Consider the following 72,089-nt stretch of genomic DNA (forward strand, 5'->3'; position numbering starts at 1 on the left):
CCCAGGGCTCTGGGTACACCCGAAAGATGGTGTATGTTACTGGACCCATGGTCTACCTTGGAGAGGGTAGATGGTACAAACTCTGTAGGACATTTTAGTTTTTGTGAGAGCGAGGCGTCTCACCTGGTCCCCAGTCCTCGAAGTTAGGGGACCAGGACTACCAATTCGTCCTAGGTGGTAGATCCAAGTCTTCTGCAGAAGTACATGTTGCATCCTAATTCTAGTTCTAGCCATTGGGGAGTACTCTCTCGGCCGTGAACCGTCCCCTTTGGATATCTGTACGGCTAGTCATACAGGTTATAAAATAATAAACCCTCATGTGGTCTCGGTCCGCTATGATGTCGAATGTCTGTGCGTACCCACAGGGTAATTTACAAGATGAAACATAAAGTTAGTGCATTAAGAAAGATCTTTAAGTAGTTGCATACTGCTTGATGTTGAAATTGTTGGAGTAAGTTGTGACTCCTGTAGAGCATGATTCAAATTAGTTTTCCGTTACATGGAAATTGTGATAACTTATGAATGATGTGTTGAACGTTGATGTTTGTGCTTTATACACCCTTTACATTAATTGCTTTAGTTAAGTCAGGTGTACATCCTCATTAGTTCCAAAGTTGTTATTGCTTATATAAATATGGTTCATGCATATGATATATCGTGCTTTGACGTTGATGGAATATAGCATGAAATACTTGACTTTAGTGACCTGTACATTTATCACTTGTTAAATGGTTATTAGTTCTATCTAAACATGTTGCACATATACTTGTACACGTGATACTGTGCACATTCATATGGATATTATGCTTCTTACTCAAACGTGGTAGTTTGACCCTTTCTGAATTAATGTTTTTCAGGAAACTGAATGACGAGCAATTGCGGTCGTCACTACGACAGTGCCATGTGACCATATCTTCTTCGAATGTCCTGAGGAATATGACTTGTAATAAATCATTAAGTTGTAAATAATAACTTGTAGTATTTCAATGCAAGAATTTATTTTACTTAAATGCCTTGAGTCTGTGCTATTACTTGTAACCCGCCCAAATAATTTGACGAAGGATTTAATAAAGCTTTTCCGCTGTTGGTTAGAAAAAAAAAATTATTCCAAAATTTTCAAGTTAAATATTTGGGGCGTTACATATTAGACTTAACGTTAGTTGTTTATGTAATTTATTAGATTTTGGATATGTAGTCGAATTTTTATTATTTTCTGTAGTTTAACAGTAGCTTATGTGTAATTTAGGACTGTTAGTTCATGTGATTTAACGTGCAAATGCACTAGTGGATTCAAAGGGATGAATAGTGCACTGAATCAAAACCCTAATTTTTACCCGATCGTGCACTCGTCATCACATGTGGATTTTTTGTGAGTTTTCTAAAAATTATTGTTCTATTCTCCACTTTGGTGTGTTAGCTGTCTGCAGACAAAATTTCAGCTCGATCCGAGTTTATTTGATCTTGTTTATAAGCGTTTTATGAAAACAGCTTTCTCGGATTTTGAAATTTCGGGTCCAGCGATTTCCAAAATTATCCTGATTTTAAAACGCTTAGTTCTGGAGATCTAGAACATATTTTTCACTTCTGTAAAATGTGTCAGTTTTTTAGATCTGTCTTTTACAGAATAAAAGGGATTTTATGAATTTTGGAATTCGTTTGATCCCTCAAACAGTCGTTTTGCGAAAAGCTGTCAGAATCCATTTTTGCCTTCTTTAGGGACAAAATAGTCTTTTAACCATTTGTCTGATTTCGTGTAGTTTTACTGTTTTCTAACATTGTAGTTAGTGTATTAACAGTATTTAGAGTAATTAGAGTTGCTTAGCTTAGTTAGTTCACTTAGTTAGTATAACTTTACTTTTATATATTTAAATTAACTATAGTTTACTGTAGAAATAGTTTAGAATTAGTTATAGATGTAATTTAGATTAATTCTTGATTTAGTTACTGACTTTGTGTTTTTATTATGTAGATTGTTAAGTTAGAACAGGTTCACAAATGTAATTCAATTGTGATGTGCGACTGCACTTGATGTGAAAAGACAATTTTGCCCCTGGAGACCTGCTGAAGACTTAGCCGCCTCTTGTAGTTTATTTTCATAGTTAGAATGTTATTTAATGTAACTTGTAAACATTGACATAGATTGTAAATTTTATGTTAATAAAGTGTTATTTTTGAATTAATTTAGAAACATCCCGTTCCCTGTGGATTCGACCCGTACTCGCCACTTCGGTGGAAAGTCGGTTTTTATATCTTTGGTTGACGATTTTCCCATGTATTTCATTGAAAAATATTGTTTAAAAATATCATCTCCAAAAGTACAACCAAATTTTGGCGCCGTTGCCGGGGAACGGCGATATATTATGAATATTTCTGAGATATCATTTTATTAATATATGTTTAATTTAGTTTAGTTGGTTTTAATTGTTTTAGTTTGTAGAATTAACATAGTTAGACAAATATAGGTTCACTTCCTATTTTTCCTGAGATTCACTTAATTCCATGCTTCAATGATCAATTAGATAGGTGATTCTTAGAGAAATAGTTGTGAATTCCTGTGTTTACTGACTTAGTTATTTAATTTAGATTGTCTTTCATTTCATAAATTAATTAGATAGTTTTAACATAGTTTAGTTGTTTAACTTTCTGATTTAGAGTAGAATTGTCTTTTTATTTCGTAAAGTAATTAGATTATTCTGACTTAGCTTAGTATAGAGTAATTGCTAACTTGCTGATTTAGCTTAGATTGATTATCTTAGTTTAATTCTAACATAGGGTAGCTGCTACTTTGTTCATTGTTTTACTGATTTAGATGTAGATTATTCTAACATAGTTAGTTGTTTTATGTCTTAATGTTTTATATTATTTAGATGTATCATATGTACATTAGAATAAAGTAGTATTTGTTTATGTGTTTTGTTTTGTTTTGAATTTTGTTTTGATTTCATTTGAATTTCATGGTTGACATGTATGAACATCTGATCCATCAATGTATGAGTTCAAGTAAACGGATATGAAGAAGTCTTCAAGAGTAGAACATTGACCAGATGAGCAGAAAACTATGCATTTGTACATGCATAGTGGTGGTGCAGAATCCAGTCAATCGACAACTTCAGAAGTTCGAGTATGCCAGGTTGTATCAATCCTTCCTCCTTATTCATTTTATTGTTCTGTAGTGTGCATCTGCATTACATGATTGCATTATTCTGTATGCCACTAGGGACAGTGTCATTCAAGCATGGGGGGATGGTTTAGATGCACAAATTTTAAAAAAAATTCTTTATGTCTGATAGCTTAAAATTCATAAAAGTAGGTCTTTTGAGAATAATTTATAGCATTTATGATTGTATTTCTCCATGATTTGACAATTTAGAAATGTATAAGCCCCATGTGAATTTTTTTTTTCTTATCTGGTTTAAATAGAGTAGTTGTTTATGAAATAGTTTAAAGAAAAGATAGTATTTACATGTTATAAAGTTTTGATTCACTTAAATATAAGTATGCATAGTGTGTTTTATGAGAAAAGTGAGAAATTGAATTATGTTTTTGAAAAATGAGCTTAATAGAATAGAGCTACGTTTAGTTGTTGATTTCTTCGTGAATCCAAGTAGTAGAACTCAGACACGAGTTGAATTGTTTGAGTCTCTTACGAAAAGGATAATGAAAGAGATCATCTTCTTATCTAGTCGATATCTGTGGCCTTTGTGGTTTGAGTAAGTAGAGTCTGAAGGGTGTTTTACAACTGGTACCCTAAAGCCAGTTGGTTTGGGAGCCACCGATTCGAAAACTTGTTACATGGACTGCATAGAAAGTCTAAGGGATAGAGACATTGCACATGATAAGAGGAAAACTATACGTAAACTATTAGAATAGAAGGTTTAGTGACTCGAGCAATTAAGTCTGAGGGATACTTTGTATCTAGTGCCCTAAGGTCGGTCGGTCTGGGAGTCACTGACCTAAAGCTCGCTACATGGGTCACAAAAGCTGGATATTCGAAATAGAATATCAAAAGAAAAAGAATGAGCTGAATATGTAGAAAATTTCATTGCTTAGAATAATTATTGAATACTGTGCAGAAAACATACAGGTGAGGATAAATGAGTAAAACATGATAATACTTGATTTTCTGAGAAAATTCATAAATAATTACAAGTTTAGAGAAGTGAAAGAAAAATGATTTTTACTGTGGTGGCATAGAAATTTCTGAATTTGTTTTGAAAATGTAGATTACATGAAATATTTGTTTGCAATGAGTTCTTAATTGCCTAGCATTTCTGAAAAATTATTCATGCATGACATTGATGTTTGTGGGTAGCATCTCTGCAAACCCTCACGAGACCTTACTCATCCACTGGGGTAACCCAGGGGTTTAAAGGGCTTGTTGCATATGCTAAATGCAACCGTGATTCCTACGAAAGTGAGTTAGTTTTATTTTATTTTTTTTTATTTTTTAATAAAAGCTTTCATGATTATTGGGTAGTCCATACGTTCATTGCATGATAGAGTGTATTGCTAGGGACTAGCAATTATTCTAGCATGGGAGTATTTGATGATGCATAAATATCATGTTTTATTAATACAATTTCACTGCATAAATGCATCATCTATAGGGTTAAATCATACATTTAGGTGCATAATGATATTATAGAGCTCTATTTCGAATTTCATCAAAATCGGAGTTAAAATGAAGGAATTAATGCATTTACAGTGTAACGGGTCAAACTTCGGAGCAGAATTGGAAGATTTGGATCCAGACACCCATTTGGATCCTGTAGTTGGGTCAAATTACATGGATTCAACCCAGCTCCAGCCCATTTGAGTTTTTCATAAATATTTTTCTAAAAACCCCCTGCAGAATGAGGCGCCTAGTAATTATTTTCTTTTTAAACTTGTTTTTGGAAAAATGCCCAAATAACCAAAATTGTGAAAAGGGAGAGGGGGCGCCCATTCTATTTGTCTTTGTTTTGATTTTCGTGCCCTAGGGGCACGATTCTAGCTCAACTCCACTTCCACCCAGCCGCACCTCTCATCCATCTTCTTCCTCATCCATGGTTGGCTATGGAAGCCATGCCGAATCAATGGAGATGCCATCTTCTTCTCCCCTTCTTCTCTTTTCAGATCTTGTCTTGCTTATCACCCTGCTGAAACTAACTTTTGTTTTGTTTATTTGCAGCTGCAGCTGGAGTGTATCCATCATGGTGGAGGTCCCGCTCCTCCATGGTCGGCCGGCCCTGAACCCCGGAGCATTGCCACTTGCGAATCCCTGCGAAGAAGACAACAAAAGGATTAGACAGCATCAGCGAGGTTCCTCGTGGCATGGAGTCAAGCAAAGTCCGCTCTTCTCTTCTTCCCCTCAGTCTTCGGATCGCCCTTGAGGTAGGTCTTCTTCTATCTTTTCTTCTAGTTAAAACCTATCATGTGTGTGAGTTATGTGTGTTGTGTTTTCTGTATTTTTGTCAGCCTTAGTATAGCTTTTGTTCGTGCAAAGGCCAACACGTAGAATGTTTAGGTGTTTGGGTCATTTACTTGTATGTTTTTCAATCCAACGTTGGGAGTTTTTAGGTCTTTATGGGTGTGTGCGTGTGTTTGAAATGAGATTTCTATATGTCTGCATTTTTTCAGTTGTTCTAATTCTAATGGATGTTGTCTTAATCGAGTTTAGTACCTTAGGAAAAGTTTTTATGTGATTTCATGTTTTAGGCGTTTTTAGATTTTGTGAAATTGAAAAGTCGAGTTATGTGTGGTTCATGTTTGTGTAGATTGTCTAGTCGAATGTGGTTTTCTGATTTTTTTAGGTAGGACGTCCAGCAGTCTGTGATTTGTTTTTGTTTGCTATTTTAATTTTAGTTTATCAATTATTGTTAGGTTTTTACTAGATTTTAAATCATGTAGTAGTTTAGTTTATGAATTTCTGTTTTGTTCTTAATCTAGTCGTTTTTAGGAATATGTTAGAATTTATTTTCTGTTTTGATTTTCTGTATACCATAGTAGTTAGATGTTTTTCGTGTTCTTTAGTTTTAAAATTCATTCATAAACATGTTAATGTAATGTAATTTAGAATTGGGTAGATTTCGGTCATTAGTTGTCTTTAGTGTAATTGATTTTTTTATATAGATTGCATGTAGTAGTTAGATTAATTTAGTTTGATTAAAATTCTGTATGTTAGAGTTAATTAGTTTAATATTTGATGTATTTGATTTCAGACTTAGGCATAGAGTAAGTTGTGTATTGAATTTTATGATTTTTGTTTTATATAAAGTAGGATTAATTTGGTAGGTCGATTTTGACTTAGTATTTAATTAGTTGTATTCTTGTAATTAGCTTTTTCCATTCCTATCCCTTGAGTTAGTTGTATATATTTTAATTTAGTTAGAATAATATTAGATTAATGTAGTTAGTTAGTTAATAATGTAGATTTTACTCAAAGGGCATTTAAGTCTTTGTGTTGAGAGCCGTTTTTGGTAGAAGATCACCACCTCCAATTTCGTGGATTGCATTTAAGGAAATTTCTATTTCCTAGCCCAGCTATAAATGAGATACATTTTCAAGGTTGGAATCCCTTGGGAGTTCCAAAGGTCTCTTTAAATAGGGTTACACGATTTTTGGAAAACCTTTGGATATCCAAAGGTCCTTCTAATTATGTCTACACGTTTTGGGGAAAGATTTGAAATTCTAAATGTGTATTTAAAGCTAACCCAAAAACGTGCCTTGTTATTTTGGAAAGGTTTCAAAAATATTTAGTGCTTTTAATGCTTTGGGAAATGTTTTCAAAGAGGATTTAATGCTTGGAATTTCAAAAGGTTTTCTAAAATGGTTCACACGAACTGGAAAGGATCTTAAGAATGTTATTTATTGTATTCATTCCAAATTCGTGGCCTTGTTATTTTGGAAGGTTTTCAAAATGGGTTCAATAGATTTTAATGAAAATATGGAAAAACATGTGGGTCTTAATAGCTGGACAATTTTTGATGATGAGCTTTCCCAAAGTGTAATTAAGGCAAGAAGAGGAGGAGTTGGCTACTACCAAAATCATGTTGCTCATATTTACTAGCCCTGATTGATTCATTCCTAGTTTTTGACTTAGCATTAATTAGGTGTTAATTAAATTAGTAATGTAGCATGAGAATTAGATTTTAGAAAATCGTGTGTATTTAATTAGGGTAAGTTATTGATTTAGAGTAGGGTTGTAAATTCGTGTAGGTCTAATTAGGTAGATGCTAATTGTAGTGTATATTTAATGTAGTAGTTAATTTAGATTGAATTTAGTGTTTTAGGAAATAACCATTAATTATTATAGCATTTAACCTTAGTCTAATCCTAGTCAAACCTCAATTAGAACCTAACTCCCTTAGTTAGAACCCAAATACCCTAGTCGACCCTACCTTAGGTAGTTAATTCTAACTCTAGTTAGTTATTAACCTAGTTAGATAACCTAGGTGGCATGAACCTAAGTTAATGCCATATCATAAAACCGCCATCTAGCTTCTCCCTTAACAATAGTTAGTTTGACTAACCTTAAGTATCCAACCATAGTTAGTTAACCCTAATCGACCCCTACTAACCACAACCGATCCCTAGTTAAACCCTCTTGACCCTAGCAACCTTAGTTAATACACCCTAGTCATTAGATAATTAGTTAACCCTAGGAGACTAATCTTAGTTAATTAATTATAGTTAGTTATTAACCTATCTCACTTAGTCAACCCTAGTCTAACCGCCCCTAGTTAACTTAAGTTCGTAGTTGAACCTAGTAGGTAATTAAACCTTTGTAAAATCCTAGTTAACACAAACCGCCCCTAGCTAACCCTAGTTAGTTGAAACCTTAGTTAGAAATTAATATTAGTTAGTTGAAACCTTAGATAGTTAGTTAACCCTAAATAACCCTAGCTACTCTATTTAACCTTAGTTAGTAGTTAGTTAATTCTAACCGTAGTTAGTATCTAACCCTAGGTAGTTAGTCTAAGTAATTAATCATCCTAACCGACCCCTTAACTACCTTAGTAGACCATAGTTAACCGTACCTTAGATAGATAACCCTAGTTACTAGTTAGAACCTAACCCTAGTTAGCTTAACCGTAGGTTAGTAATTGCTTTATTAGGTTAGAATTTACACTAGATTAATTAGTTCATTAGTTAATTATGTTAGCTAGAGTATGTTAGATTTAGTTAGATTTGTCATTTAGGTTAGATAGTTAATTAAGTTAGTTAGTGAGTTAGTAAGTTTGAATTAGATTAGATTTAACAAGTAGCTTAGATTAGACTTAATGTTAGTTGTTTATGTAATTTATTAGATTTTGGATATGTAGTTTAATTGTTATTATTTTCTGTAGTTTAGCAGTAGCTTATGTGTAATTTAGGACTGTTAGTTCATGTGATTTAACGTGCAAATGCACTAGTGGATTCAAAGGGATGAATAGTGCATTGAATCAAAACCCTAATTTTTACCCGATCGTGCACTCGTCATCGCATGTGGATTTTTCATGCATTTTATAAAAATTATTGTTCTATTCTCCACTTTGGCGTGTTAACTGTCTGCAGACCAAATTTCAGCTCGATCCGAGTTGATTTGGTCTGGTTTTTAAGCATTTTATGAAAACAGCTTTCTCGGATTTTGAAATTTCGGGTCCAGCGATTTCCAAAATTATCCTGATTTTAAAACGCTTTGTTCTGGAGATCCAGAACGTATTTTTCACTTATGTAAGATTTGTCAGTTTCTTAGATCTGTCTTTTACAGAATAGAAGTGATTTGATGAATTTTGGAATTCGTTTGACCCCTCAAACAGTCATTTTGCAAAAAGCTGTCAGAATCCATTTTTGCCTTCTTTAGGGACAAAACAGTCTTTTAACCATTTGTCTGATTTCGTGTAGTTTTACTGTTTTCTAACATTGTAGTTAGTGTATTAACAGTATTTAGAGTAATTAGAGTTGCTTAGCTTAGTTAGTTCACTTAGTTAGTATAACTTTAGTTTTATATATTTAAATTAACTGTAGTTTACTATAGAAATAGTTTAGAATTCGTTATAGATGTAATTTAGATTAATTCTTGATTTAGTTACTGACTTTGTATTTTTATTATGTAGGTTGTTAAGTTAGAACAGGTTCACAAATGTAATTCAATTGTGATGTGCGACTGCACTTGATGTGAAAAGACAATTTTGCCCCTGGAGACCTGCTGAAGACTTAGCCGCCTCTTGTAGTTTATTTTCATAGTTAGAATGTTATTTAATGTAACTTGTAAACATTGACATAGATTATAAACTTTTTATGTTAATAAAGTGTTATTTTAGAATTAATTCAGAAACATCCCATTCCCTGTGGATTCGACCCGTACTCGCCACTTCGGTGGAAAGTCGGTTTTTATATCTTTGGTTGATGATTTTCCCATGTATTTCATTGAAAAATATTGTTTAAAAATATCATCTCCAAAAGTACAACCATATGCATCACAAAACATAAAGTACCAATGTAGCAATACGAAAGATTGTAACTATCATGAATCAGTGCAAACAGGCAAAGCATGAGTGATTAACTACGACTATTCATGTCACAATTCATATCGAATAGTAAGGTATGCATTACAGAACATAAAGTGCTAACAATAAGCTGTGCTATGCAAGTAAATATGACATCGTGAACTGGGCACAAGTACAAGTGAGCAGGTATGTGCAACGTGCCATAAGTGCGAGAACTAGCTAAATGATGATAACACACATTACACATTAAGATGAGACAATTAGAAGCATTTGTCACGTAAAGCGTGACTCACAAGCAGTGCCAAGGTTCATAACCCATACATTGCAACCATAAGCGAGCTCATCTCGCTAACAACTCGCCAAGGAGTTCCAAGGTCGCGTAAGTCATGCACGACTGCAATATCCATAGACTAAATCACATAAGTTTCGTGCGACTGCAATATCCATAGTGCACCCCAAGGCATAACAAGCACAATTATGCCCATGTTCCTTAGGTGACCAACATACAAGATTCACTAACATGAGTTAGCGATTGCATTCATTATCCAAATGCTATTGTGCTATGCGTGTGTGTCCTTGTGCATGTCACTCCAATACCATCGGAAACCACACCACAACCAAGTGTCAACACTTGTAAATATAAAAGTTGCTTTGATCCGTGCAAGATGAAAGAAAAGCCATAGTTATTTAAAAGCATTGAAGACGGTAATACTTGTACGCATTCGCGCTTCATAACGAAACAAGCGCAAGTGCGAGAAGTCTAAGTCCACATGATCATATCGATGACATTAACAATGAGTAGCGCACATAAGACTATATATGATTATAAATTGCTTTGGCAACTAAGCGCTCTTGCCTGAAACGTAACGCGTCAAAACCATAGTGTTATTGGGGCATTGACCTCGTGCCGTGAAGACACATATGCAGCCTCATGAGCTGCAGTCCGAGTGCTAACGAGGCAACATGAAGAAGACCTTGGGATATTGGACCCCGTGCTGCGAACACACATGCAGCCCATGGCTTTGCCAAAAACAAGCAACGGGGGCGCAGGTCCACGGCCCGCACCGAGCTGCATCCACTCGCTGCAGCCAAGCTGCAGCAACCCCAAGCAATCAACCTTTAGCTGGTCACCACGATGAGCCCTTAACCGAATCTGGGTTCGGTTAGGGGCCTCTAGTAGGTCTAAAAGAAAAGAGTGACTGAACCCCATGAACCCACATTGGGTTCATCACACAAATCGGACCAGGTTTGGACCGATTGGTCCAGACCAAAAAGAGAGCGCACTCACTTGTGCACGGTCTGAACCAATCGGTCCAGATCTAGCTGGCTACAACCAGCACCGAAAAAGGTGGGGTGCAGGCCTACCGCCTGCACCCAGCTGCAGCCAAGGCGGAAACAAAAAATTCAAAAGCAAAAGGGCTTAAGGCCCAACCTAGCTGGGTTGGGCTCGGCCAGGGCCTATGACAGGTCTAGACCGAGTTCGGTCCAGACCATGTCAGGCCAAAAGTGCGACCAACCCTTTAGCCACCCCATGGGCTCGGCTCAAGGGTGTCGTCAACAACCGGGAAGGGGAAAAAGGCGTCCAGACTGTCCCAGTTGTGGTCGGCCTAGGGTCACCCGATGGCAGAGGTGCGTCCAGAAGTTTCTTGACGCCCAAACAGAAAACAAACGGTGGAAGGGGCGAATGTGGCTCAGCCCAACCTACCCCAGGGCTGACCCAACTGCAATCGGTCTGGTCTAACCCTGCAGGAACGTGTCCAACATGTTTGGACCGTCCAGCTAAGAAGTGAAATAAAGTCCGAGCATGCAACAGAAATAAAAACAACTGAAAATGAAATAGCTTGATGCACATAGAGTCGCGGCTCGACCTGTTTGTCCAAAACCAGCAGCACCCTCAAAGGGGCTAACCCGCATGAGCTGGGTTTGCTGGCCATGTGCCAACCGTGGCCTCCTTGCCACCCGCAACAAGGCATTAGAAAAAACACCTTGCAGCTACAAACTAAACCATACAAGAACAAACTTGAAGCTTTTGAGGAAAAAGGCAAGGCTAAAATGTTTGCTTGTAAACACATTTTACCAATGCTAAAATGAGGTTTAACAGTACCAATAATTGCGCAAACACGAAGAACCGTATGGCCTTAAGCTATAATGCCAATATTGCATGAGGAATAAGCTTAAAAACGTACTCAACCGAACATTCATAATGCATGCCACCCATTTCGTAAAACACATAAATGAGAAATGAGGAAGGAATGGAAATGCTCAAATTACAAGCCAAGGTAGAACCTTGCTTCAACGAGATCCACAATAGGCATAGGGAGGGAGGTGTGTCACCTTCGTGGCTTTGACTCAACTAAGGAGATAGAGAAGGAGGTGCTCACGGCTAGAGCTGCACCACACTCACACTCACAAACTCGGTTTGGAGAAGAAGAAGGGGGAGAAGAGAAAGGGAGGAGAGAGAGGCTCCTTCAAGAAAAATTGCCCAAGAGAGGGCTCTCTTCTCTCTCTTCAAGGGTTAAGTAGGTAGGGTCAAAAACATTGGATGGCTAGGATTAATCCAGCCTAGATGGAGGGATGGAGTGCTCCACGCCCCTCCCCTAGGAATCCATGCCCAATGCATGTCCATCTTTTGAAATCTCTAACTTTTCTTTCAAAAATGCCATTTAAGAAAGCCTTTAATGTTTGAAAGTTTTATAAAAGAGCCACCCCAACTCACCCAATTAGCTTTGGTTATTTGAATCTATTTGAAACAATTACAAAAGCACCATGGGGCGCCAACCCCATGGTCCCCTTTATTGAAAAACGCCTTTCATGATGAGTTTCAAGACTCATCATGAGTTTCAAAAAGAAGGAAGTGTCCAATCATGGCCTATATTTTAAAACTCATGCAATTCTTTTCAAAAGTGCCACCCAGCTGGTCAAACCTTGACCAGCTGGTCAACCATGTCTAAAATGGTCCTCAAGAGGTGTCGCCCATAGGGCTTGGGTCCTCTAGTTGACCCGAATCCAAGATCCAAAATCGCCAATTTATAAGTTTCAAAACAATACTTATTTAATGCCTTAAAATATCAAATAAACTCCAATAAATCATTTAGTGCTCTACTAAACCCCAATTAACACGAAATGTCTGAAGCCTCTCAAGAAAATTCTCATCCGTTTGCGAGGATTAAGCATATCACGATTCGGATCCAAACATGGGTCAAAACTCGTAATTCACATACACTGATGAGGTTTTTAAGTCGTATAGGTCCCAAATTCGAGGAAAAACCATAAAAACATAACATAATTTAACCCTTAAATTTTCAGAAGCTAATTCATCCAGAATTCGAGACTTCTTACTTGCACAATATATTTACGCGATCTTCGGGTCGCACGTACAAAGCAGAAATACAAAGCACAGTCAAATCTCTTCAAATCACGTGCTACATCTCAAAAGTACACCCAATCATACATTCCAACTCAAATCAAATAGTAAAACACTCAGAAATTCGTGGGTCTTACACCGAGACGCTTTAGCTCGCATGACAGGACGCAAGTCTTGGCCATTGATCGAGGAGAATGGAAATGAATATGTGAATCTGCTCGAAATCTACAGACAGTATGGGGCATTTGTGGAAGTCAGTTCCCTATCTCAAACAACTCGAGAAAGAATCCAGCATGCGATGGTCTTATGCACTGTAGGATTAGCTCTCTTTCCAGATGGACGGAATTACATGGATATCAGGATAGTTCAGCTCTTGCGAAGGTGGGGAAGTCGACAGACCAGCCGCCTCTCTATAGCCATGGCCGCACTCGCTTTTCTGTACCGAGGGTTAACTCGTTTCACACTCGAAGAATCAATTCTAGTCAAAGGATATACCTATGCATTGCAATCTTAGTTCCTCCGGCATGTGCCAGCACGAGCCAGTTCATTCAGATACAATGGTGAAAAGCTTCTTCCAGTTGCGCGATATCTATTCTTGATCGATAATCTTCAGGAGAAAGAAGTTGTGTGGGACTATTTTGATCGTCAGGAATCACCTCCCAGATATACTTATTCATGCGGCAAGCGGTTCAGGCTACTTGGCCCATTCTTCTGCGCATATTACCATCCAGAGCGATGTGTCAGGCAGTTCTCTCAGAGACAGAAGCACATAGAAATTTGCCTACTATCGGGGTCTTGCCAGAGTTCGATCTCATATCAGATCAGTGGTCCGGAGCATACCATTCTGCCAGACATGGCTGGGATTCTTTTGTTACTCTCACTATTTTTCCTGGTCCTCGAGTGTCCTCTGATTATCAAGAGTGGTGGAAAATTGTCTGTCCCCTTCCCCTTTGTCAAGTGTATTATTAATAAAATCATGTTTTTCCTTCAATAAAAATTCCTTTAACTTTCATCTTATCTTGGTTTGACGACCTCGCCTAGGTATGTGAACACCCCAAAATTTTCAAAAAAGATTGTAAATATTTCCTTTTGCCCTTTTTCTTCATTTTCTGGGTAATTGAGACACTTTTAAATCTAAATTCCATTTTATTTCTCAAGTTTTCTGAAATTAAATTCATTTTGTATATTTGCCTCAATTTCGGATACATATCCAGATAAAAGATTAAAATCTGAGCTTCGTTGTCCAATCTTTAAATCAAATTCTCAAAATTATCAAAATAACCTTTTAAAAGGCTCAAACGATTCATCCGATATCCGTTTTGATCCATTGTGTTATATTCTTCGATTCAAGGTCTAAAACTCGGATATTTTCTCAAAACTTGGATAAAAAAAACCCATTTTCTGAAGAAATTTTCCTAAAATAGCCTTGAAAACCTTTATTAAATATTTCCCAAAAATACAAAAACATTAGTTTAAATCCTCGCTTTCTCGTAAATTTTAGGATTTTATTCCAAAAATATCAAAATATATATATATATATATAGAAAATGAAGAAAAGAAACAAAAAAATAAAAATAAAAATATATATATATATATATATGTATATAGAAAAGGAAAAAAAATAAGTTGTTGAAAACTTTCTTTTTGAAAACATTTTCTAAAAAACCTTTTTTTTTTTTTGAAGAAAGGGGGAGCTCTTTTGAAAATCTTTTAAAACAAAAGTTCATTTTTTTTTAACAAAAACCTGAGGGTTTCGAGAACTCTCTCGGACCCTCGCTCGGTCCATCTCCCCTCTCTCCCTTCTCTCGGCCCATCTCCCTTCTCTCGCCAAAACCCCCTTCATCACCGAGACCTTCTGCTCCAGAGCAACCCCATGTGCCTCCAACCCTCGAGCTCCTCCACTGCTTCCCGCGCACATCTTCCTCTTGGTTTCCACCTTCAATCGCCAACACCCTGAATCTCTAACAAAACCTCCATTTACTCCCCATCTTCGATCCTGGATCACCATGACTATTCCTCAACCCTCAATCTGCAACCGTCCCTCACCCTTTTCCTCTCACTGCCTCGATCCCCCATTCGATGGGCATCCATCACACCTCCACCCTTCGATCGACGATCGCTCCATCTCAACCATCGATGCCCAACCGTCATCTGCTTCTCGATTCTTCCTCTCTCTATAAAATCAGGCGCACAGTAGAAGGCGAGGATCATCGACAGTGAGGATATCAATCTCCAACCTCTCCATTGCCCTTCTTCTGCAACAGAAGAGAACCTTCCTCAGAAGAGGAGTCGACCCTCCTTCCGGATATTTACAGAATCAACAGCACACCAGAGCCAGGCCTTCTCCTTTCCCAAACTAACATCAAAATCACGGTAAGCCGCCAATTGCCTCCCCTCTCATTTCCCTTTCCCTAGATTCTCTTTAAAGTTCCTCTTCTTTTCTTTTTTTGTACTTTGCTACCGCACTTATGGGGGATTGAGTTGCCTGTGCAACCCCAACCCCTCTTTCGTGCTACAGCAAAAATGGAACCATCGTTCCAACATATCTTCGTCTATCTTATATTATTTTTTGTTTTATTTTCCTTCTTTTTTTAATTGTTTATTCTAATTTACAGTCAATCTGTTCCTGATTTTCGTTTGATATTCCTTGTTTACATCAGGGTCTCGATCTCGTCTCAATGAATTGGTGTAGATTTCATTTTTTTTATTCTATGTCTGGCTTTTATGTTAATCCTTGTGCACCGGTCCAGCAGAGACTAATCTTGCTGAGAGTTTGGTCGATTCATGGTTTGGCTGAGGTCGATGGATTGAAATAGTACCTGAGTATATATTCTTATCAGAACTGAAAAGGGGAATGACGCTCGCCCCAAAATGAAGTATTACTAGTCAGAACTAGGTAATACTGAGCGATCTATTTGTCCTGTACATTGGTATGCATTCTTGCTGGGTTTAATGGACCGCAGGAGTTTAACGCCAAGGTCGCTTACAAGCAACTCCCCAAGAAGATGGGTCTGATATCATCACCCGTAATGCTTGACCTGGGCATTTCCAGATCCTTTGGATACGTTGGATTTGAAACAGATCTTTTGGTCATTGTGATGTCCAGAGGTAGAAAAGAAGACAAGGCAGTGAAAGGGACTCGTCGTTAGGTTGCTCATTTAAAATAGTTGTCATCTGGATGTAGCTGAAGTTCCAAGGGCTCCCTGGGTTAGCTCCTTTCTGAAAGAAGGCGTGAGCACTTCTGAAAACTTGAATATCATGTTTTGCAGGGTAGTTTTGCTCATGTTTTGAGTATGGCCGGGTCTTCGCTAGAGTTTGCTTCGCATTGGAATTGAGTGCCATAAGCATAATTATATGTTCTTCAGGATATTGTTTATGCAGAGCTAACAAATACTTTGGCATCTACCTTGACCCATGCCCTGCGCAAAGCTAGTAAAACACTTTATACTGTTAATACTTTCTTTTTTTTATTGTTTTTATGTTGTTCCATTCTTAACGATTCTGTGAAATCCCTTAGAGAGTTTATTCGTTTGATTTACTCTGTCCAGTGTTTTCACTTCCTTTAATGTCCAATTTATTTGATGGTTAACTTACTTTTTTGATCTTCCTTGAATATGGCATTCCAATCCTTGGCATCAATTAGCTCTTGCTTATAACTCTTTGCTATATACATTTTGGTGCTTGTTCAGGTCCTTTTAGGTCTTTTTTCAGTATAATATCTGACTCTCCCCTTTTGTTTTTCTCTTTAGTTGGTTGCTTACCTACAGTTTTCTTTTTCTTTGGGGATTGGTTACCAGGCTGCTAAGGATTCACCACTTGTTGCTGCTATGACATGAATAACTGTGATATTGTTTAATGTTTTCATAATGTGCCTCTACTTAAAAACTGGATGGATCGTGAATGACTTTACATCTGCTGTGGTAGGCAAATTTGATCCATACATCAGTATTAACAGAATGAAGGTAAATGAGTTTCAAAATATTGCCATCATTATGACCGCCATTATGGTCATTTCAAATTTTGTTTACTGTTTAGCCATTTCTCTACTTCAATACCACCCCTTTCAGCCATATATTGTATCTTTTGTTATAATGGGCCATTTCTTACTGCACCTCATTGCACCTGTGCACAACCCCCTGCATAATCCATACTCCTTGCTATTCTCTCAAACACAGCTAGTTCATTTGATAATCACTGTCTTGATGCATCCCTTCCATGAAAGGGGCTGATTATATGGTTAGAGGTATTGAAGTCCTGGTAAACCCTTGTGCATGAGGTGCATGATTCAGGATTATTCTGGTGACAGAACTGTGCATAATTTAAATCATGAATGGGAAATTGTGGGGCTTGGTCTGATCCTTCCATTATGTAGCTCCATCCAGTTTGCAGTGGATTGTTCTCTGACGAAGGTGTTGCCTTGACCACATCCTAGGCATCAACCAATATAGTTGAAATCATTCAAGGAATGGGTCTTTTTCTGCAAATATATATGAATGTTTCTCTGTATAAAATCGGCCTCCTAAAGGATTTATTTTCTTTCATATAGGCCTCATAAACTGATTGCTAATATTTGATTACAGGTGCGGCTTTGTCATAGCTGAGCAACCCGATCGTGGTGTTAATCTTTCAGAAGTAAAAAGGTAGGCCTTAAACTCAAAATCTTGTGGTAGCATGATTTCCTCTATAGTTATAACAGCATGAAGTGTCTGTAGAATTCTGTAGCATTTGATCCCCTGCAACATGTATCATTCCATCATCTGTTGTACATATCACGACACCTAACCGTTATCGCACTTACCAGTGCACCATTGATCCCTTGATTGGTACATTTCAGAAGGGTAATATACATACCTCTTCATAAGGAAAGCAATAATGTACCTTTCATAGATAAATAATTGGTATCTCACGCTTATTGCTAGGGATGTCTGAAAACCAAGGTTTTGCTGCCCCAGACAGTGAAGTCTCTATTTGAATCACTCACTGTTGACTGTAAATGTTCTTCTGATTTTCACTTGGTCTGCTTTAGATATTTTAAGTGTTGAATACTGGTGATGGAACAATGATGTTAGTATTAATTTGTTAATCCATTAGTGTTAAGTTAAAACAGATCCATTAAGATGATCAGTTAGGTGAGTGGTTAATTAGATATTCATTTGAGCATCATTAACTGTCTGATTAAGTAAATTGTTGGTTGACCAGCAAAGTAATTAGCATCATCAGTTGCTTGGTAATTGTTTAAGTGGTGGTTAGTTTTAGCATTATTTTCATTTAGAAATCATCATTTTTGTTTCTTCTTTTTTTTTCCTTTTCTTCTCATATATTATCTCATTAATGTCCTGTTTCGAGTCTTTAATTCCCCTGTCTTCAGTAATCTCACCACCTACGTCTCATTATCCAGGTTTGTTATTCCTACTTTGGCCTCAACAAAGATATCCAGATAAATATATTATCGATCAGGTGTATAAAAGTCTTTCTCTGGTTCCTTATGGAATTTATCATCATCATATTACCGTAAATCAGGCTCTTTAGGAGGCCTCTCATCGAGTGCCATGGTACAACTAAACTATATAGTCAATTTTATGTGTTAGGTCTCTGACCCCATCGTGATTTGCAAAGATCACAACATGAATGTATAGGTATTTGGGTGGATACTTTGGAGTCTGTTTTTCAGATCCTGTTAAACTGGTCATATAAGTACCGATTTAGGCATCTTCAACCACTCTGTATTGAAGGGAGGGAGTTTGGCTTTGATAGTGCATGCTGACCATGGGGCAGCCATGCTGGGCTTCATTGGTATCCCATTAACAATGACATTGTATGTCAGTGAAGGTGGCAAGAAATCCATTTCAGCAACATCTTGCTGATGATAGTGTTCATTTACTGTATCCACCAACAACTCCTGTATCATGTTGCACAACAGCATCTTCACTCTTCGTATACATCCTTTCCCTGCGCTATTGCAGCAGCATAACTATGCGTATCATTTACATCATCACAACATCTTATTTTATTTTTTCCACCATTGCCTATGTCGTGCACATTGTATATTAGGCCATTTTTGTTGTATATTAGATAGAACAACACCCTTTTATCATCATCATATATACTCATTTCACAAGATATTATATAGGTCATGTATGTATGTATATACATATATATATATACATATATATATATATACATCTATATATATATATATATATATGTATGTATACGTGCCTATAAATATAAGTATGTATGTAGGTATATACATCATTTCCTATCTTTCCCTCATGCCGTCTTAAGCTTTCATTATGATATCTTCTGTGATATGATTGTCTCTTGCCTAGGCTAACTCTTGTTTTGCAGGACTTCTTTTTTGGTTTAGAAGCCTTGATATTTTTAGGTTCAATTCAAATAATGTAATAGATAGATCTTAATAAGAATTTACATTTCCCGTTTTAGATAGAATGAATGAGCATTGTTAATTGCTTGTCTTCATGTCTTTTATCTTCATTTTCTCAAAATCTCATAATGGTGAAACACGAATGGCACGTGCACCATTTCGTAAGAGGTAATAAATCCTAAGTTGATGATTTACATCAATGGCCACAGTCAGGATGTAAACAAAACTTAGGATTTTTATCTTTTATAAGATAACACTGGGTCCACACTGGATCTTTTTCAAAAATCATCATATTTTCAAAAATACTTTTTTTTCTTTTATCAGAGTTTAACTTAAAATTAATTCAATATATATACCAATGGCCATAGTCAGGGTATATTGAGAGTTAATTTCATTTTAAACTCCATAAAAGCACCCAAATGTATTTTATTCTTCACTTGAATTTAAATATAGATTATTATATAATACATTCAATGACCATAGTCAGGGATGTATTATATCTTCAATCTCAATTTTAATTCATTTAAAGAATGGAATAGTTTTTCAAAATCCAATTTCAAATTCTTTAAATTCATTCATCATTTAGGATAGAATTACATCATATCTTCAAAATTTCTTTTCAAAAACTCCAAGTGATTTTCAGATATCTTCTTCACTTCTCAAATCAATTTTTCAACTCTTGTAAATTCAAATATCATTTTCAGATTCTAACTTTAAATTCGAAGTCCAATTTGACTTTGAATATCATTTGTATATCCGAAATTCGAATTCTAATTCAAATCAAAATTCAAAGTTCAATTTAACTTTGAAATTTCTGATTCATCTTCTGATTCCCAATTCAAAATTTAAATTCAAAGTCCAATTAGACTTTGAAATTTCAGAATCATTTTGTATTCAAATTTCAAAATTTCCAATTCAATTCAATTCAAAATTCAAATTCAAAGTTCAATTTAACTTTGAATTTTTTGATTTATCTTCTGATCTCAAAAATTCAAACTCAAGGCTTGAGTTTGATTCTGAATCTCAAAACTTAATCCTTCTTAAAATTTTATAGTTAATCTGGGTTTTTAAAAACCCAGATCCATCTTCAAAAGTCCCATTCGGACTTTCAAAGCCGAAATCCAAAATTAGATCAACTTGGATCCAGTTTTCTAAATACAATTCTACTTTTGGATCTTAGACTCCAGATCCAAATTACATCTTGGATTCCAGACTTCAGATCCAAATCCATTTTAGGATCCAGAACCCAGTTTCACTTTATATCTCAGACTTCAGATCCAAAATCCATCTTAGGATTCAGAGTCCAACTCTATCTTGGATCTCAGATTTCAGATCCTAAACCCATCTTCAGATCCAAAATCCATCTTAGGATCCAGAGTCCAACTCTATCTTGGATCTCAGATTTTAGATCCTAAACCCATCTTCGGATCCAAAAGCCATCTTAGGATCCAGAGTCCAACTCTATTTTGGATCTCAGATTTCATATCCTAAGCCCATTTTAAGATCCAAAATCCATTTTAGGATTCAGAATCCAAATCCCATCTTGGATTCCAGATCTTGGATCCAATTCTATTTAGAATCCAGAATCCAATTCCATTCCCAATTCTAGATTCCATTTTAGATTTCATCTGAACTTCCTAAATCCATTTCTATTTGATTTTCTCAAATCCATCCTGATTTTAAATTTTAAATCTAGAATTCAATATCACTTTAAATTTCATCTCCTTCTCTTAAAACCAGGTTCAAAATTCAAATTCAAAGTCAATTTCAAACTTTGAAAATTCATTTTTTTTCCCTTTTATCTCAGTTTCAAATCATTCTTTTTAAATTCAAAGATTTATTCTTCCAAACTGTGATTATTTCAAAAGACTTAGAACTTCTCTGATCTATCTCAAGTTCTAAATTAGATTCAACCATTTCTTCACTCCATTATCAAATTCATCTCAGAAGCACTTGGAGATTTCCAAATCATTTTTTCTAAAAGAGCATACATCCTTGCATTGCACAAGCATGATTCTTTGTGCATTTAGACTAAGAATAAATTCTTAGATAATATCTAGGCAAAGCAAAAGGCATAAATTCGATCCTTGGTTTGATTACCCCTGGTAAAGGCGCCAGGAACGGTCTAACCTTGTACCAACGAGCGAATCCCGTCTCTCCATTTTCCTGCAATATATTTCAAAATGGAGGTGAGTTAAATTTCTAAATATTTTCAAATTAAGGTCAAGTGAGACCCCGCAAAAGAGTTCCTCTTCTTCTCTTCCCTTCTTTTCTCTTCTCTCTTTCTTTTCTGTCTTTTATGCTTCTTCCTTCAAAAATGAGGAAAATAGAGGTTAGAAAAGGAAAAGAAAAGGAAGAGAGGAAAATTTTTGCAATGATCACAGTTTTGGCGACCGTGATGGGACCTCGTCTTCGTCTGGTCGAATTATGCCTTTGCTTTGCTTTGATATTTTCTAAGTCTATTCTATAAATGTCAGCTTCATTTTTTCCATGCAAACCTTAGGAGCCTAGACTCTGTCCTAAGCTGTCATCATTGCATATAGGATCTAAGTATGGTTTGGTAGGACCATATTGAGGAGATTATTCCATGTTCACATTAAACTTATGTCTAAAATACAACTCTCCTCAATTTTAGGGATTGAATGCAAACAATGTATGCAAGTGTATGCTTCTTTTCATTTAAATTCTATCTCTTTAGGACTTGCAATAGAGCTTTCTGGTTTTATTGCATGTTGAACATGTTTTTGAAAACATCCCTACCTATATTGTATCGGTCTTCACATTGCTGGGCTGTCTCACTAAACCATAGTTCTGGAGAGAGCCTCACAACTGGGCCACTTATTTGGGTTCGCGCCCCCCTACCACGTACCTAAGGTCCATAGTCCGAGGTATATCGGTAGGTGCTCAAGGATGTTGGGAAGCCATTACTTTAGAATCAGAGAATTATTTCTATGCCACGTACTTTGAGCTTCGGCTTGAGTATATCAGCATACTTTGATTGGAATCAGATGATCTAAATCTTAGAGTTAGGATTAAGGTCCTATGAGTCATTTCAAATATTGCATTTAGAGTCAGCCTTTAGGGGGTGCTGTGTGCGCATCTTTGTTTGTGCAGCTCTGATTATGCGATATTTCCTTGTATTCTCCTGTATATATCGAACCTTTTCAAAACCCTGGGTGTACTATTCAAAATTTCCCTTTATTTTCAAAAACCTCAGGTGTATATTTTTCCTTTACCTACATTTCTTTCTCTTTCGTGTCAATTTTTCTTTAAAAGCCCTGGAAATTCTTTTTCTAAAAACCCTTGATCTTTCAAAAATTTTCAGGAGTCGTGTCTGTCCTCTTTCTCATCAAGAGTCTATCTGTAAGTCCTGCATTCTATTTAATTCTCTTCCTCCTTTTTGCCTCAGTATCATTCCGATGGCATCCGAATCTCTCGATGATATCTTTCCCAAGGATCATGTCTTCTATCAGATAAGAGATGGAACCCCGGATCATCGGGTTATCCAGTCTCACTCCTTCTTCCCTCAGTGGTATTATTCTTGGTTTGCCACCTTCTCGCGTATGTTCCCAAACCACTTGGACGATTGTGGATTAGAGATGGCATCGGCAGTGGGCAAGCGAACCATCAACGGCGGTCTTATTCAAGCTATGGCAGAACGGTGGAATCCACGTACCTGCACATTTTGGTTCCCATGGGGAGAAATGACTCTGCTAATGGACGAATTCAGTAACATCATGGGATTGCCGGAGCCAGCTGGTCAGCCAGATGATCCGGTCGAGCAGCAGTTCCTGATCAATGTCAAGGGAATAGATATTTGAGAAGCATTAGCCAGAGCTACAGGGAGCAGATCTTGGCCTCTCACTGAGATCAACGAGAGTTGGTTCATCGATCTGTTCAGACTCTATCGCAAGTATGGAGCCTACGAGGAAGTTGACACCTTGTCTCGAGCAGCGAAAGAAAGAATCCAACATGCCATGATCCTATGCATAGTAGGATTAGCGTTTTTTCAGGATGGTCAGAACTTCATTGATGTTAGAATTGCCCAACTCTTTCGAAGATGGGGAAGCAAGCAGACCCGTCAGCTTTCAGTGTCCATGGCAGCTCTAGCCTTTCTCTACAAAGGCTTAGCCCATTTCGCCCTTGAAGAGACCATTTTGGTGGAAGGATGCACATATGCTTTATAGTCTTGGTTCCTGCGACATGTGCCGTCAAAAGCCAGTTCCTTCAGGTTCAACAGCAAGAAGTCGAAGTCCGCCATTCAGTATCGAGCTTTGATCGAGAGTCTGCACCAGGAAGAGATCCTTTGGGATTACTTTGACAGACAAGAATCAGTTCCTCGCTACACTTATGCTCGTAGCAAGCGTTACAGATTGCTTGGCCCTTTCTTCTGTGTCGGCTATCAGACAGAGAGGTGTCTCAGACAATTCTCGCAGCGGCAGATTCATGTCAACACTCATTTCCCGACGGGCCACATGCCAGAGTTCAATCTACAGTCAGATCAGTGGTCTGGGGCATACCATGTAACCAAGTACACTTAGGACTCCTTCATTCCTTTGTCTATATTTTCTGGTCCTAATGTATCTTCGGAATATCGAGAATGGTGGCAAATTGTCTGCCCACCTTCTCTTTGTATTTAAATTTGGTCATCAATAAAAATGCAACTTTTGTTCTGATAAAAAAAACTCTTTATGGCCAAATTTTATTCTTCTATTTTGTTTTATATAGTCACGATCTCCGTGACGACCTCATCCCTAGTGATGAGACTTTTTTCTTATATTCTTCTTCGATTATCTCTCATCGTGATGGACGACCTCGCCTAAGTCATAAGGCGCATTTTTGTTGTCGCAAAATGGTGACACAATTATCGCAAAATTTGTGATGACCTGATCCTTGGTGATGGGATAACTTGTCTAAATTGTCTATCAATTCCTCTTTTCTTGTCTTTTTCTCAAAAAAAGGTCGCATTTTCAAAAAAAAATCCTCCAAACTCTAACCATTTCTTTATCTCTGCAGAAATCATTGACATTGGCAAGATGGTTCAAACCAGAGTCGGAAAGGAGACTGCCCCTCAGCACAGCAACAGCGAAGCTGAGACAACAAACTCTCCCAAGTCAGTCAGAGGGCAGAATCAGAACAAAGGGGATGATATTGATCCTGCTATGTACAGTCTATTTCAGAAAATGATGGCCAGAATGATGGCAAAGCAAGCTGAGGTCAGTCAGAAAAAGGTTGTTTCAAAGAGCAAGCCGAAAAAGAAAGCTGTGAAAAAACCAGTCAGGATCGTCAGAAAGAAAGTCCAGCCTAACACCACTTCTGAAGAATCAGAATCAGCTGAAGAGGAATCAGAAGAGGAAGAACAATTTGTTTATCATCAGAATCCTTCGCCGCAGTTTGTAAAGACCGCTGCAGAGCCTGAATCAATAAACAGACCTATTCCGGCTAATGATCTGATGCAAGAGCAGATGAAAGAAATGAATCGGGCTATCAAGGATATTCAGGAAAAAAACAAAGGCAAGCAGACTTACTCTCGTGAAGATTTTTACAATGGTCTGGATGGGGATGACAATCTAGAGAATCTCCCTTGAAAGTTCCTCAAGTTTGACGGAACAGGCAACCCCAAGGCTCATTTGGCCACATTCTATGCTGAATGCGGCCGTTTCAGGAAAGACAATCAGGCATTATTTATTTGCTTTCCTCGCAGCCTAGAGGGTGTAGTGGCCAGGTGGTATGCAGACCACATAAATCCTATCGAACTATGAGAGTTCGATAAAGTTGTTAACTTGTTCATTGAGCGCTTCATGTTCAATGTTGAAGCCACAGCAACTCTTAATCCTCTATACAATCTGAAACAGAATGAGAATGAGAAAGCTAGCGAATTCATCCACAGGTGGAGGAGCACTTGTAACAGAATGAAGGTTCCCGTACCAGAAGAGTACTCTTTATAGATTATTTTAAACAACTTTGCTCAGCCTTTGAGGAACCTCATTTCTACATCGCTTGCCAAATCATTCATCAAGCTAATCGAGAGAGCCGAATGGCTCGAAACCGGCTTAGACAATGGCCTGTATGAAGGGTATCCTTTTGTCAGAGAGAATCCTGATCAAAAGAAGAAGGCGCACGTCGCCTATTCTACAGAGTTTTCAGATCATGGTGGCAGCTCTAGCAGCAAGAAGAGCAAGAAAAACCACAACAAGAATGACAGGCACTCTAGGGCCGAAAGGACTAACTCTGCAGCCGAGAAGGAAAAATTTGTTAAGCCACAGCCTGTCCAGTCAGCACCTCAGCCAGAAGCAAAGCAACAAGAGAAGCCAAAACACGAGGGATGGAGTTATGATCGAGAGTTTACCGCTCTAGAGGAGTCCCGCGAAGACATCTTGGAATATATGATGTCTAAAGGAATGATCAAACTCCCCAAGGTGGCAGATCCTCCCGTTGCTATGGGAAAATGGACTGATAAGTTTTGCAAGTTTCACCGGACTGTTGGACATGACACCGAGCATTGTTTTGTCCTGAAAAACATCATTCAGGATTGTATTTACAAGAACTTGTTGATTGAGGATGAGGATGAGCAATAGCCGGAAGTCTTGTCCAAGCCATTTCCTAAGCACTCAGTTTCAGTCATCACAGAGCAAGTGTTTTCTCTTCAAGGTAGCATTCAACCATGTTCCAATCAGGATATTCAGGATCAACATCAGGTCCTGGTCCTTCGTCAAGCGCAGTCTTCTGCCAAGAGGGTGGATATTACTGTATTTTCCAGCAACAAGAAAACAACCAAGGAACCAACCAAGGTAACGACAGAAATTGCCAAGCTAGTCCCAAGGATTTCGAAGCACTTCGTCAAGGCAACTTCGAAGAAAGAAGAGGCTTCAGGGTCAGTTCAGAAGCCAATTACTGCTTTATCCAACATTTCTATCCTGGATCTGACCCATGCTTCCCCAAAGCATAAGCAAGCGCTAGAAGATCTGCTCAGAAAGATCAAGGTCAAACCTAGCACAACACCGCAGGACATGGCTCAAATCGTCAATCAAGCAATGACGAAGGCACCGATTACATTTTCTGATAAGGATTTGCCAAAGCCTCATTCTTTCCACAACAACGCTCTCTATATAGTGGTGCGGACCAGGGGCATGACAGTCCCTCATGTGCTTGTTGATAGAGGCAACAACCTAAATATCTGTCCAGAAATGACAGCTAAGGCATTGGGCCTGAAAGAAGAGGAATATACCCCAGATCCGATCACGATCTACGGTTTTGACCATGGGCAGACAGCCAAGGGGAAGATATTTCTCAAAATTTTCATCAATTACTCGGTGCATACCGTGCTCTTCCACATAGTTAATGTGCCGCCCACATACAATCTTTTGCTCGGGCGCACTTGGATCCACAATGCCAATGTTGTTCCTTCAACCCTTCACCAATGCATCAAATGGTCAAAGGGATGGATGATCACCACGGTCCTAGGAGAGGATCCGGAAGAGCGACTCCTGCAGCCAATGATTCCCCGTCCTACTTTCACTACCGACATCCCAAGCATCAAGGAAGTCGATGAAATCAATCTAAGTGAAAGCCTGAACATGCTGAAGTTAAAAGAAATCCAGCCGACAGAAAATGTGGCAGCAGTAACCCAGTGGCAGGGACCTCACTTCTTCAAGTTAGGTGGGTGCCTCGACTGCACCTCATTCAAGGATCACCCTTTGTTTCCTCAGTTCTCGAAAACTAAGAGAGGGTTTGATCTTCTGATGAAACACGGTTATCAGCCCTTCAGGGGCCTGGGCAGAAATGAATATGGCATTTTGGAGCCGATCGTCCTCGCTCGGCATATTGATAATACAGGCTTGGGATTCACAGGTCAATCATCCGGTAGAAAGACTACCTTCGTCAAGGGAGCCCAGTGAAAGAAGATAATGCCAGTGTTTTCTGCTTTCTTTTCCATGTCATCTTGTAAGGGCACAAAATCCGCCCCAGTTTCCTTCTTATCATCAAAGCATATGTAAATATCAAGAATATTTCAAATCAATGAAATTTTGATTCCTATTTCTCATCTTGGCGTACATAAATTCTTTGCTTGTATCCTTGTCTATATTGTCATTCTCTAGTTTCTGTACAAAAGGCTATTTTTTTTTTTAAAAAAATATATCTTACCTTTTTCTCAAATACCTTCTTTTGCGCTTTCAGGATTGTCGGAATCATGGCTCCTAAATCACTCAAAAAACTCATTATCAATACCAACTTTTCTCAAAATAAATCCAAACCGGCCAGAATCTGCAAGGCAAAAGCAGGGGCAGAAGTCAACAAAGTGACGGGGCAGATCGAAGAGTTGGCAGAATTCAACTCAACGATTCAGGATTTGCCAGAATTTGCTAGTATTCAGAAGCAAGATGAACCATCGTCGTTGGTTCAAGATCCAATAGAGGATGTCAACATCAGTTCAGAAGACGATCCAAAAATTCTCAAAATTGGTTCTAGCTTGAATTCAGATGAGAAAGAAAGGCTCGTCTATTTTCTCAAACAACATCAAGAAGTCTTTGCTTGGACTTATGAGGACATGCCAGGCTTAGATTCCAAGTTGGTCAAGCATCGCCTTATGCTGAAGCCAGATTGCAAGCCAATCAAACAGAAATTGAGGAAGATGGATCCTCGAGTGGCACCACAAGTTAAAGAAGGACTTGAAGAGTTGCTAAAAGCAGGATTCATCCGAACTATCGAATACCCAGACTAGTTGGCGAACATCGTGGCAGTTCCCAAAAAGAATGGCAAAGTCTATCTTTGCATTGATTTCAGGGATCTGAACAAGGTCACCCCAAAAGATGATTATCCACTCCCCAACATCGATCTTTTGATCGATAGCACGGCAGGCCATGCCATGTTTTTCTTTATGGACAGATACTCAGGCTACAATCAAATTAAATTGGCCGCTCATGACCAATCCAAAACTTCCTTTACCACGCCTTGGAGTACATTTTGCTATACAGTCATGCCGTTTGGGCTTAAGAATGCTGAGGCAACCTATCAGAGAGCAATGACAGTTATTTTCCACGACCAGATGCACAAGAACATGGATGCCTATGTGGATGACATCCTGGTCAAGTCAAGAGAGGGAGAGGATCATCTTGATGCTCTCAGCCAAGTCTTTAAAAGACTTATTCTGTAAAAGTTAAGACTCAACCCACAGAAGTGCGTCTTCGGAGTAGAGTCAGGCAAATTGCTTGTCTACATGATCAGCAAGAAAGACATAGAGGTGGATTCTGCCAAGGCAAAGGCAATCATTGATATGCCACCTCCCACCAATCTCAAAGAACTGCGAAGCCTTTAAGGTCACATTCAGTCTATCCGGCGCTTCATCTCAAATTTGGCCATGAGATGCGAGCCCTTCAATCTCTTGTTGAGAAAAGAAGTGAAATTTGAGTGGGGACCAGAATGTCAGCTTTTATTTGAGCGCATCAAGCAGTATCTTATCAATCCACCTGTTCTGAAGCCACCAGAACTCAAAAAGCCACTCCTTTTATATATTTATGTCAACCATAATGCTTGTGGCGGATTTCTTGCACAGTATGAGGAAGGCAGCCGGATAGAGCATGCCATCTACTACATCAGCAAGACTTTCATTGATTATGAGAAGAGATACTCTCAAATGGAGAAGACATGTCTAGCTTTAGTATGGATGTGTCAAAAGCTGAGACATTATCTGTTGACATCAGAAATCAAAATTTTATCAAGACTTAATCCCCTGAAATACATCCTCGAGTAACCTTTTTTTACTGAACGAATTACGAAATGGCAAGTCCTCCTGATGCAGTATGACTTAGAGTATGTTTCTCAGAAGTCAGTCAAGGGTCAGTCCATCGCAGATCAGTTGATAGATTTTCCGTTGACAGAAGAGATCAAAGCGGAAGATGATTTTCCTGATGATCGCATTTGCAACATCCGGGAGTCCCTAGTTTGGACTCTATTCTTTGATGGAGCTAGAAACATGTCCGGTATAGGGATTGGGATCTTGTTGATCACTCCCGAAAAGGAGATGCTCCCTTATTCCCTCAAGCTCAACTTCCAATGTACTCATAATATGGCCGAGTATGAAGCTCTAATACAATGCCTCAAGATTTTGCAAGACTTTGATGTCAAAAGAGTACACACCTTCGGCGACTCATTGCTTGTTGTCAGTCAAGTTAATGCTGAATGGCAAGTCAAGGATTCAAAGTTGATCCCTTATCAGAAGATTGCCTTAGCTCTCATAGGCAACTTTGAAGAATTTCAGCTCAACCATGTCAAGAGGGAATATAATCATATAGCCGATGGCCTAGCCTGCTTAGGCTCCATTTTGTCTTTTAAAGATAGTGAATCCTGTTGTTCCTTCAAGATTGGCATACTTGATCAACCTGCCTACATTCCAGCTGAGCAAGTGAACCAAGCCACTCAGAAAGAGAAGCCTTGGTATCAAGACATCAAAAATTTCATCAAAACTGGTGAATTTCCATCAGAAATGCCAAGAAAGGAGCAACATGTGATCCAGCGCATGTCATCCCGTTATTTCACCCTCGCCAATACTCTCTACCGTCGTGGGTTCAGTTCTGAGTACGCCAGATGCTTAGATAAGGATGAAGCCATGGAAGTTGTCTGAGAGGCACACGATGAAATTTATGGTGGTCATGTCGGCTACCAAACGCTCGTCAAACAAATTATCCGGGTAGGGTATTACTGGAAAACCATGCAGCAGGATTGCCATCATTTTGTAAGAAAGTGTGTCAAATGTCAAATGCACGCACCTTCCATTCATGCGCCAGCCGCATATTTGCAGTATGTGGTTTCTCCATGGCCTTTTTTGATGTGGGCCTTCGACGTGGTAGGCCCCATCACTCCTTCGGCTTCTAATGGCCACCGATATTTTCTAGCAGCTACAGAATACTTCACCAAATGGGTCGAAGTTGTAACTCTGCGAACAATAGAAGGCCGACATGTGGTTTTGTTTATTCATAAGAATCTTCTTTGTCGCTTTGGCGTCCCACATGATATTGTGTCAGACAATGGCAACCACTTCAAGAATGAGAGGATGAAGACTTTTTGCTCGAAGTTCAAGATTCATCACCATTTCTCATCTCCTTACTATCCTCAAGGAAATGGCCAGGCAGAGGCCACCAACAAGATTTTAATCCGCATTCTAGAAAGAACTGTGGAAACGGGCTGTGATTGGCACGAGAAGATGCATGATGCGCTTTGGGCATACCGAACCACTATTCGGACCTCGACCAATGCTACGTCTTTCGAGCTTGTCTACGGGACCGAGGTAGTATTACCTCTCCATGTTCAAAAGCCCACACTCAAGTTCGTATCACTCATCGAACTTCCGCTTGATCAGTATCAGCAGCAGAGGTTGGTACAGCTTGATCTGTTAGACGAGAGAAGACTCAATGCAGCAGAGCACGCTCAGGCCTATCGTCAAAGGATAGCTCGGCACTACGCCAAATCAATTATTGAGAGAAGATTCTGAGTCAATGATCTTGTGCTCAGATCGACAGCTCATCTCAAGCACCGGCCGAAGGGCAAGTGGTCACCCAATTGGGAAGGCCCTTATGTGGTTAAAGAAGCATTGCCTTGCAATGCCTATCGCCTGATCAACGCAGATGGAGTGGAACTGCCAGATCCTATTAATGCTTTACATTTAAAGAGATTTTACACTTAAATTGTTCATCATAGCCTTTTGTACTCTTCAAAAGTCTCTTTCAATAAAGCAATGATCTTCTATTGAACTTTCGCATTCTTCTCCCTGATACTGGGGCATTTTATTTTTCTTCCTTCATCATATGCAGGCAGGATCAGACGAATCTTTTTCTAAAAATCTTATCAACTTTTCGGTTAATCTTGTTATCTTTATTAAATTACATTCATTCCATTCTTCAATTTAAGCAAACCTTCATCAATTTATTGTCAATTTTATCAATTTTGTCAAGTTTTATCAAGTTTTAGCAATTTTATTAAATTTTATTCCTTTATTTTTAACCCTTTCAGGTTAAGGGATAAACATGATGCCTCTTTTCAATAAGGTATTCTTGTATTCTTTAACCCCCTCAGGTTAAGGGATAAACCTGACCCTCGTTGTCCAAGGTGTTCCTATTCAGGATAAGGGATAATCCTGAAACCCCTCGTAGGAGCAATAACGCTACCTATGAGGATTCTTTTGTAAATACAAGTTTCGTCAATCTTCGTTGATTTTCTAAATTTATATCAAATTTCTCTTCATTTATTTTCCTTAAACTCTATTTCTGTTCCCATTCAGGATAAGGGATAATCCTGAAACCCCTCGTAGGAGCAATAACGCTACCTATGAGGATTCTTTTGTAAATACAAGTTTCGTCAATCTTCGTTGATTTTCTAAATTTATATCAAATTTCTCTTCATTTATTTTCCTTAAATTCTATTCCTGTTCCCATTCAGAATAAGGGATAATCCTGAAACCCCTCGTAGGAGCAATAACGCTACCTATGAGGATTCTTTTGTAAATACAAGTTTTGTCAATCCTTATTGATTTTCTAAATTTATATCAAATTCCTCTTCATTAAATTTCCTTAAATTCTATTCTGTTCCCATTCAGGACAAGGGACAATCCTGATACCCCTCATAGAAGCACCGATGCTACCCGTGAGAATTCTTTTTCAAAATAAAATTTCAAATAAATACCTTTAAATTCTTTTCCATTTTTATAATATTTATTCTTTTTTCGTTTCAGGTTAAAGGATAAACCTGAATTGTTTCTCATAAATTCCTCAATTCACATCAAATTTTATTCTATACTCCTTCAGGATAAGGGAAAATCCTGAAGCCATCATAAATAGATTCGAATCTTATGCCATCTTGGGTCAAGGATCTCGAAGAAATCTCTCATCTTCATCGTCAGAATCTATTCATTCTTTTTGTCAATCCCTCTAAAATCCGACTCTTGGGTAGAAATTATTTCCTTCCTGTCTGGGTTTCGACTCAGGTTTTTGTTTTTGTTTCTTGCTTTCATTTTTGTTTTCAAGATTCGGGTTCCGACTCAGGTTTTTCCTTTTTATATGGCATCAAAAGTTTTGAGTTCCAACTCGGACTTCCTATAGGATTCAACATTCGTGTTGGAACCGATCGTTCCGTTGAAGATTCGAGTTTTCAAACTCGGGTTTTCATTTTTTTTATATTCTTTTCAAGATCCGGGTTCCAACTCGAGTTTTTCCTTTTTATTTGATGTCTGAAGTTTCGAGTTCTGACTCGGACTTCCTATCTGATTCAACATTCGTGTTGGAACCGATCGTTTCGTTGAAGATTCGAGTTTTTCAAACTCGGGTTTTTCTTTTTTTTATTATTTTCAAGATCCGTGTTCCGACTCGGGTTTTTCCTTTTTATTTGACGTCTGAAGTTTCGAGTTCCGACTCAGACTTCCTATCAGATTCAACATTCGTGTTGAAACTGATCGTTCCGTTGAAGATTCGAGTTTTTCAAACTCGGGTTTTCCTTTTTTTATTATTTTCAAGATCCGGGTTCCGACTCTGGTTTTCCTTTTTATATGGCATCTGAAGTTTCGAGTTCCGACTCAGACTTCTTATCAGATTCGACATTCATGTTGGAACCGATCCTTCCGTTGATGATTTGAGTTTTCAAACTCGGGTTTTCCCTTTTTATTATTACTTCAAAGATCCGGGTTCGGACTCAGGTTTTTCCTTTTTATATGGCATCTAAAGTTTCGAGTTCTGACTCGAACTTCCTATCAAATTCGACATTAATGTTGGAACCGATCGTTCAGTTGAAGATTCGAGTTTTCAAACTCGGGTTTTCCCTTTTTATTATTATTTCAAAGATCCGGGTTCCGACTCGAGTTTTTCCTTTTTATATGGCATCTGAAGTTCCGAGTTCCGACTCGGACTTCCTATCGGATTCAACACTCGTGTTAGAACCGATCGTTTCGTCAAGAATTCGAGTTCTCAAACTCGATTCTCATTCATTCTTCTATTTTGAAAAACCAGGTTCCGACTCAGATTTTTGCTTTTGTATATTCTTATTTTCTCGAGTTCCGACTCAAATTTTTTCTGTTAATCCAATGCTCGTGTTGGACCAAAAATTTCTCCTTGCTTTCCCTTTCAGGTTAAGGGATAAATTTGAACTTCCCCTTCAGGATAAGGTATAATATTGAAACACCGACAATCATTCTCACTTAAATTCTCAAATATTTTCGAATGTCGGTCTTGTTTTCAACTCTCGATTCGAAAACCAGTGCTCGTACTGGTATACATTTTCGAAAACCAGTGCTCGTACTGGTATGCACCTTCGAAAACCTAGTGCTCGTGCTCGTGTGCATTTTGAAAACCCAGTGCTTGTGCTGGTGTGCATTTTCGAAAACCCAGCGCTCGTACTGGGGCATTTTTCGAAATCCAGTGCTCGTACTGGTGTATTTTTCAAAACCCAGCGCTCGTGCTGGTACATCTTCAAATCTAGCGCTCGTGCTGGTACATCTAGCGCTCGTGCTACTGTCTGGCTGACTGATCAGTTAGCCCTCCCGGTTCAATCTTTATACTAACCAATCATCGTCATTCAAGCTCTAAATTCTCAATTTCAACCTTCGGGTTACCATTTTTTGCCAAAAAAATCAATCTTTTTCTCTTGCGAAGGACCCTCTTCAGGGAGAGTTTGAGGGAGCTCGTTCCTTTCGCATGCAATCATCTTTTGTTCGCAAGAACCCTCTTCCAGGGAGAGTTTGAAGGGACTTGTTTTCTTCGCGAATAGTTTGCAAAAACCAACTTTACACAAAAGAACCCCTTTTTCAAGGAGAGCTTCGACGAAAGCTCGTTTCTTTTTGTGGCCCCAATTTTTCTCATCTTTGGCCAACCCCTTCACAGAGGACCCTCTTTTAGGGAGAGTGTGATGGACTCGTTCCTCTGTGATACTTTCTCAACTATGTTTTTCGGCCGCCTTTCCATAAGAGAAGTCTAGAGAATGGGAGTTTTGACGAAAACTTAATTTCTCTTCGAAAGTTTCGTTTTGCAAACACCTCCTCTTTGGGGAAGAGAGGAGTATTTCCAACTTCCCATTCAGGTAAGGGCTAAAGCCTGAGTCTCTCTTTTGGGGAAAAAGAGAGGAGAATTTTGTCATGAACGTGTCGATTCGATACCAAGTAATTTCTTTCATCAAGGATTTCTAGATTACTTTTCCAATTTGCTATAAAAAATCATTGTGGATCTCAAAATTTTCATCGCATAAAGAATTACCTCAAAAACTACCTTTAATTATTTCCAAAGGAGCAAGACTTTTTGCGAAATAAGAATTGAATTCAAGCTTTTTTTGTTGGTCAACTAAGAGGATGAAGAAAAATCTTCGGTATGACCAAAAAAGAAAAAATTCAATGATGATAAAAAGCCATAAGTGAACTGATATTGATCATAGCTATGGCACATTCTTTAAAGATCGTTTTTTTGGCAGTAAGACAGTGGAAATATCCTGGGCAGTAAAAAGAGAACCTACCCAATCCATATATCCTCAGTCCTTCAAAGCTGTAATCAAATATCCACAAAAGGGATCTCTCAATTGTCGTCAAGATGAAGACAAATTATGCGAGCTAGATCTCCGGGGCCAAAGAAGATTTGGATCATCTCCGAGATGAAGGAGTTTGTGAAGGATCCTTCCAGGGAAAGTTCAGATCACCATCGAGATGAAGGCAAGTGTGATGGACCTACCAAAAAAACCTAAAAGATATTTGATTTCTGCCATCATCTAGAGATTTTTTACCAATGAACCTATATCATCAAGCCTAATTCCTGAGAAAGAAAAAGAAGGATCAGAACATCTCCAAGATGAAGGAGTTTATGACGTACCCTCCCCCCCAAAAAAGAGAGAAAAGTCAGGACATCTCCAAAATAAAGGATGATGTAAAAGCCCAAGAAAGCCCCATGACTCAAAAGAGTACAAAAGATCATCATGGGAAATGCTCAGGATATCAAACTGCAAAAAATTGTCAGGAATCATCTTTATCTATGTGAAATTCTTTTATCAATGTCTTTTCACTCAATCGCTTTTATGAAGCTAAGAGTTTCTCCTTTATCTTCATATCAAAGAAATTGATATCTTCTTTGAAGAAGCTCAACAACAACAAATTTTGAATTTGATTCTTGATTCTACGAAGTTAACCCAATTGAAGTTAATACTCTAGGTAGAAAGAGGTGATATTTTCACCTATATGCATAATTCAATCATTCTGAATCAACTACAATTTTTTATATCTTATTGGCAATATTTTCTCATTATCCCAACATGAAGCAGGAACTTGATGTTCGTTTTGACGTATCCTGACGTCATCCCTCATTAGGACTGAAAAGTCCTTCCCTTCTATTTGATCTAAGTCTCTCAGATCTGCACGCTTCCCTGCGTTCTCCACTGTCTCTCCATAGACAGTTCCCGCTCAGAATAAGGGTTAAACCTGAACTTCCTGCAAAAGGTCTGTTACTGTCAAAAGCTATTTTAGTCTCAGCAATGAGGCGCCCAAGATCAACCCGTTTTCAAGCTTTAGGGACCCCCATTTTCATCCTTTTGCAAACCCCTCTTGGACTTGTTGTGCAAAGTCTAGATGCTGCATCACAGTTTCCTCGCTCCTCAAAGATTTTGTATCCATTCAGGCTAAGAATTAAACTTGTTACCTCACTCCTCAAGGTATCACCCAAGCTTTCTACGAGAGGTCGTCTGTTTTAAAAAAAAACTGATTTAGTCTCAGCAATGAGGCGCCCAAGATCATCCCTTTTCCAAGCTTTGGGGAACCCCATTTTTCTCTTCTCACAAACCCCTTCCGGATTCGTTCGTCTAAATTCCGAAGGTCCCATCATGGTTTCTTCACCAGAGGATTCCGTATGGTCGCCCCTTTCAGGTTAAGGGTTAAGCCTGAACCTCGCTTCTGCGAGGTATCCTTCAATTCAGGTTATGGTTAAACCTGAGTCTCATTTCAACTAAATATTCTTTCTAGTCCCACCACGGTTTCTTCATCCGAGGATTCCATATGATTCCCCCCACTCAGGTCAAGGGTTAAACCTGAATCTCGCTTTGGCAATGCACTTCATTTGTCCCATCACGGCTTCCTCGTTCGAGGATTCCGTATGGTCGTCCCCTTCAGGTTAAGGGTTAAGTCGGAGCCTCGTTCTACAAGGTACCTTCCGTTCAGGTTTGGGTTAAACCTGAACCTTGTTTCAACGAGGTAATCTTCCTGTCTCATCATGGTTGTTCCCCACAAAGGAATCCATGCTTTGTACATCTATCCAAGAAAGGATCATACTGGGATTTCATCTCACGAGGCATTTCTCTCAAATGTCCCATCAAAGTCGGCCTATATTCCTTTCCCCATCCGAATCATCTTGATATATCTTCGTCCCATCCAGGTTAAGGGCTAAACCTGAGTCATTCCAAAAGATTAATCTTGTCTCACCCACGAGACTTGATCAAAATTCTTATCTTTCACCATTTTTGGGATCTTCGCCCAAAGTCCCATCACGATTTCTTCATCTCTATCATTCAGTCGTATCATTGTCGAGGATTTCGTCCCCCCCAACACTATTCAGGATAAGGTTTCAAGCCTGAAAAGTCATGTTTTTTAAAATAATTCTTCCACACCCAGTTCAGATCTGCTGTGTAATATCCAAAAATTTCTAAGTTTTTTTCTATAGCATTGTGAAATGTCTTGAATTTCGTGCCAATATAGAACCCTAATTTCTTTAAAAATTAATGTTTGAGTATATTCGTAAGGATTAAGGGGTTTAATTATATTGAATTGTAGTAAATATAAACCCTACATGGTTTGGATATCTGAGAAAATTCTAAGTGATGTCTAATTGAAAATGTCTTACTTTAAAAGAAAATGTTGATTTTTCTTTTAAGTAAAATTATTTAAATAAAGTAAATTAACAAAAGTAGATTTTAAAAATATACATATTAATATGCTTAATAAGATGGAATTAAGTTATATTCAATTCCTTTACATTTTCACATGAGTTGTGGTTATATAAAACAAAAACGATTTTTACATGGAATTTTATGATTATTCAATAATAGTTTAATATAATAGTTTTCTTTTTTATAAATTAAAATCCATTTTTATTAGTTTAGTAGGAGCCCATAGGTGGGCCGTCCCATCCTATGTGGCATCTTACTTCAAATTCAAATTGAAAATAAAGGTATAGTGATTTTCAAGGTTATTTAAAGTTTGAAAAGTCAAAGTGGAGATCAAGGGCTCCAAATGAATTTCATTAATGAGATCAAGGGCTGGAATTAATTCCAGCACATAACCTAGTTTAAGAAGGGTTATAAAACCCTCCCATAGCCCTTGCCCTCCTCATTTGTGCTGGAAAAAAAAAGGAGAGCTTCTCTCTCCCCCAAAAACCCTCTTCTCTCTCTCCTCTCTTTCCCTTCCCTATTCTCTTCTTTTAGGGTTTCTTTTGGTTCTTGAGTGCAAGATCCAGGCCTCAAGGGGTGTGGAGAGGAGATCTAAGGTCCTCACCTTGCTGGAAGAAAGGGCTGATCGCTGGATCGAGCAAAAAGGGCCATTCATCCATCAAGAAATACATTTTTTTCAACAAAAGGTAGGGTTTCTATGCTTTTCTTGCAAGAACAGAGTTCTTGGCATGGATTTTGATGTTTTTCATGAGTTTAGATCATGATCAAACCCTCCTAACCGTGGGTTTGACTCAGATCTAATGATCCATGGCAAAAACACGTTTTCCTCTAAAGAAAACCATTTTTGAAATCGGGTTTATCATAAAAATCGGTTTCTTAGAAATAGATTCGTAAAATATATTTGTATTTGATTTATTCCATGTTTTTTATGCAAATATTAGTTTGGATTGATAGATTATTAAGTGTTCCATCTACTGTGAATATTTTAGAATTTTTGAAATTTTATTTCAGGCGTATTCTCTATTTCTTTTAATTTTTCTTGGGATTCGGGTGACTCGGTTTGATTCACCCAAATGCAAATCTCGGAATTCCAAGTTTTCCACTTGACCTCCATTTAGTAAAATGGTCGTTTCTCCCTCGTTCGAAAGAGTTTTGATAAACGGATTCTTGCGTTGGAAAGCTAACTCCATTGTGCATCTACTGTAGAAATTTGGGCTCTGTTCATGGACCGATCATGTCTCTGTGACAGTCGAAACAAAAACCAATAGGCCTGTAGTAAAACATGCATAACTCTCTCATACGAACGAGTTTTTATGAACGGTTTACGGCTATGAATAGCTGACAACAATTCCTATATACTGTAAAAAATTCAACTCTGTTCATGGAGCCAAAAAATTTCTGTGAGCTCTGTACCAGTCAGACATAGTTATGAAATTGGAAAAAAATTAGGGCAAATTCATAAATCAAAGCTCAAAGGGTGCATAGTATATATGTTTTTATTCAATTTATTTATAGAATTAGTATGCATTATGTGAATGATTATGCAGGTCTAATTTTATGCAATCTTATATGATTATGGCATGAATTATAAATGGAAGGTTACACATTAAATATTTAGGATCAAATGGTCCAATGAATACAAGTTTATGTTTTAAATTCTAAAAATGTGTTGACAAAATATATGTCCATGATATCGTGATGATATGATTGTTTCATTGATATGGATGTTCATATATATTCTCCTTGTTGCATTGGCCATGTACATGCATATGCATTATGATGTGTGAAAATGAATAAGATGTTTATGCTACGCATGTGCTCAAATGTCTGTTACAAGTTTAATTATATGACTTTGTTCAATGCTTTATAAGAATGCATCCATGACCATAAAGCGGTTTAAGTTTGATGTTGCATAAAAAGTATGACTGTAATCAAGTAATCATGTGACATTAAACTCAAGATACTTGCTTGGAGAGTAGCAGGTGATACAAAACTTCGTGGGGCAAGTTCTGTTACGGGCACGGAAGGTTGCTCCTCCCCTCCCACGATTTTAGGGGGAAAACCTCTGCATTAAACTGCAGCGTAGAGGTTATAGTACTCATGAGGAAAAAACTGATGCATCGGGTTGAAAGGTGTTGGGAATCTCTCTCGTATTAACGTCCCTCACCCCGTCTTAGTGAATGGACTTGGCCAGGCTAAAGCCACCCCTGTATGTAAAACACGTCTTGTGTCATGGTCCTGATCTGAGAATGTCTGCCTGTGTCGTATAAGCAGGGCTAAGAAGTGATAACTTAAATGGTGTGTGCATTAATTTGGCATCGCATGCATCATCTAATTAAGAAAATGTAACTAAAGATAAGAAAATATGCATGCATTGAAAGAGCTTATGCATATGGTAAGTCATGCATTTTAATGGTTCATGCATTTTGTATTTTGAATATATGGATTTATGTTTTTCTGTTATATATGAAAATTCTAAACATGCATGAGTTGTTTTATGATTGTTTAAGTTAAATTAAATGTTAAACTATGAATTTTTTATTGAAATCTTTGTCTTGTTATTCTGTCTTACAAGTTTAGCATAATTACTCTACTGAGACATGTTGTCGGACCCTATATGGTTTAAAAAATTCCAGGTAATGAGTAGGTACTTACGTGCAAAGGCGGAAGGTTGCGACGGGGACTGAGCCTACCTTTCCTCTGCTTCATGAATTCTAAACTCTGATTTTACTTTAATTCAATTCAAGGACAAATGTGATTAATTTTGGATATTGTGAAACTTGAATTTTATTTCATGCATAGTTAATTAGTTGTTTAAGTTTAAATTCCATAAGTATATGTTTGCAAGCATTCATCTAAAGTAGCACGCCAAGTTTTATGCCCAATTTGTTTTTCCGTTGTTAACTCCTAAAAGATTTAAATGTATTTCAAAAAAAAAAAAAATTCCACCAATTTCGGGTTATAAAAATTTGGGTGTTACAAACATGGTATCAGAGCATAAGGAAAGCATGGCTCAAAGCTCGTCTAACCGACCACCATCGCTATAAGTATGCTTCCAATTCTATTTGTTTTGATGACTTGTTGTAAATATTGTATGTCTGTAATTATTTCTGTTGATAAATGCGTTAAGAATCAGAACGTAGATCTGATAGGATTACATGAATGAGAATTTTATATTTATACCCAACTTATAAGTAATTTGAATCAATGTGTGTGTCTTTAGATGGCCGGAAGACAGCCCCCAGGTTGGACTGCTCAGAGAGACTTCATTTTTGAAGCCCTCGCGAATCTGACGACCTATTGTCAGAACCATGCCGACAACGGAGGTAATGACAATGGTGCAGGCCATCAGCATGAAGGTCATATTGCGACACCAGCTGTTGCAACCAATGGGGCGTCCTACAAGCGCTTCATGGAATTGAACCCTCCTGCTTTCACTGCTAAGGAAGATCCGGATGCAGCGGAGGAATGGGTTCGCGCCATAAGTGAGATTTTCGAGATTCTTGAGGTTCCCGCTGAGAGGCAGGTTTCTTTTGCCACTTATCGGCTCCAAGGGGATGCCAAGAGCTGGTGGGAGACGACACGGGAAGTACGCTATACGCCTGATGAGCGACGCGCCCTCACATGGGAGGAGTTTACAGCGATATTCATGAACACCTACTTTCCCCAGTACGCGCGCGATCGTAAGAAACAAGAGTTTTTAGATCTTCGACAGGGGTCCATGAAGGTGGCAGAGTACACTACACGTTTCCGACATTTAGAGAAGTACTTCCCGCATACTTATACCACTGACGAGGCGCGGGCTAAGAAGTATGTGCAGGGTTTACGTGATGGCCTGAGGACGAGAGTACCGACCAGCCGTCCTCAAAACCTCAACCAGGCCATCGAGATGGCCACAGTACTTCAGGTGGGGAAAACTAGAACCAACTTTTGTTTTTTTTTTTCCAAAAACAATCTCGATAGATCGTAACGATGTATTTGTGACGCAGGATGACTGGGAGTCTTCTAAGAAGACTCAGCCTAGCTGTTTCGACAAGTCGAAGGGCAATGGGAATAAGGCTCCTCGACCAGCAGCGGAGAGTAGTAAGGCACCACCCGCAAAGAAGGCCAAGGGACAACAGGGCGGCACACCAGCACCGCAGTCTTATGCACTATGTAAGCACTGCAACAAGAGGCACCCTGGAGTCTGCTATAGAGTCTCGGGTGCATGTCTGAGATGTGGAAAATAGGGTCACTTCATCAAAGACTGCCCTATGAGGCCAGCTCAGTTGGGAGTTGCCCCTGTTCCTAGAGGACCACAGCAGCAGCGACCTCAGCAGTCCTAGCCGCAAAGTCAAAAGAAAGCTACTGGACGAGTATATGCGACTTCTGCAGAGGAGTTGCAAGAAGATGCCAACGTCATTGAAGGTATAATCCCTATTGCAAAGTTTGATGCTAAAGTTCTTTTTGACACTGGTGCTACGCATTCCTTCGTATCCGTACGTTTTGCGAATTTGATTGGTGTCATGCCGACTTCTTTGGGATATACTCTGGAAGTTATCACACCTTCGAGCGGTAGCTCTATCGCTCGAACCTATCTATCTAGAGTAGAGGTTATGATAGAAGGGCAGAACCACCCTGCCAATCTTATCCTGTTGGATATGGTCGGTTATGATGTAATTCTTGGCATAGATTGGATGTATGAGCATTACGCTTATATGCTTTGTCATGAGCGACACATTCAATTTGCTCGCCCTGATCAGCCTGTACTCGAGTACAAGGCCTGTAAAAAGGAGAGCAAAGGACGACTTATCTCGGCATTAAAGGAACATTGTTGTGTAGAAAAGGGGTGTGAGGCCTTTTTGGCCAGTGTTTCTTTGATAGACACCAGTACTACACCACTGGAAGACTTGGACGTAGTTCAAGATTTTTCAGACATTTTTCCAGATGACTTGCCAGGCATACCGCCTACCAGAGAGGTGGATTTTGCGATAGAGTTGGTGCCTGGAATGGCCCCGATATCTAAAGCACCCTATCGTATGGCCCCAACAGAGTTAGAGGAGCTAAAGAAGCAGCTGCAAGAATTGATGGATAAAGGCTTTATTCGGCCTAGTGTTTCACCTTGGGGAGCTCCAGTATTGTTCGTCAAAAAGAAGGATGGGTCAATGCGTATGTGCATTGACTATAGGATGCTGAATCAGGTAACAATAAAAAACAAATATCCTCTTCCCAGGATCGATGATTTGTTTGATCAACTTTGAGAGGCCAAGGTCTTCTCCAAGATTGATCTTTGATCAGGGTACCATCAACTGAAGATCAAAGAATCCGATGTGCAAAAGACATCATTCAGGATGCGATACGGCCATTACGAGTTTTTGGTGATGCCTTTCGGGTTAACAAATACCCCTGCGACATTTATGGACCTGATGAATCAGATCTTTCGGCCTTACCTAGACCTTTTCGTGATCGTATTTATAGACGATATCCTAATTTACTCCGAAAGTGAGGAAGATCATAGGGAGCATCTAAGGATTGTCCTCGAAGCACTTCGACAACATCAGCTATATGCTAAGTTCTCGAAGTGCGAGTTTTGGCTGAATCAAGTTATGGTCTTGGGTCACGTAATCTCTAAAGATGGGGTGTCAGTCGACCCTACCAAGGTGGAAGCAGTCATAGATTGGAGACAACCTAAGAGCGTCTCAGATATACGCAGTTTTCTCGGGCTTGCAGGCTATTATCGTCGTTTCATTTAGGATTTTTTGAAGATCGCTTCACCTATGAAGAAACTACTTCGTAAAGGAATTAAGTTTGTCTGGACCCAGCAATGCGAAGAAAGCTTTCAAGAACTGAAGAAGAGGCTTACTACAACCCCTATACTCACATTGCCTTCTGAGCAAGGAGGCTTTGTGGTTTATAGTGATGCATCAGGTACTGGTTTGGGATGTGTTTTGATGTAGCACGGCAAGGTGATCGCCTACGCATCACGTCAGCTGAAGGTGCATGAGCGAAACTACCCCACTCACGACTTGGAGCTTGCTGCAGTAGTCTTTGCACTAAAGGTATGGTGACATTATTTGTACTGTAAGACCCGCAATTTTTCAGTATCTTTCTGAAGAAATTCACGAGGCATTTTCAAGTAAAAATAACATCTGAACCCGAAATACAAATCAGATCGATTTGTACGAGCCAGTTATACTTAGGGTATTCGTCGAATTGCGAATATATGCTCAAATACTCGGGAAGCCATAACTTCCTAACTAAACGAAATCAATAGATTCGTACGAGCCAACTTTCTTAGTTACGTCAATACGAAGAAAATGGCGTACTCAGAATTTTTCGGAAAAAATCGCCGGAAACCCGAAATTCTTGCGGGACCCACGGAAATATTGGTGGGACCCACAGAAATATTCCTCAGAAAATATCTGGTGGGACCCACAAAAATATCCCATGGAATATCCAAGTGGGCCCCACACCAAGGAACCTCTTGGAATTAAAAAGAAGCCAAGGGGGTAGTTTGGGCATGGAAAAACCCAAGAGGAGGTGGGCTTGGGCTATAAATAGCCCTCCCCACTCTCTCTCTTCTCATAAAAATCGACCCCCTCTCTCTCTTGCCATCTCTCTCTCTCCTAAACCTCCCCTACCTAGCCTAGCCCACCTGAGCCCACCTGACCTGGTCTGAGCCTGCCTGACTTAGCCTGAGCCTGCCTGACCTGGTCCTAACCCACCTGACCTGGGTCTGAACCCACTTGACCTGGTCCAAACCCAGTTGACTTGACTTGAACCTAGTTGGGTTTAAAGTCAAAGTCAAAGTCCTTTTTGGTCCAGATTTCGGTTTGGATTTCTGAACCCAGACTTAGCCTACTTGAGCTGAGTTCGAACCTGCTGAACCCAGTTGACTTGGATGGAACCCTGTTAGGTTCAAACCACTTAGGTTGAGTAGCTTGACCTGCTCTACCTCTTTCTCAACTAAGTCAGCTTCATCTGACTTAGTCTGACCTCTCGAAGGAAGGCTCGAAGCCAAAGAAGCAACTCGGAGCCGTTTCTTCCACGATTTGAAGTAAGTTCGCTTCGTTGATCCATCTCTCTCAAGTATTTGACTGTTTGTATATAGAATATACTTTCTGAAGTAGTATCTTGCTTTAGTTCTTGGTTGAGCCCTCTAGGACACTTCGGTGTTCACGCGCTCGCCTCGTAACTATCGTCGGATATATATGTTCGAATACGCAGTATATGCGTTCTTCAAAATAGTATCTCACCCTAGTTCTTGGTTGAGCCCTCTAGGACACTTCGGTGTTCACTCGCTCGCCTCGTAACTATCGTTGGATACAGATCTAGGTGTATATCTGCTGATACTGCCGACGCGTCTTATATCGCACAGGCCATGTAATTTACCTTTGCCGTCGCGTCGTATGATGCCAAGGCTCCCTGCTTTCTGTACTTCCGATTACTGCACTTCCGATTATGCATTTACTTACGCCGTCGCGTCGAACGATGCCAAGGCTCCTGCTTTCTGCAATGTCTTTACTTACGTCGTCGCGTCGAACGATGCCAAGGCTTCTGCTTTGTTATATATGTAGAATATTTCGTTCAGTTACACACCCTGAACAATAGTATATGCATTTCTTTACGCCGCCGCTGTATAAAGCACAGGCTTCTGCTTATATTACATATATGGCGCGTAAGTGAGCGTTCAAACGGAGATCAACTCCAAAATCGCCCATGCGATTCCCTTACCGCTCCTCGTACAAGATTCTGCTTGACGAATGAAGCCCCTATTGGAAAGGCTTCGCCTTTTGGCAAAATGCTCTTTACGTAAAGACTAAATCAATTACGTATGGCCTAGCTATGGCCCAAGGTTCCTGCAACCTTGATGGATGCAAAGTACGCACAACGGTGCGCATCCATTTCCCGAGTTAAGCGTAGCGATTTCCCACCAAAGAGGGGAGATGCCGCTGAAATGGATAAAAGAAACGCACGCTCTCTCCGTAAAAGAGAGGAAGTGCTGCTGAAATTCCTGAAGGAGCTAAGAATGGCTCAGAAAGAACGTAGCAGAAGTGCTACCCAGTTATGAAACGCCTTCTACAATGTAGAAAGGTTCGTCGCACCACTGCCGGTAGAGCAGAGAAGGTGTTGACAGAATGGTTGGCAGAAGAGCTGCCAAAACCAGTTAAGTGGCACAATGATGTCCTTTGTTGGAACGATGTCAGAATGACTCGTCTCCCTGACACCTGCAAGGGCATCATACTTGTAAGAGCCGTTGCGCCAAAGTAGTGGTAGCGCCTTGACGAGGTCCTGAGCTCGTTGCGTAAAAATACGCCGAGTAGCCGATCCGTAGAGATCGAGTCACGTGCATGCTCATTGAGAATTATCAGACAACCAGACTCGTAAGGGCCGCTGAGCCGGAGTGTGTTGTTTCCACCGAAAGAGGTGAAGTGCTCGTCAAGGCCGAAGTGCCGAGAGCAGAGTTAAGCATGCATATGAATAAAACCTTTGTTCCACGGTGAAAACCGTGTGGTTGATTGGGGTCGGGTACATACTTCTCAAAGGCTGCCCTATAGGCATGCAATGTTCGTCAAGTAATTGTAAGACCGGCAGGCCCCTTTCAGAATTTCTCACCGAGGAAGACGGTGATGGCGCAGCCTTGAGTGACATATATTTTACCCGAACCTGATAGAGTTCATTGATGGCCTTCGTCACTCAGAGGTATGGAGGTCGTGGTTATCCTTAAATATCTAAGGATTGAACCCAACTACTGCAGTAGCAGAATGCATTCGGATACCTAGTAAGGATCTCTTCCGGTATGCTGTACCGTCCTACTAGGGGGATGGGGTCAACAGGCCTCTGGGGTATCTAAAATACATAGAATAATCAACCCCCATATCGTCGCGTTGTCACCCAGATATGAGTCCCCTAAGCCCAGGGGGAGGTGCAATTATCGAAACAAAGCATTAGCTTAGGTACAGCGCTACTTTGAATGTATGAGTGGATGACGTTGTTGAGTCAGTCCTGCATAACCTTTGTGAAGGTGTCATGGTCGGTATACTACTGGACCGATTGGGAAAGAACCCCATTGATATCCGTACGACTAAGTGAAGCTCGGAGAGCTGTCCTTAGATTCGTAGGATACGGATGTGCCAAGCATAAAGGCTTGAGCTAGACATCCATTCGTGACTGAGGAAGTCAAGGCTAAGTCGTAGAGACTTGAGAGGTTATTCTAACTCACAGCCCTGAATAGGCTTATGCGAAGTCATGACGACTTGCGTGGATGTTCAACTCATAGCCAGGATGAGGCTTGTGCGATATACGCTAAGTCATGGAGGCTTGAGCGTCGTATTACGAACTGCGACCCTGAGTGGTCTATGCATTTACTTGAGTTGAATAGATAGGTGTTTGCCTACTTACCAGACCATCAGTGGTTCTGACCCCGTTTAATGGGGATTTCAGGTGTTGAACCTGCGTGGCGATATGCGGAGCAAGGCGGCATCAAGTTCCAGGGTTTCTCTAGACAGTGTTGTACTGCTTCCTTTTTATTGAACCTACACTGCTTTCCTAAGCAGTAGTGTTGTAATAAACATATGTTTTCGATAAAATGGAACACTTTGGTGGTCAATGAGCTGCTTGGCCACATACCTGCAACGTGCTCGGAGTTTTCTAAAACCGACGACTCATTATCGTCTTATTCCGCTGCTAAAAGCTTTTCTAAGTTCCGCTGCAAAGAAAAAAAAAAGAAATCCATGAAAATTTTAACTTAGCTTTGTTTTGGAAATCCGGGGCGTTACAGAATTGGTATCAGAGCATGAGTCTGAGAAACCTGGTTCAAGATCCGTCGTGTTTGCGGTATCGCACTGTAAGTATAAATCTTATACTTTCTCTAATTTGGGTGTATTTATGTGAATAGATAAAATGGCTCCTAGGACGAGGAGAACCATGCCGAGCGAGGAGTCCCATACGCAGGGCTTCCTGCTGGAGACACTCAACAGGCTTGTGTCTGCCATTCGTGAATCAAGGCAAGCACCAGCCCCACCTCGCAATGAGAACCTTGGAGGAATAACATATGAAAGGTTCCTCAAACTCGACCCACCTGTTTTCGTTGGCAGTGCCGATCCAGAGCTTGCAGAAAGCTGGATCGAGGAAACAGAGCGGGCATTCCTGGTATTGGGCGTACCAGAGGATAGAAAGACTAACTTCGGCACATATAGGCTGAAGGATAATGCACGAAAGTGGTGGGATACCACTAAGCTTATCCAGTTCTCACAAGTCGAAGTCATTCCTTGGACTGACTTTCGGAGAACTTTCTTGGATAACTACTTCCCGTTGCACTCCAGAAATAAGAAAAAGATGGAGTTTCTGGAACTAGAGCAGGGTGGTATGAGTCTTATCGACTATACTACCAAGTTTCAGAACCTTGAGCGGTACTGCTCTCGGTTATTCGATACTGACCAAGAGAGGGCCGATAAATATATCAATGGATTTCGGGAAGGGCTACGATCTCGAGTCATAACTAGCATGCCCCAAACATTTCAAGCCGCTGTGGCAGCAGCTTCAAAGATTAGTGCAGACTGGGAGCGATGCAAAGGGGTCGTAGTGAAGCGACCGGTAGCAAGTAATGGGAACAACAAGAGGACGTTCCCCAGTGGCCAAGAATCACGACCAACTTTTTATAAGAGGGATTTTCAGGAGAACAACTTTACTCCTCCGGCCGAGCGGCCATTACAGATGGTAGAAGCCAATCAGCCCTACCAACAGTCTAATTTTCGATGCCCGAGGTGTAGCTCAGATCATCCCGGAGGGGTTTGTCCTCGCGATACAGGGGGTTGTCTGTATTGCGGCAAACCAGGGCATCGTGTAACAGAATGCCGCAAGAAGGCCTCAGATCTTCAACGAAGAAATATGGGATCTGGAGGACCCTCTCAACAAATACAACAACAACGACTGCCACTACCCAGGATAGAGCAGAAACCTGTGGCAGGTCGTGTCTATGCGGTGACAGCCGAACAACTCACGGATAATGATCGTATCAAGGAATCTGAATACCTTGATAGATAGAGTTGTGTTGGGTAAGAAGCAATTGAAAGACAAGATCCAATGAATGCTTGAGACAAGTGACTTATGACCTTGTGTACGGTCATCTGGATAGATATGTATCCTTGCTCTGTAAAGTAATTTTGGATTTGTCAAATAAAAATCTTAAGTGCTTATACCCAAAATTTATGGCTATAGACCCCATGATTGAAAAATTAAGTTTGCGTAATTAGAACGTTAAAACTTACTTAATAAAATAAACCATCGAGGAATTGTTCCCAAGAAGAGAGTCCTGTGAGGTTTTACATATTCAAGATCAGATCGTCTAGCCAGAGTGAGCCTGTGAGGGTATACAGCTCCGTGCGAGTGTATATGTTCCAAAATCAGTAGCTTAGCTAGTATGATTCTGTGAGGGTGTACTGATCCAATATCAGGTGAGTCTGACGAGGGCGAACCTGTGAGGAGGTACGTTTCCAATACCAGGTAGTCTGACAGGGGACTTATTCCAATATGGTTAATCTCTAGAAGAATGATCTATGTGTATGGAATAGTTACACAAGATGGCTATATTGATAGCCGGTTGGAAGAACATTAATTCAACAAAACTATCGTGGTTGTAGCATAATTTGAACTCAGATATGAGAAGCATACCTCGATTGATCGAGAATCATGATATGAGGTTATGATTGAAATAAATATGATGTTGAACTAAGTGAATAACATTATGAATCTAACATATGGGAGAAATATCCCGAGTTGCGCACTTAGTACACTTAACTGAATTTCGCGGACGAAATTCCTTTAAGGGGGTAATGATGTAAGACCCGCAATTTTTCAGTATCTTTCTGAAGAAATTCACGAGGCATTTTCAAGTAAAAATAACATCTGAACCCGAAATACAAATCAGATCGATTTGTACGAGCCAGTTATACTTAGGGTATTCGTCGAATTGCGAATATATGCTCAAATACTCGGGAAGCCATAACTTCCTAACTAAACGAAATCAATAGATTCGTACGAGCCAACTTTCTTAGTTACGTCAATACGAAGAAAATGGCGTACTCAGAATTTTTCGGAAAAAATCGCCGGAAACCCGAAATTCTTGCGGGACCCACGGAAATATTGGTGGGACCCACAGAAATATTCCTCAGAAAATATCTGGTGGGACCCACAAAAATATCCCATGGAATATCCAAGTGGGCCCCACACCAAGGAACCTCTTGGAATTAAAAAGAAGCCAAGGGGGTAGTTTGGGCATGGAAAAACCCAAGAGGAGGTGGGCTTGGGCTATAAATAGCCCTCCCCACTCTCTCTCTTCTCATAAAAATCGACCCCCTCTCTCTCTTGCCTTCTCTCTCTCTCCTAAACCTCCCCTACCTAGCCTAGCCCACCTGAGCCCACCTGACCTGGTCTGAGCCTGCCTGACTTAGCCTGAGCCTGCCTGACCTGGTCCTAACCCACCTGACCTGGGTCTGAACCCACTTGACCTGGTCCAAACCCAGTTGACTTGACTTGAACCTAGTTGGGTTTAAAGTCAAAGTCAAAGTCCTTTTTGGTCCAGATTCCGGTTTGGATTTCTGAACCCAGACTTAGCCTACTTGAGCTGAGTTCGAACCTGCTGAACCCAGTTGACTTGGATGGAACCCTGTTAGGTTCAAACCACTTAGGTTGAGTAGCTTGACCTGCTCTACCTCTTTCTCAACTAAGTCAGCTTCATCTGACTTAGTCTGACCTCTCGAAGGAAGGCTCGAAGCCAAAGAAGCAACCCGGAGCCGTTTCTTCCACGATTTGAAGTAAGTTCGCTTCGTTGATCCATCTCTCTCAAGTATTTGACTGTTTGTATATAGAATATACTTTCTGAAGTAGTATCTTGCTTTAGTTCTTGGTTGAGCCCTCTAGGACACTTCGGTGTTCACGCGCTCGCCTCGTAACTATCGTCGGATATATATGTTCGAATACGCAGTATATGCGTTCTTCAAAATAGTATCTCACCCTAGTTCTTGGTTGAGCCCTCTAGGACACTTCGGTGTTCACTCGCTCGCCTCGTAACTATCGTTGGATACAGATCTAGGTGTATATCTGCTGATACTGCCGACGCGTCTTATATCGCACAGGCCATGTAATTTACCTTTGCCGTCGCGTCGTATGATGCCAAGGCTCCCTGCTTTCTGTACTTCCGATTACTGCACTTCCGATTATGCATTTACTTACGCCGTCGCGTCGAACGATGCCAAGGCTCCTGCTTTCTGCAATGTCTTTACTTACGCCGTCGCGTCGAACGATGCCAAGGCTTCTGCTTTGTTATATATGTAGAATATTTCGTTCAGTTACACACCCTGAACAATAGTATATGCATTTCTTTACGCCGCCGCTGTATAAAGCACAGGCTTCTGCTTATATTACATATATGGCGCGTAAGTGAGCGTTCAAACGGAGATCAACTCCAAAATCGCCCATGCGATTCCCTTACCGCTCCTCGTACAAGATTCTGCTTGACGAATGAAGCCCCTATTGGAAAGGCTTCGCCTTTTGGCAAAATGCTTTTTACGTAAAGACTAAATCAATTACGTATGGCCTAGCTATGGCCCAAGGTTCCTGCAACCTTGATGGATGCAAAGTACGCACAACGGTGCGCATCCATTTCCCGAGTTAAGCGTAGCGATTTCCCACCAAAGAGGGGAGATGCCGCTGAAATGGATAAAAGAAACGCACGCTTTCTCCGTAAAAGAGAGGAAGTGCTGCTGAAATTCCTGAAGGAGCTAAGAATGGCTCAGAAAGAACGTAGCAGAAGTGCTACCCAGTTATGAAACGCCTTCTACAATGTAGAAAGGTTCGTCGCACCACTGCCGGTAGAGCAGAGAAGGTGTTGACAGAATGGTTGGCAGAAGAGCTGCCAAAACCAGTTAAGTGGCACAATGATGTCCTTTGTTGGAACGATGTCAGAATGACTCGTCTCCCTGACACCTGCAAGGACATCATACTTGTAAGAGCCGTTGCGCCAAAGTAGTGGTAGCGCCTTGACGAGGTCCTGAGCTCGTTACGTAAAAATACGCCGAGTAGCCGATCCGTAGAGATCGAGTCACGTGCATGCTCATTGAGAATTATCAGACAACCAGACTCGTAAGGGCCGCTGAGCCGGAGTGTGTTGTTTCCATCGAAAGAGGTGAAGTGCTCGTCAAGGCCGAAGTGCCGAGAGCAGAGTTAAGCATGCATATGAATAAAACCTTTGTTCCACGGTGAAAACCGTGTGGTTGATTGGGGTCGGGTACATACTTCTCAAAGGCTGCCCTATAGGCATGCAATGTTCGTCAAGTAATTATAAGACCGGCAGGCCCCTTTCAGAATTTCTCACCGAGGAAGACGGTGATGGCGCAGCCTTGAGTGACATATATTTTACCCGAACCTGATAGAGTTCATTGATGGCCTTCGTCACTCAGAGGTATGGAGGTCGTGGTTATCCTTAAATATCTAAGGATTGAACCCAACTACTGCAGTAGCAGAATGCATTCGGATACCTAGTAAGGATCTCTTCCGGTATGCTGTACCGTCCTACTAGGGGGATGGGGTCAACAGGCCTCTGGGGTATCTAAAATACATAGAATAATCAACCCCCAGATCGTCGCGTTGTCACCCAGATATGAGTCCCCTAAGCCCAGGGGGAGGTGCAATTATCGAAACAAAGCATTAGCTTAGGTACAGCGCTACTTTGAATGTATGAGTGGATGACGTTGTTGAGTCAGTCCTGCATAACCTTTGTGAAGGTGTCATGGTCGGTATACTACTGGACCGATTGGGAAAGAACCCCATTGATATCCGTACGACTAAGTGAAGCTCGGAGAGCTGTCCTTAGATTCGTAGGATACGGATGTGCCAAGCATAAAGGCTTGAGCTAGACATCCATTCGTGACTCTGAGGAAGTCAAGGCTAAGTCGTAGAGACTTGAGAGGTTATTCTAACTCACAGCCCTGAATAGGCTTATGCGAAGTCATGACGACTTGCGTGGATGTTCAACTCATAGCCAGGATGAGGCTTGTGCGATATACGCTAAGTCATGGAGGCTTGAGCGTCGTATTACGAACTGCGACCCTGAGTGGTCTATGCATTTACTTGAGTTGAATAGATAGGTGTTTGCCTACTTACTAGACCATCAGTGGTTCTGACCCCGTTTAATGGGGATTTCAGGTGTTGAACCTGCGTGGCGATATGCGGAGCAAGGCGGCATCAAGTTCCAGGGTTTCTCTAGACAGTGTTGTACTGCTTCCTTTTTATTGAACCTACACTGCTTTCCTAAGCAGTAGTGTTGTAATAAACATATGTTTTCGATAAAATGGAACACTTTGGTGGTCAATGAGCTGCTTGGCCACATACCTGCAACGTGCTCGGAGTTTTCTAAAACCGACGACTCATTATCGTCTTATTCCGCTGCTAAAAGCTTTTCTAAGTTCAGCTGCAAAGAAAAAAAAAAGAAATCCATGAAAATTTTAACTTAGCTTTGTTTTGGAAATCCGGGGCGTTACATGTACGGTGAGCAATTTGAGGTCTTCTCAGATCATAAGAGCCTCAAATATATCTTCTCACAAAAGGATTTGAACATGAGGCAGCGACGATGGTTAGAATTTCTAAAAGATTACGACTTCTCCATTTCGTATCATCCTGGCAAAGCCAATATAGTGGCTGATGCTTTGAGTAGAAAGGTAGGGAGCCTTGCGAGTTTTATCAGCAGTGAGTGGAGATTACTCGAAGACCTGATAGACTGGAAGCCTTTTGAAGCAGAATCGGGTCAGATTCAGATTGCTAGCATGGCAGTGCGGACAGAAATCATGGACCGGATCATCGCCCAACAGAAGGATAACCCTGAATTCAATAAGATGATTGCAGCATGCAAGCAAGATCAGTCAGCATTGCACTTAGAGGAGGATGGAAGCATCTGGTACGGCCAGAGGCTCTGGGTGCCCGCAGAGCCCCAGTTGAGGAAAGAGTTGTTGGATGAGGCGCATCATACCAGATTTACTATACATCCCGGAAGCACCAAGATGTATAAGGATCTTCAGAGGAATTACTGGTGGCCTGGCATGAAGAGAGACGTCGCTGAATACGTGTCGAGATGCTTAATCTGTCAGCAGGTCAAGATAGAGCACCAGAGACCATGCAGTATGATGCAGTCGATTGAGATTCCGCAGTGGAAGTAGGAAGACATTACCATGGACTTTGTGGTAGGTCTACCCAAGACACGCCAGCAGTATGACACCATTTCGGTGATTGTGGATCGCCTTACAAAGTCGGCACACTTCTTACCGACCAGAGCGAATCAAACCTTGGAGAGTTTGGCGGATTTATATGTCGATGAGATTGTCAGATTACATGGGATACCTGTTTCGATTATCTCAGACAGGGATCCTAGATTCACGTCAAAGTTTTGGGGACAACTTCAGAAAGCTTTGGGGACAAAGCTTAAGTTTAGCACAACTTTTCACCCCCAGACGGATGGTCAGTCAGAGAGGACTATTCAAACACTTGAGGATATGTTGCGAGCGTGTGCATTGGAGTGGATAGGTGTCTGGAGTAAGCACCTAAAGTTAGCTCAGTTTGCCTACAATAATAGTTATCATTCGAGTATCGGCATGGCTCCATATGAGGCATTGTACGGGCGACCCTGTAGGTCCCCTGTTTGTTGGAGCGAGATAGGTGATCGAACTATTGAATCGCCTATAGTTTTGTAGCATTATACGGATCAAGTACAGTTGATTCGTAAGAGGCTTTTGACAACGCATAGCCGTCAGAAGAGTTATGCAGATCCAAAGAGGTGAGAGGTTTCTTTTAAGGTTGGTAATCATGTGTTTGTCAAAGTATCGCCAACCAAGAGCGTATTTTGGTTCGGCAAGAAAGGGAAATTGAGTCCAAGGTATGTAGGACCGTTCCTCATCCTTGAGAGGATAGGAGACACCGCGTATAGATTGGCACTTCCCCTTTAGTTTTCCAACATCCATGATATTTTCCATGTGTCAATGTTGAGGAAATATGTACCAGATCCTACTCATGTTATTCAGTATGACGAGGTTGAGGTTCAGAGAGATCTCACATTTGAGGAATGGCCAGTAGAGATAGTAGATCGACGAGAACAAGTGTTGCGACATAAGTCAATTCCACTTGTTAAAGTACGATGGCAGCACCACGGGCTTGAGGAGTGTTCTTGGGAGCTCGAGGCTGATATGAGAGCTAAATATCCATACTTGTTCGGTATGTAATGTTAGCCAAATTTCGAGGACGAAATTTTTTTTAAGGGGGATTGGATGTAATATCCGAAAATTTCTAAGTTCTTTTCTATAGCATTGTGAAATGTCTTGAATTTCGTGCCAATATAGAACCCTAATTTCTTTAAAAATTAATGTTTGAGTATATTCGTAAGGATTAAGGGGTTTAATTATATTGAATTGTAGTAAATATAAACCCTACATGGTTTGGATATCTGAGAAAATTCTAAGTGATGTCTAATTGAAAACGTCTTACTTTAAAAGAAAATGTTGATTTTTCTTTTAAGTAAAATTATTTAAATAAAGTAAATTAACAAAAGTAGATTTTAAAATTATACATATTAATATGCTTAATAAGATGAAATTAACTTATATTCAATTCCTTTACATTTTCACATGAGTTGTGGTTATATAAAACAAAAACGATTTTTTAATTGGAATTTTATGATTATTCAATAATAGTTTAATATAATAGTTTTCTTTTTTATAAATTAAAATTCATTTTTATTAGTTTAGTAGGAGCCCATAGGTGGGCCGTCCCATCCTATGTGTCATCTTACTTCAAATTCAAATTGAAAATAAAGGTATAGTGATTTTCAAGGTTATTTAAAGTTTGAAAAGTCAAAGTGGAGATCAAGGGCTCCAAATGAATTTCATTAATGAGATCAAGGGCTGGAATTAATTCCAGCACATAACCTAGTTTAAGAAAGGTTATAAAACCCTTCCATAGCCCTTTCCCTCCTCATTTGTGCTGGAAAAAAAAAGGAGAGCTTTTCTCTCCCCCCAAAACCCTCTTCTCTCTCTCCTCTCTTTCCCTTCCCTATTCTCTTCTTTTAGGGTTTCTTTTGGTTCTTGAGTGCAAGATCAAGGCCTCAAGGGGTGTGGAGAGGAGATCTAAGGTCCTCACCTTGCTGGAAGAAAGGACTGATCGGTGGATCGAGCAAAAAGGGCCATTCATTCATCAAGAAATACATTTTTTTCAACAAAAGGTAGGGTTTCTATGCTTTTCTTGCAAGAACGGAGTTCTTGGCATGGATTTTGATGTTTTTTCATGAGTTTAGATCATGATCAAACCCTCCTAACCGTGGGTTTGACTCAGATCTAATGATCTATGGCAAAAACACGTTTTCCTCTAAAGAAAACCATTTTTGAAATCGGGTTTATCATAAAAATCGGTTTCTTAGAAATAGATTCGTAAAATATATTTGTATTTGATTTATTCCATGATTTTTATGCAAATATTAGTTTGGATTGATAGATTATGAAGTGTTCCATCTACTGTGAATATTTTAGAATTTTCGAAATTTTATTTCAGGCGTATTTCCTATTTCTTTTAATTTTTCTTGGGATTCGGGTGACTCGGTTTGATTCACCCAAATGCAAATCTCGGAATTCCAGGTTTTCCACTTGACCTCCATTCAGTAAAATGGTCGTTTCTCCCTCGTTCGAAGAAGTTTTGATGAACGGATTCTTGCATTGGAAAGCTAACTCCATTGTGCATCTACTGTAGAAATTTGGGCTCTGTTCATGGACCGATCACGTCTCTGTGACAGTCGAAACAAAAACCAATAGGCCTGTAGTAAAACATGCATAACTCTCTCATACAGAGGAGTTTTTATGAACGGTTTACGGCTATGGATAGCTGACAACAATTCCTATATACTGTAAAAAGTTCAGCTCTGTTCATGGAGCCAAAAAATTTCTGTGAGCTCTGTACCAGTCGGACATAGTTATAAAATTGGAAAAAAATTAGGGCAAATTCATAAATCAAAGCTCAAAAGGTGCATAGTATATATGTTTTTATTCAATTTATTTATAGAATTAGTATGCATTATGTGAATGATTATGCAGGTCTGATTTTATGCAATCTTATAGGATTATGGCATGAATTATAAATGGAAGGTTACACATTAAATATTTAGGATCAAATGGTCCAATGAATACAAGTTTATGTTTTAAATTCTAAAAATGTGTTGACAAAATATATGTCCATGATATCGTGATGATATGATTGTTTCATTGATATGGATGTTCATATATATTCTCCTTGTTGCATTGGCCATGTACATGCATATGCATTATGATGTGTGAAAATGAATAAGATGTTTATGCTACGCATGTGCTCAAATGTCTGTTACAAGTTTAATTATATGACTTTGTTCAATGCTTTATAAGAATGCATCCATGACCATAAAGTGGTTTAAGTTTGATGTTGCATAAAAAGTATGACTGTAATCAAGTAATCATGTGACATTAAACTCAAGATACTTGCTTGGAGAGTAGCAGGTGATACAAAACTTCGTGGGGCAAGTTCTGTTACGGGCACGAAAGGTTGCTCCTCCCCTCCCACGATTTTAGGGGAAAAACCTCTGCATTAAACTGCAGCGTAGAGGTTATAGTACTTATGAGGAAAAAACTGATGCATCGGGTTGAAAGGTGTTGGGAATCTCTCTCGTATTAACGTCCCTCACCCCGTCTTAGTGAATGGACTTGGCCAAGCTAAAGCCACCCCTGTATGTAAAACACGTCTTGTGTCATGGTCCTGATCTGAGAATGTATGCCTGTGTCGTATCAGCAGGGCTAAGAAGTGATAACTTAAATGGTGTGTGCATTAATTTGGCATCGCATGCATCATCTAATTAAGAAAATGTAACTAAAGATAAGAAAATATGCATGCATTGAAAGAGCTTATGCATATGGTAAGTCATGCATTTTAATGGTTCATGCATTTTGTATTTTGAATATATGGATTTATGTTTTTCTGTTATATATGAAAATTCTAAACATGCATGAGTTGTTGTATGATTGTTTAAGTTAAATTAAATGTTAAACTATGAAATTTCTATTGAAATCTTTGTCTTGTTATTCTGTCTTACAAGTTTAGCATAATTACTCTACTGAGACATGTTGTCGGACCCTATATGGTTTAAAAAATTTCAGGTAATGAGTAGGTACTTACGTGCAAAGGCGGAAGGTTGCGACGGGGACTGAGCCTACCTTTCCTCTGCTTCATGAATTCTGAACTCTGATTTTACTTTAATTCAATTCAAGGACAAATGTGATTAATTTTGGATATTGTGAAACTTGAATTTTATTTCATGCATAGTTAATTAGTTGTTTAAGTTTAAATTCCATAAGTATATGTTTGCAAGCATTCATCTGAAGTAGCACGCCATGTTTTATGCCCAATGTGTTTTTCTGCTGTTAACTGCTAAAAGATTTAAATGTATTTCAAAAAAAAAAATTCCACCAATTTCGGGTTATAAAAATTGTGGTGTTACATGCTGACTGGAACATTTTTCAAAATTTGGAGTGTTTTCTTTGCCACTAAGCTCGGCTTTCAACCGGCTTAGTAGCAAAGAAGGGCATCTGTGAACACCCCAAATTTTTCAAAAAAGATTATAAATATTTCCTTTTGCCCTTTTTCTTCATTTTCTGGGTAATTGAGTCACTTTTAAATCTAAATTCCATTTTATTTCTCAAGTTTTCTGAAATTAAATTCATTTTGTATATTTGCCTCAATTTCGGATATGGATCAGATAAAAGATCCAAATCTGAGCTTCGTTGTCCAATCTTTAAATCAAATTCTCAAAATTATCAAAATAACCTTTTAAAAGGCTCAGACGATTCATCCGGTATCCGTTTTGATCCATCGTGTTATATTCTTCGATTCGAGGTTTAAAACTCGGATATTTTCTCAAAACTTGGATAAAAAAAAACCCATTTTCTGAAGAAATTTTCCCAAAATAGCCTTGAAGACCTTCTTTTGTAAATATTTCCCAAAAATACAAAAAAAATAGTTTAAATCCTCGCTTTCTTGTAAATTTTAGAATTTTATTCCAAAAATATCAAAATATATATATATATATATATATATAGAAAATGAAGAAAAGAAACAAAAAATAAAATAAAAAAAATAAAAAATATATATATGTATATAGAAAAGGAAAAAAAATAAGTTGTTGAAAACTTTTTTTTTTTAAACATTTTCTAAAAAACCTTTTTTTTTTTTTGAAGAAAGGGGGAGCTCTATTGAAAATCTTTTAAAACCAAAGTTCATTTTTTTTTTAACAAAAATCTGAGGGTTTCGAGAACTCTCTCGAACCCTCTCTCGGTCCATCTCCCTTCTCTCGGCCCATCTCCCTTTTCTCGCCAAAACCCCCTTCATCACCAAGACCTTCTGCTCCAGAGCAACCCCATGTGCCTCCAATCGCCGAGCTCCTCCACTGCTTCCCGCGCACATCTTCCTCTCGGTTTCCACCTTCAATCGCCAACCCCCTGAATCTCCTTCGTCTATCTCTAACAAAACCTCCATTTACTCCCCATCTTCGATCCTGGATCACCATGACTATTCCTCAACCCTCAATCTGCAACCGTCCCTCACCCTTTTCCTCTCACTGCCTCGATCCTTTGTTTGATGGGCATCCATCACGCCTCCACCCTTCGATCGACGATCGCTCCATCTTAACCATCGACGCCCAACCGTCTTCTGCTTCTCGATTCTTCCTCTCTCTATAAAATCAGGCGCACAGGAGAAGGCGAGGATCATCGACATTGAGAATATCAATCTCCAACCTCTCCATTGCCCTTCTCCTGCAACAGAAGAGAACCTTCCTCAGAAGAGGAGTCGACCCTCCTTCCAGATATTTACAGAATCAACAGCACACCAGAGCCAGGCCTTCTCCTTTCCCAAACTAACATCAAAATCACGGTAAGCCGCCAATTGCCTCCCCTCTGATTTCCCTTTCCCTAGATTCTCTTTAAAGTTCCTCTTCTTTTCTTTTTTTTTACTTTGCTACCGCACTTATGGGGGATTGAGTTGCCTGTGCAACCCCAACCCCTCTTCCATGCTACAGCAAAAATGGAACCATCGTTCCAACATATCTTCGTCTATCTTATATTTTATTTTGTTTTATTTTCCTTCTTTTTTTTATTGTTTATTCTAATTTACAGTCAATTTGTTCCTGATTTTCGTTTGATATTCCCTGTTTACATTAGGGTCTCGATCTTGTCTCGATGAATCAACGTAGATTTCATTTTTCTTTATTCTATGTCTGGCTTTTCTGTTAATCGTGATTAACTATATACCTTTGAATCTTTATTTTTTATATTGCTGAGTTCGTTGTTTTATTTTTGCTACATTCTGGCCCAACTGCATTTTCGTTATCATTGGTTCTTGATTCACATCAAATCCCATTTTGAGCTTCACATTATGTTGAATTTTCTGTTTATACCCAGCCCATATCCTGCCTATATCAACTGCATCCAATTAACATCAAGCATGTATGCTTTGCGTCTTGTGTCCATTAGAGTCTTATACGTCCATGAGCATCTGCATGTTAGCTTAGTTATATCCTTCCTTTACCTTACGCTTGCATATTAGTTCATGGCATATCATGATATCTCTTTATCAGCACATCTCACATATACCTCTGTGTTTTCGTTCCTTTTACTCTTCTTATATATTAACCCCTGTATCCACTTTGTTGTGCTCTCTTCATACCTGCAATAGCACAAGGCACGGTTGTGGGTTCTTTGAACCTACAACAGCATGGAATATTACTGTATTGTTGTTTCATTCTTGTGTTCATAGTTGTGCAAGATACCCCTGTCATTTGCAATAATATGAAACCTTGTGTAAAAAGAAGTGCAAGGTAAAAGATGCATTTCTCTCCTGTCCGCACAACATGGTTACTAGTTTTCCATTTTTGATCTCTGTGATTTGCATGATTTAATTTTACCCATTCCTCCTGTTTCAATATAATGGCTTTAGCATATGTTATCTGTTTCATGTTCATCAAATCACGCGCCTACACAACTGATTTTCATCATGCAGTTTACTAAGAACCTTGCTGTGTTTCCTTGTGCACCAGTCCAGCAGAGACTAATCTCGCTAAGAGTTTGGTCGATTCATGGTTTGGCTGGGGTCGATGGATTGAAATAGTACTTGAGTATATATTCTTATCAGAACTGAAAAGGGGAATGACGCTCTCCCCAAAATGAAGTATTACTAGTCAGAACTAGGTAATACTGAGCGATCTATTTGTCCTGTACATTGGTATGCATTCTTGTTGGGTTTAATGGACCGCAGGAGTTTAACACCAAGGTCGCTTACAAGCAACTTCCCAAGAAGATGGGTCTGATATCATCACCCGTAATGCTTGACCTGGGCATTTCCAGATCCTTTGGATACATTGGATTTGAAACAGATCTTTTGGTCATTGTGATGTCCAGAGGTAGAAAAGAAGACAAGGCAGTGAAAGGGACTCATCGTTAGGTTGCTCATTTAAAATAGTTTTCATCTGGATGTAGTTGAAGTTCCAAGGGCTTCCTGGGTTAGCTCCTTTCTAAAAGAAGGCGTGAGCACTTCTGAAAACTTGAATATCATGTTTTGCAGGGTAGTTTTGCTCATGTTCCGAGTATGGCCGGGTCTTCGCTAGAGTTTGCTTCGCATTGGAATTGAGTGCCATAAGCATAATCATATGTTCTTCAGGATATTGTTTATGCAGAGCTAACAAATACTTTGGCATCTACCTTGACCCATGCTCTGCGCAAAGCTAGTAAAACACTTTATACTGTTAATACTTTCTTTTTTTTATTGTTTTTACGTTGTTCCATTCTTAACGATTCTGTGGAATCCCTTAGAGTTTATTCGTTTGATTTACTCTGTCCAGTGTTTTCACTTTCTTTAGTGTCCTATTTATTTGATGGTTAACTTACTTTTTTGATCATCCTTGAATATGGCATTCCAATCCTTGGCATCAATTAGCTCTTGCTTATAACTCTTTGCTATATACATTTTGGTGCCTGTTCAGGTCCTTTTAGGTCTTCTTTCAGTATAATATCTGACTCCCCCCTTTTTTTTCTCTTTAGTTGGTTGCTTACCTACAATTTTCTTTTTCTTTGGGGATTGGTTACCTGGCTGCTAAGGATTCACCACTTGTTGCTGCTATGACATGAATAACTGTGATATTGTTTAATGTTTTCATAATGTGCCTCTACTTAAAAACTGGATGGATCGTGACTGACTTTACATCTGTTGTGGTAGGCAAATTTGATCCATACATCAGTATTAACAGAATGAAGGTAAATGAGTTTCAAAATATTGCCATCATTATGACCGCCGTTATAGTCATTTCAATTTTTTTTTACTGTTTAGCCATTTCTCTACTTCAATACCACCCCTTTCAGCCATATATTGTATATTTTGTTATAATGGGCCATTTCTTACTGCACCTCATTGCACCTGTGCACAGCCCCCTGCATAATCCATAATCACTGCTATTCTCTCAAACACAGCCAGTTCATTTGATAATCACTGTCTTAATGCATCCCTTCCATGAAAGGGGTTGATTATATGGTTAGAGGTATTGAAGTCCTGGTAAACCCTTGTGCATGAGGTGTGTGATTCAGGATTATTCTGGTGACAAAACTGTGCATAATTTAAATCGTGAATGGGAAATTATGGGGCTAGGTCTGATCCTTCCATTATGCAGCTCCATCCAATTTGCAGCGGATTGTTCTCTAACGAAGGTGTTGCCTTGACCACATCCTAGGCATCAACCAATATAGTTGAAATCATTCAAGGAATGGGTCTTTTTCTGCAAATATATACGAATGTTGTTCTGTATAAAATCGGCCTCCTAAAGGATTTCTTTTCTTTCATATAGGCCTCATAAACTGATTGCTAATATCTCATTACAGGTGCGGCTTTGTCATTGCTGAGCAACCCGATCGTGGTGTTAATCTTTCAGAAGTAAAAAGGTAGGCCTTAAACTCAAAATCTTGTGGTAGCATAATTTCCTCTACAGTTATAACAGCATGAAGTGTCTGTAGCATTTGATCCCCTGCAACATGTATCATTCTATCATCTATTGTACCTATCACGACACCTAACCGTTATCGCACTTACCAGTGCACCATTGATCCCTTGATTGGCACATTTCAGAAGGGTAATATACATACCTCTTCATAAGGAAAGCAATAATGTACCTTTCGTAGATAAATCATTGGTATCTCACGCTTATTGCCAGGGATGTCTGAAAACCAAGGTTTTGCTGCCCCAGACAGTGAAGTCTCTATTTGAATCACTCACTGTTGACTGTAAATGTTCTTCTGATTTTCACTTGGTCTGCTTTAGATATTTTAAGTGTTGAATACTGGTGATGGAACAATGATGTTAGTATTAATTTGTTAATCCATTAGTGTTAAGTTAAAACAGATCCATTAAGATGATCAATTAGGTGAGTGGTTAATTAGATATTCATTTGAGCATCATTAACTGTCTGATTAAGTAAATCGTTGGTTGATCAACAAAGTAATTAGCATCATCAGTTGCTTGGTAATTGTTTAAGTGGTGTTTGGTTTTAGCATTATTTTCATTTAGAAATCATCATTTTTGTTTCTTCTTTTTTTTATAATTTTCTTCTCATATATTATCTCATTAATGTCCTGTTTTGAGTCTTTAATTCCGTTGTCTTTAGTAATCTCACCACCTACGTCTCGTTATCCAGGTTTGTTATTCCTACTTTGGCCTCAACAAGATATCTAGATAAATATATTATCGATCATGTGTATAAAAGTCTTTCTCTGGTTCCTTATGGAATTTATCATCATCATATTACCGTAAATCAGGCTCTTTAGGAGTCCTCTCATCGAGTGCCATGGTACAACTAAACTATATAGTCAATTTTATGTGTTAGGTCTCTGACCCCATCGTGATTTGCAAAGATCACAACATGAATGTATAGGTATTTGGGTGGATACTTTGGAGTCTGTTTTTCAGATCCTGTTAAACTGGTCATATAAGTACCAATTTAGGCATCTTCAACCACTTTGTATTGAAGGGAGGGAGTTTGGCTTTGATAGTGCATGCTGACCATGGGGCAGCCATGCTGGGCTTCATTGGTATCCCATTCACAATGACATTGTATGTCAGTGAAGGTGGCAAGAAATCCATTTCAGCAACATCTTGCTGATGATAGTGTTCATTTACTGTATCCACCAACAACCCATGTATCCTGTTGCACAACAACATCTTCACTCTTCGTATACATCCTTTCCTTGCGCTATTGCAGCATCATAACTATGCGTATCATTTACATCATCACAACATCTTATTTTATTTTTTCCACCATTGCCTATGTCGTGCACATTGTATATTAGGTCATTTTTGTTGTATATTAGATAGAACAACACCCTTTTATCATCTTCATATATACTCATTTCACAAGATATTATATAGGTCATGTATGTATGTATATACATATATATATATACATATATATATATATATATATATATATATATACATACACACCCATCTATATATATATGTATGTATACGTGCCTATAAATATTAGTATGTATGTAGGTATAAACATCATTTCCTATCTTTCCCTCATGCCGTCTTAAGCTTTCATTATGATATCTTCTATGATATGATTGTCTCTTGCCTAGGCTAACTCTTGTTTTGCAGGACTTCTTTTTTGGTTTAGAAGCCTTGATATTTTTAGGTTCAATTCAAATAATGTAATAGATAGATCTTAATAAGAATTTACATTTCCCGTTTTAGATAGAATGAATGAGCATTGTTAATTGCTTGTCTTCATGTCTTTTATCTTCATTTTCTCAAAATCTCATAATGGTGAAACACGAATGGCACGTGCACCATTTCGTAAGAGGTAATAAATCCGAAGTTGATGATTTAAATCAATGGTCATAGTCAGGATATAAACAAAACTTAGGATTTTTATCTTTTATAAAATAACACTGGGTCCACACTGGATCTTTTTAAAAAATCATCATATTTTCAAAAATACTTTTTTTTCTTTTATCAGAGTTTAACTTAAAATTAATTCAATATATATACCAATGGCCATAGTCAGGGTATATTGAGAGTTAATTTAATTTTAAACTCTATAAAAGCACCCAAATGTATTTTATCCTTCACTTGAATTTAAATATAGATTATTATATAATGCATTCATTGACCATAGTCAGGGATGTATTATATCTTCAATCTCAATTTTAATTCATTTAAAGAATGAAACAACTTTTCAAAATCCAATTTCAAATTCTTTAAATTCATTCATCATTTAGGATAGAATTACATCATATATTCAAAATTTCTTTTAAAAAACTCCAAGTGATTTTCAGATATCTTCTTCACTTCTCAAATCAATTTTTCAACTCTTGTAAATTCAAATATCATTTTCAGATTCTAACTTTAAATTTGAAGTCCAATTTGACTTTGAAATTCATTTGTATATCCAAAATTCGAATTCTAATTCAAATTAAAATTCAAAGTTCAATTTAACTTCGAAATTTCGGATTCATCTTCTGATTCCCAATTCAAACTTTAAATTCAAAGTCCAATTAGACTTTGAAATTTCAGAATCATTTTGTATTCAAATTTCAAAATTTCCAATTCAATTCCAAATTCAAATTCAAAGTTCAATTTAACTTTGAATTTTCTGATTTATCTTCTGATCTTAAAAATTCAAAATCAAGGCTTGAGTTTGATTCTGAATCTCAAAACTTAATCCTTCTTAAAATTTTATAGTTAATCTGGGTTTTCAAAAACCCAGATCCATCTTCAAAAGTCCCATTCGGACTTTCAAAGCCCAAATCCAAAATTAGATCAACTTGGATCCAGTTTTCTAAATACAATTCTACTTTTGGATCTTAGACTCCAGATCCAAATTACATCTTGGATTCCAGACTTTAGATCCAAATCCATTTTAGGATTCAGAACCCAGTTTCACTTTGGATCTCAGACTTCAGATCCAAAATCCATCTTAGGATCCAGAGTCCAACTCTATCTTGGATCTCAGATTTCAGATCCTAAACCCATCTTCAGATCCAAAATCCATCTTAGGATCCAGAGTCCAACTCTATCTTGGATCTCAGATTTTAGATCCTAAACCCATCTTTGGATCCAAAAGCCATCTTAGAATCCAGAGTCCAACTCTATCTTGGATCTCAAATTTCAGATCCTAAGCCCATTTTAAGATCCAAAATCCATTTTAGGATTCAGAATCCAAATCCCATCTTGGATTCTAGATCTTGGATCCAATTCTATTTAGAATCCAGAATCCAATTCCATTCCCAATTCTAGATTCCATTTTATATTTCATCTGAACTTCCTAAATCCATTTCTATTTGATTTTCTCAAATCCATCCTGATTTCAAATTTTAAATCTAGAATTCAATATCACTTTAAATTTCATCTCCTCTTAAAACTAGGTTCAAAATTCAAATTCAAAGTCAATTTCAGACTTTGAAAATTCATTCCTTTTCCCTTTTATCTCAGTTTCAAATCATTCTTTTTAAATTCAAAGATTTATTCTTCCAAACTCTGATTATTTCAAAAGACTTAGAACTTCTCTGATCTATCTCAAGTTCTAAATTAGATTCAACCATTTCTTCACTCCATTATCAAATTCATCTCAGAAGCACTTGGAGATTTCCAAATCATTTTTTCAAAAAGAGCATACATCACTCCATTATCAAATTCATCTCAGAAGCACTTGGAGATTTCCAAATCATTTTTTCAAAAAGAGCATACATCCTTGCATTGCACAAGCATGATTCTTTGTGCACTTAAACTTAGAATAATTTCTTAGATAATATCTAGGCAAAGCAAAAGGCATAAATTCGATCATTGGGTTGATTACCTCTGGTAAAGGCGCCAGGAACAGTCGAACCTCGTACCAACGAGCGAATCCCGTCTCTCCATTTTCTCGCAATATATTTCAAAATGGAGGCAAGTTAAATTTCTAAATATTTTCAAATTAAGGTCAAGTGAGACCTCGCAAAAGAGTTCCTCTTCTTCTCTTCCCTTCTTTTCTCTTCTCTCTTTCTTTTGTCTTTTATGCTTCTCCCTTCAAAAAGGAGAAAAATAGAGGTTAGAAAAGGAAAAGAGAAGGAAGAGAGAGAAACCACAAGAGAGGAAAAATTTTGCGATGATCACAAGGTAACAAGGCATAATTTTTAGTTGTTTATTTTCCTTGCAAAGGAATAACAATGCAATTGTCATAATCTCAGCGACGACTCAATCCCTAGTAATGGGATACTCTTTCAATTGTCTACCAAAATTCTCAGCAAATATCTTCCTCCAATCAAAATCTCTTTTAAAAGCCTAACCATCAATTTTGCCTTGCAGAGAGCATTCGTGATATTTAAATGGTTCAGATAAGGTCAGGAAAGAAAACTGCATCAGTCGAAGGCATCGTACATTCAATAACTTCAGAAGAAGAAATGGATTCCCTGCGTTCCGACAGAAATCAAGGGCAGCAGGTTGAGGATGACATCGATCTTCAAATATATGCCATGTTTAAAAAGATGATGACCAAGATGCTGGCAAAACAAGCTGAAGCCAGTACAAAGCAGACCCAGGGCAAACAAAAGGCAAAGGGTCGGATAGTCAAAAAGGTTTTAAAGCTACCTAAGAAGCATGCTCAGAATACTAATACGACAGACGAAGAGGAATCAGTAGAAGACATTGATGAAGAGTATGAAGTCCAGCAAGCATTTCAAAGATCCCCTCATAGACAAGAGACAACCTATAAATTGAAAAATCAAACAATGGATGACTCAGTCCAAATACAGTTGAAGGAAATAGCCAAGATGATTAAATATTTGCAAGCTCGTGACAAGGGCAAGAAGGTCTTTAGAAGCAAAGACTTCTACGAAGGCATCACCCCCATCAGGAATAATCAAGATTCAAAAAAGAAGATGAACTCCGCCTTCTTCGTCAATGCCAACCGCGATGATTGCAAAGATAGTAAAGGCAATCATACAAGTCAGAAAGAGAAATCTTCAAAGCAAAGTGAAAAATTGAGTCAACAGAAAGAAAAGATAAAGCGGGATGACTGGGTTTACAATCGCCAGTTTACTCCTCTCGAGCAGTCTCTCGATGAAATCCTTGAATATATGTTGGCCAAAGAATTGGTAAAACTCTCGAAAGTCACAAATCCTCCCACAATCATGGGAAGATTTATGGACCAGTTCTGCAAATTCCATCGAGCAGTAGGGCATGATACCGACCACTGTTTCATCTTCAAGAACATTGTCCAAGATTATATCGACAAGAATTTCTTCATTGAGAATGAGAAAAAATATTGGTCGACTATCTCGGCCAAGTCTCAACAGAAGTCAAACAATCAACAAAAAGTACAGCATGACGGTCGGAACCAGGACCGCAAGATGGCCCCATTGGATCAAATACTCGAGAGTTTCTTGGAATACATGCTCACAAAAGATATGGTCGGATCTCCAGAGGCTCACTTTACTCTTTCTGCCGATGATTGCAATCATGATAACTATTCAGAGGGATCTAAGGGCTAAAAAGGAAAGTTCTTCAACAATGATAAGCCTCTTCAATCTAGTCCTCAGCATAAAGAAAAAGGTCAAGAAAAGCCAAAGCACAAGGATTGGAGTACGGATCGAAAGTTCACCCCTCTAGATCAGACACTGGAGAATGTTCTGGAATACATGCTCACAAAAGATATGATTCATTTACCTAAAGTAGTTGATCCCGCAACAGTCATGGGCAGATTCAAAGAAAAATTCTGTAAATTTCATCGGGCAGGAGGGCATGACACTGAGAATTGTTTCGTCCTAAAGAATATCATTCAAGATTGCATCGACAAAAATCTCCTTGTTGAAAATGAGGAAGATACTAGTTGACCAACCTGATCAAGTTTTCCAAGAAACTGATAATGTCAAGGCTATGTCATCTTTAATCATTTTGCTTTTGGTCATTTTAAAAGGACAATACAGTCTCAGTTTTCTTACCAACTTGTTATTTCTCTTCAATGATTGAATAAATTATCCATTTTCCTCATAAACTTGATGTCACCCTTTATTCTCCTTCTCTGTAAAATGTTCTTTTATGAGGAATGACCCTCTTCAGAGTCCCAGAATCAATCCAAAGTCAGAAAGCATTCTTCAAATATCAATTACTTATCCTTTCATCCAACTTCTCACTCCCTAGTTATACTGGGGCATTATTTTGAAAATTGTCTCCAAAACATCCTGTATACAGGCAAGATCAAACAAATCTCTTATTTTGCATGCATGTGCATTCATTTACATTATTTTGCATACATTTGCATTCATTTGCATCCATTTACATTCATTTACATCAAATTCATTTCCCCTTCAGGTTAAGGGAAAAACCTGAACTACTCATTCAGGGTAAGGGATAAATCCTGAGACCTCGATAGTTGTCTAAGTCATCTGAGGATGAAGATTGAAAATCTCTCATCAGAATCAATTGGGTAAATTTTCAAAAATCCAGTGTTCGTGCTTGTAAGATTTTCAAAAAAAAAAAACAGTGTTCGTGCTGGTAAATTTTCTAAATCCAGTGTTTGTGCTGATAATTCTTCCAAAAACAGTATTCGTACTGATCCAGTACTTATACTGGTTCATTTCCAAAATCCGGTATTCACACTGGTACATCTTTCAAAATCCAATTGTTATTGGTCGGACTTTCAAAATCCAATTTTTATTGGTCAAACTTTCTAAATCTGGTTTACTGGCTAATGTTTTCAAACCTAATCCATGCTGGTCTAGTTTTCCTTCGGGATTCGGGTTCTGACTCGAATTTTCTTTCCTCCTAACCGGTCTAGTTTTCCTTCGGGATTCGGGTTCTAACTCGAATTTCCTTTTCTCCTAACCGGTCTAGTTTTCCTTCGGGATTCGAGTTCCGACTCAAATTTTCTTTCCTTCTAATTAGTCTAGTTTTCCTTTGATATTCAAGTTACGACTCGAATTTCCTTTCCTTCTAACCGGTCTAGTTTCCTTTTGGGATTCGAGTTCCGACTCAAATTTCCTTTCCTTCTAATTAATCTACCTTTCCTTTGGGATTCGAGTTTCGACTCAAATTTCTTTTCCTTCCAAATTGATCTATTTTTTTCTTCAGGATTCGAGTTCCAACTCGGGTTTCTTTTCCTTCCAAATTCATCTACTTTTTCTTCAGGATTCGAGTTATGACTCGAATTTCTTTTCCTTCCACAATGGATATAGTTTTCCTTCGAAGATTCGAGTTCCGACCCGAGTTTTCTTTTCCTTCTGAATTGGTCTAAAAAATTAGAGTTCCGACTCAAATTTTCTTCCAAATCCAATTCAAATGTCTAGAATCGATCCAGAAGATTAGAGTTCCGACTCGAGTTTTCTCCCAAATCTGATTTGTTTAGCTTTCCTTTAAAGGTTTGAACTCCTACTCAAACTTTTTTGCAATTTAGTAATTGGTCTAGAAGATTAGAGTTCTGACTCAAATTTTCTTCCAAATCCAATTCAAATGTCTAGAATCGGTCCAGAAGATTAGAGTTCCTACTCGAGTTTTCTCCCAAATCCGATTTGTATAGCTTTCCTTTAAAGGTTTGAACTTCTACTCAAACTATCCTGTAAATTGGTCTAGAAAATCCGAGTTCTGACCCGAATTCTCTTTCAAAATCCAATTCATCGAGTCTTTCCTTGAAGATTTAAATTATGATTCGAACCTTCAGACCGAACCCAGTCTTACACCCGTCCGGTTAAATCCAATTTTCAAATTGGTCCCTTTTATGAAATCCAACCTCGCCTTGGTTGCCTTACCAAATATCGTATTGGTAATCTTTCAAAAAACCAGTGCTCGTACTGGTAGTCTTTTAAAGCCCAGTGCTCAAACTGATACGTTCTCAGTTGAACCAATTTCGGCCTTTGGGCCATTCAATCACCAATGTCGGCCCTTAGGCCATCCAATTACCACCTCGGCCCTCGGGCCACCCAATTTTCAAATTTTCAATTTTGACCTTCGGGTCACTGAATTTTCAATTTTGACCTTTGGGTCACTCAATTCCCAATTTCGACCTTCGGGTCAATCAATTTCCAAATTTCCAATTTCGACCTTCAGGTCAATCAATTTCCAATTTCCAATTTCCAATTTCCAATTTCCAATTTCCAATTTCCAAATTCAAAATTCCAATTTCCAAATTTCCAATTTCCAATTTCCAATTTCCAATTTCCAATTTCCAATTTCCAATTTCCAATTTCCAATTTCCAATTTCCAATTTCCAATTTCCAATTTCCAATTTCCAATTTCCAATTTCCAATTTCAAATTTTCAATTTCCAATTTCGACCCTTTTTGGTCACTCAATACCAATTTCAATCATTTCTCTTGCGAGAGACCCTTTTCACAGGGAGAGTTCGAGGGAGCTCGTTCTTTTCGCATGCAATCCTTTGTTCACTTAGCCCCTTTTTAGGGAGAGTTTGAAGGGACTCGTGTCTTTGTGAACCATTTGCAAAACAAAATTCCAATTTCATACAAGGAACCCTTAGTTTAGGGAGAACTTTGACGGAAGTTCACTTTCCTTGTAATCCCAATTTCATACTAGGCCATTTCATCAAGAAGGACCCTCCTTTCAAGGAATGTGATGGACTCACTCTTTCATGACCAATTCACCGACCTCACCATTACCGGCCCCCTTTCCATAAAAGAAGCCTAATGTTAGGAAGTTTTGACGAAAGCTTAATTTCTCTTTGAAAGTTCGTTTTGCAAACACCTCCTCTTCAGGGAAGAGAGGAGTAATTTCTATTTCCCATTTCTGAATCTTCGCCTTTGGGGAAAGGAGAAGAAAATTTTTGTCACGAATGCGTTGAGTCGTGCTTTAAAAGCTCGCTTTCACCAAGGATTTCAAGAACATTTTGCCAATTTGTCATTAAATATTTGTTGATTTCAAAAATTTTATTGCACAAAAAATTATTACTTCGGAATACCTCCAGTATTACTTTCGAAAGGACAAAGCTTTCGCGAAAAAGGATTCAAAATTCAAAATCTTTCTATTGACCAACCAAAAGGACGTAGAATAAATCCTCGATATGGCCAGCAAAGGAAATTCAATGTTGTCGCAAAGCCATAAGTGATCGATATTGATCACAGTCAATGGCACATTTTTAAAGATCATTCTTGGAAAATAAAAGCAGTCAAAATATCCTGGGTGACACAGAAAAATCCATACAATCTCCATATCTCCTCAATCACCTAAGCTGCAATTAAATATCTGCAAAGGGGATATCTCAATTGTCGTCAAGATGAAGACGAATTATGCGAGCTAGACCCTCAAGGCCAAAGAAGATTTGGATCATCTCCAAGATGAAGGAGTTTGTGACGTATCCTTTCAGGGAAAGTTCAGATCACCGCCAAGTTGAAGGCGACTGCGATGAGCCTCCTGACAAACCCTAAAGGATATTTAATTTCTGCTATCACCAAGACATTTTCATCCAAAGAGCCAATAACTGTCAATATAATCCTTGAGAGAAAAGAAGGATCAGAACATCTCTGAGATGAAGGAGTTTGTGACGTACCCTTCAAAAAAAAAAAGAGAGAGAGAAAAGTCAGGACATCTCCAAAATGAAGGATGATGTAATCCCTCAAAACCCAAAAGAACTCTAATTTTGTCGAAAAAAAAAAGAAAAAGAAAGTGGGCAGAAAGAACATCATAAGAAAAGAATCCCAAGATATCAGACTGCCGAATCTGCCAAAGAATCCTCTTTAAATTTTATGAAATTCTATTATCAATATTCTTTCACCAATTGCTTTCATAATATCAAGAATACTCTCTTTTCTGCTCATATTAAGGAAATTGATAGCTTCCTTGAAAGAAAGCCAATCATAAGCAATTTGAATTCGAATCTTGATTCTACGGAGTTAAGCCCAATCAGAGGTAATACTTCAGGT

This window comes from Nuphar pumila, chromosome 10 (genome assembly GCF_984573655.1).
Source record: "Nuphar pumila chromosome 10, dmNupPumi1.hap1.1, whole genome shotgun sequence".
Classification (NCBI taxonomy): Eukaryota; Viridiplantae; Streptophyta; class Magnoliopsida; order Nymphaeales; family Nymphaeaceae; genus Nuphar; species Nuphar pumila.